A 67,598-nucleotide genomic window follows, 5' to 3' on the forward strand; every position below is an offset into this window, starting at 1 on the left:
TTTCCGGTGTTGCCCCAGGTCCCAGCCTTCCCATCTCTACCGTGACGTCGTCTGTTAGGGCTCCTTCTAACTTCTCCTCACCTCAGGGCTGTTGCAAGATCCCAGGGGAGGCCCTCGGTGAGAGAGAACTCTGGGAAATGCAAACATGACCATCGGGGGACTGGCCGGGCTGGGGACACAAAGGGCCGGCCGTGGCTCACACCCCGGAGACAAAACACACCCATGTGATTCACGCCAACAGTGGTCCCCCTTTCTGTTTACTTGACTGAGGAGCTCGGAAGGCAGGGAGGTGTGGGACCTTCAGACAGGACTTCCTGATGGGGTAACACAACAGTAACGGCTAATGTTTGATGAGTATTTACTGTGTGCTGAGCACACGCGGGATCTCATTTGAGCCTTTCAAAAAACTCCTGAGGTAGGGACTCAGATGTACCTGTTCTGTAGATAACAAAACTAGAGCCCAGAGCAGGGGAAGTGACTTGATCAAGGTCACTCGTGCCTTCAAAAATATTCATGGATGTCAGGGCGCCTGGGTGGCTCAGTCAGTTAAGAATCTGCTTTCGGGGGACGCCTGGGTGGCTCAGTGGGTTAAGCCGCTGCCTTCGGCTCAGGTCATGATCTCAGTGTCCTGGGATCGAGCCCCGCATCGGGCTTTCTGCTCAGCGGGGAGCCTGCTTCCCCTTCTCTCTCTGCCTAACTCTCTGCCTACTTGTGATCTCTCTCTGTCAAATAAACAAATAAAATCTTTAAAAAAAAAAAAAAAAGAATCTGCTTTCGGCTCAAATCATGGTCTTGGGCTCCTGGGACGGAGCCCCGCATCAGGCTCCCTGCTCAGGGGGGAGTCTGCTTCTCTCTCTCCCTCCCCTCCTTCCTGCTCTCTCAAATAAATAAATAAAATATTTAAACAACATGTATTCATAGATGGGGAGTTACCGTTTCATGGGGACAGAGCTTCAGTTTGGGAGGATGAAAAAGTTCTGCCTAAAGATGGTGGTGATGGTTGCCAACACAATGTGAGTAAAAATGGTTATAATGGTCAATTTTATGTTACATATATTTAATGACGATAAAAAAAATTAGTCGAAAAAGCTGTTCTTGATCCCCATTATGTTCTAGGCACTGTGCTGGAGCCCAGGGACAGCAGTGAATAAAGCAATTATCTCTGCCTTCATGGAGCTGACATTCTAGAACCTTCCGTGGCTGGAAGAATGGACAGAAAGCAGTGTGCCCTATCTGCTCTGTGCCATGTGATGGCCACCAGCCCCTGAGGAACTGGCTTTAATTTTATTTCATTTAAATTAATTTAAATTTAAATAGGCACCTGTGGCTGGTACAGGATTTAACCCCGCAGTTCTAGAAGGTAGGTCACATGATGGGGGGCGGGGAGGCCAACCTAGCTGCCTTATTCAAGCTTCCAGCGCTGGAATTCCAGCGGTGTGGGCCTCCTGTGTCAGATTGGCCGGGGAAGCTCGCTACAAATTTGATCCTCAGGCTCCACATCAAACCCATCCAATCGGAAGCTCAGCGGACGGGACCCAGGAGTCTGCATTTTTTTTTTTAAAGATTTTATTTATTTATTTGACAGAGAGAGAGAGATCACAAATAGGCAGAGAGGCAGGCAGAGAGAGAGGGGAAAGCAGGCTCCCCGCTGAGCAGAGTACCCAAGGCGGGGCTAGATCTCAGGACCCTGAGATCATGACCTGAGCCTAAGGCAGAGGCTTAACCCACTGAGCCACCCAGGCGCCCCAGGAGTCTGTATTTTTGTCAGAGTCCAGACAATTCCAAGACACAGTAGTTCCAGTTTGAGAACCACCGCCCTTCTTTTTTTTTTTTTTTTTAAGATTTTATTTATTTATTTGTCAGAGAGAGCAAGAGAGAGAGCACACAAGCGGGCAGAGGCAGAGAGAGAAGCAGGTTGCCCGCCAAGCAAGGAACCCCATGTGGGACTCGATCCCAGGAGCCTGGGATCATGACCCAAGCAGAAGGCAGTTGCTTAGCCAGCGGAGCCACCCAGGTGTCCCCCACCGCCCTTCTTGTTCAAGACTCCCCACCGCGGCGAGTTTGACTTAGGTCTGACCTGTGCTGGGCCTCCCGGGCAGGGACCAGGCCTGATGAGGGGGTGTGCCCAGCTCAGGGCTTCCCCAGCCCAGCTCACCCAGCGGGAAGATAACTAGTCCTGGCTACCAGCTCAGCTTCCCTCCCATTATTCCCCCCCCCCCCGAAGAAAAGACGGGGTCTTTCTACACTGCGAGCAGAGAGGCTGGGGCGGGCTCCTGGGCTCCTTGTCTCGTGTCCCACTGTCAGTCAGCTCACGGCTCTGGCCCTAGCTGGGGGGCAGCAGGAAAAAGAGCCATGGCCTGGCACCCCACCCTGCAGACCAGCCTAGCCCAGCAAGGGGAGGAAGGAAGCCATGGCAAGCCAGGCCAGAGACCAGCGGGGACAGAGGTGGGGGTGACGCAGGCCTCAGGAATTTGAAAACAAACATTTAGCCAACGAAGGAAGAGGCTTCTGTGGGTTGGGGAGCCAGGGCGGGCCCAGTTCCCTCCTCCCCAGAGCAAAGGGGTGAGTCCCAGTCCGGCTGACAGTGGCAGATGGCTGAAACCAGTGCCTGGAGGGTTTCCACTCCAGGGGGAAGGGAAGGCCTTTGTGGGGGTGGGGGGTGATGTAGGGACCCGGTGGGCTCTGCCCAGACACTGGAGCATCATGGCTGGAGTGAGGAGAGGAGGCAGCAGAGAGCAGGGAGCACCGGCAACACTCAGGAGGAGGCTTGGTAGCAACATTTTGTCCACTAAGCATTTATTGAGTGCCCACAGCATACCAAGAATTCAGAGACAAAGGCACAGCCGGGCTAGGGAAAGAGCCAGATACAAGGGAGGATAATTCTGACAGAAGGGGCGCCTGCGTGGCCCAGTCATTGAGTCTCTGACTTTGGCTCAGGTCGTGATCCCAGGGGCTCCCTGCTCAGAGGGAAGCCTGCCTCTCCCTCTCCCACTCCCCCTGCTTCTGTTCCCTCTCTCACTGTCTCTCTCTCTCTCTGTCGAATAAATAAAAATCTTTTTTAAAAAATAATAATACCGACAGAAGACCAGAGCTTGTGAGCCCTTGGCAGAGGAAGTCAGAGAAGGCTTCCTGGAAGAGGTAGCACCTACGCTGAACCCTGAAGGACAAATTCTGCCAGGGCAGAATAGAATCTCAGTAATCTCACCCCAACCTGTCCTGGGGCCAGCATTCAGTGAGTGGACGAGTGAGCAAGGGCCCAGCAGACACGTGGAAGGAAAGGAAGGAATGAGCGTTGTGAAGTCGGACGTCTCAGGGTCCAGACGGCAAAATCGATCTTCCCACTCCTCAGCCAGTAACTCTCTTCATGGCCCTGGGGCTCTGCTCCCACTTAAACCCGGAGACTCCAGCCAGCCTGCATGGGTTCAAGCCCCAACTCAGTCACTTACCAGCTGTGTGACTTTGGGCACATTACTTAACTTCTCTGTGCCTGGGGATCCGTTCTCCATAAAATGGCAGTAACAACACGAGCGCATGGCCTTCTGTGAAGACCGCGTGCGTTCGGACGAGTAAAGTGCTTCGAACAAGGTTGGGCGTGAAGCGAGAGCTGCGTCAGTGTTTGCTGATACACCGTGGACACCGGCTTACTCATTCACTAAATTCACTCACTCACTCATTCTCGGATGCAGTCCCCTCTTCGAGCCACCACTCCCTCTCACACTCTTCCCCCTGCCAGTCCTTCGCTGAGCCCTCCCCAGCCCAGGTCCTCTCCTGCCCGCCTTCCCATCCCACTGCGCTGGTCCTGGGTGCTGCCCGCCACCCTGCTAATTACTGGAACCCTTGCATGAATTCCCCTCAAACTCAAAACAAACCAGAAGAAGCTGTCTGCCGCGGGGGGTTACCACCAGAACCAGGGTACGGTATGGGCACGAAGCCTCTGGCATGGGCTTCTTGGGCCGGGGGCCCTCTCCAGCACCTGCCCCAGGGATAGCCGGATTCTTCCAAATCCCAGCCTTGCCCAGCCTGGGGGCCCCTGGCACGGCCCACTCCGCACCCACATCTCAGGCCCCGTGAATGCCAGGAGCCCCGGACCCAGTCCTCAAGCCAGCTCTGCCAGAGCCGGGAGCCCAGAGCTGGGCTGAGGGGAGAGCTCTGCAGCCAGAACCCATCTCGCACGGGAACAATGAGCTGTGTGCCAAGCGCGATGACGGCATGCTGATTAATGTTAGGTGGGCACGCAGAAGATGCCACAGCTTCCTCTTTCCCCATGGGCACCGGAAGAACAGGTCACGCTGGGGAAGAGGAGCCTGGACAGAGCATTTCCAGATCACCTCCAGCATTCCGGCTACCCCGCTCGCCACTTTCTATATTTTGATGGCACGGTGTAGTGGGCGTGAGCTTTGGCAGGCGTCCTTGAGGGAAGTGAGGCTCAGAGAGGGAAGGGGACTTGCCCAAGGCCACCCAGCCCAAAACTCGGGTCCTGGAAATCAAACCTCTACCAAGACCAGGGCTCCTGGCCTTGATGAAGCCTGAGGTGTGGGTGGGGTTAGTGCCCCCACTGGCCCCAGGGATGAGCAAGGTTGGCATCTGTGGGGCTGGGGAGGGGCTGGGGCCAGGCATGAGATGCTGTTTGGGCCAGAGGGCGGGGTGGGAGAGAAGGGGAGTGAGAGGGGCAGGGCCGGGTGCCCAGCAGGAACAACAGTACGGGGCGGGTAACGGGAGCCTGGCCAGGTCTGGGCTCTCGGGCAGGCCCTCCTGGGCCCTGGAAGCAGCAGGCTCAGCCTGTGGAGCTGCCAGGCCGATACCAGCCTCGATCAGCCAACTCAGCGATTGTATCGGCCTTTTCCTGGAAGACTGCAGACGCGGTGGGGGAGTCCTGAAGGGAGGCACCTGTTTGGGAAAAGGGGGTGTGGCCACCCTGTCCGGCACTGCCGCTGCACCACCGGCCAGCCCTTGTGATTTGCCTCTTGGCGCTCTGGCCAGCCTCCCCCTGCGTGCCGGGACCCCCTGCGAGCCACAGGATCCAGCCATCAGAGCAGGCTGTGGGGGCTGCATCCAGGGTGCCACCCGGGCCTCATGTGACCTGTGCTGCCGGCCACTACCTCAGCCAAGCCGTACAGCCGCCTGGGGCCCGGTCCACACCCGCCTTCTATGGCGCCTTGTTTTGCCCCACCTTGGAAGGAGCAGACACAGATGGGTGTCAAGGCAGGACTGAAGTGACACCATTTGGTATCTTCCTTCTTTAGAGAATGTCAGTGCCACTCTGCCATGGGTCACAGGTTTAGGGACACCAAAGGCCTCCTTGGGATGAGGTCTGAGGCATCCCACTGCCTAGCTGGGCAGAAGACTTCACGTGGAATCCAGAAGAAGGACTGGGTCAGAAGCACCCCCCGCTTTCGGGGGGGGGGCACCAAGCCCAGCAGGGCCAGTCACACACTTGTCACGCCTCATAGGGGATAACAGGATCAGAGGCTGTAGCAATCTGTATCGTCCCCACCCCCAAGCAGGGCGTGAGCAAACAGAGGGAGGGCAGAGGCACCAGGAGGGGAGGGCAGAGGGGCTGAAGCCTGGTCGGGAAGCAGAGTGAGCCTGTGGGCATCTCAGTATCATCTCTGCCCCGACAGCCAGCCTCCCAGAGATGCCGTGAGGACTGTGCCTGGCGGACAGGCATGGGCTTCGGGAGCTGGGAGTGGCTGCAGAGCTGGGAGGGAGCGGGTTTTGTTTTTTTGTGTTATGTTTTCTTTTTTTCCTTAAGATTTTATTCATTTGACAGAGAGAGAGAGCACACATAGGCGAGCTGCAGGCTGGGTGAGAAGTAGCAGGCTCCCCACTAAGCACAGATCCCGATGTGGGGCTCGATCCCAGAATCATGACCTGATCTGAAGGCAGAGACACCTAACCGACTGAGCCACCCCGGAGCACCAGGAGGTGGTTGTTGCAGCAAATGTCTTCACGGAGGAGGCTCTGGGTCAGGTGGGCTTGGGTTCAAAGAAGCTCTGCCTCTTATTTGCTGTGTGACCTCAGGCAAATCACATCCCCTCTCTGAGCCCTGGTTTCCTCCTTTGTAAAATGTGGATGCTACAAACAGAACCTGCTCAGAGGGTTGCGACGATGGTTAAAGGAAGTGATCAATGCTGACCAAGTGGCAGGCAAACAACATTCAGTACCCGGTGGTGGTGATTTTTATTGTCCTTGTCCATCGTGTAGTCAAGAACTTGGCATAAAGCCTGGGAAGTCACAGGCCCGAGAGGGTGGTCTTCAGAGCCTCTGGGGATTAGCATCTTTCAGTCTTAGGAATCTTCCCTTGCCCTTCACCTCAAGGGGAGTCTGGCAGTCTCAAAGGGAAGGGGCTCTGGACTCCCAGGACACATGCCCACACATGTATTCAAGACACCTTCTGCCGCCCTGAGTGCCCGGTGGGTGCTGGGATCCCTGAAGTGCTCAGAGAGCATTGACTGTCGGTGGGAGCAAGGAGCTGGCCACACTCCCAATGATGCTGATGCTGGGGAGGAGGAGCTGCGAGGAAAGGAGAGGGCTCCTCACTCCACCCTGGAGTCAGCCTGGAGGCTTCCTGGAGGAGGGGGCCACGATCAGCCACCATCTTGCTTGTCAGAACCCTTCCTCTCAGAGTTGAGAACAGGACTGGGCAGGAGTGAGCTCCTGTTTTCTGGAGGCTGTGCCCTTCCTTGCCCCCTGCCCGGCCCACTGCCCCGTACCCCTACCCACCCGCACTGCCAAGGTTTGAGAGGGCTCATCCCCGGGGGCCGAAAAGAGTAAGGGGGGGCCGCCACCCCCACCCCCCCACGTTGTCCCAGTCCCGGGACTCTGCTGCCCCCTAGTGGCCGGACTGAGGAGGACGCCGCGCCCACCAGGGAAAACCAGTTCAAGGACAGCAGTTATCATAAATAATAAAATGACGACGATGATGATGACATTCGTCACTTTACAGTTTGCAAAATGCCTCAGCAGTCAATCACGGGCTGCACGGAGTAGGATGAAGGATACGGGCCTGAAATCAGAAACTGAGTCAGGTTCCAACTGGCTATGTGACCTTGGACAAGTGTCATCTCTGAGCCCCAGAGTCCTCCTGTGTAGAACAGGGGAGGTAAGGATTTGGTGACCTAACTCCAGGTGCACAGGTTGCCCGGGGAACAATACCACCATCACTATCGTAACACTTGCCCAGTTGGCCGTGTGCCACCTCCCTATGGATAATGCTTTTTGCGAACACTTTTTTCAAGGTGTCCCCCTCTTTAATCTGCACTACTTTTTAAAAAGATTTTATTTATTTATTTGACAGAGATCACAAGTAGGCACAGAGGCAGGCAGAGAGAGAGGAAGGCAGAGAGAGAGGAGGAAGCAGGCTCCCAGAGGAGCGGAGAGCCTGATGCTGGACTCGATTCCAGGACTCTGGGATCATGACCTGAGCCAAAGGCAGAGGCTTTAACCCACTGAGCCACCCAGGCGCCCTATGCACCTTTTTTTTTTTTTTTAAGTTCTTTATTTAAGTACTCTTACACCCCATGTGGGACTTGAACTCACCACCCTGAGATCAAGAGACGTGCACTCTTCCCACGTGCCAGCCCAGTGCCCCAATCTACACTATTAATCCCATTTAACAGATGAGGGGATTAAGGCTCAGAAAGGGGAAGTCACTTGCCTAGAGCGGCCTGGCTTGTAAGTGGTAAAGCAGGACTCAGAGCCAGGTTGGTGTGACTCCAACCGCAGTGCTCACTCCCCACACCCTTCCCTGGAAACCCCCATGTCCTTCTGGCCTCATCTGAATAAGCAGGCAAGGCCTCTGCCTCCTTCAGCCTTTTCCTCCACCTTCTCCCACAACGCCAGGCCCCGCAGCTGCCCCCTTCCTGCCCTCCTGATCAGGACCCCAGCCCTCAGGACAGCTCAGGAGCGGAGAGCTTGAGAGTGGCTTCCAAAGGTCATCCCGTCCATCCCCCCGCACCCCGCCCAGGCAGATGACTGTTAGTCCTGTTCTTCACGCTGCTCAGGGGAGGAGAGTCCATAAACCCACTTCCTCTACCCGCCCAGCTGCGGCAGTTCCCACAGTCGGGAAGTTCTACCATCGGTCTCCCCAGAGTCCCTGCTGCTGCCGTCAGTCCATTTCCCTTTGTTCTTTCGCCCAGGAGTGTCAGAAACACAATCTGGGGAGGATCCTGGAGGCCTTGAGAGAGGAACTCTGGAATGCGGAAGGGTCATTCAGGGACAGGAAGTGAGAGCTGAGCCCAGGTTCAAAGCCAGGTCAGGGCAGCAAGAGTGGCTGAGCTGGTCTCCTGGCGCCCAGGGCAGCCTCAGCCCAGGTGGGGCAGCCTCACCCACGGACCGAGGGCCCCGAGGCCCACCCCCTGCCCCGCAACGCCATGTGGCTCACGCACGTGGCGGACCAGAGCAGGCTGGGGGCACGTGAAGAGCTCGGCTCGGGGGTCACCTGGAACTGGGTGCAAATCCCCTCAAACCCCTCAAGAAGCATTTGCTGAGCTTCTCCCCCGTGCCAAGCACTGCAATCAGCGCTGAGGCCAAAGCCAAGGTCCCCTGCCCCATGGCGCTCACAGCCCAATGTGGAGGTGACAGTAAGCGAGTCAATAAATGACAAACAAGAAATCCCAGTGTGGCAGGAGGAGAGGTAGGGTGGCCACACATTTGAGAGTGACCAGGGAAGGTCTCCAGAGGAGGTGGCATTTACGTGGGTAAGGCCTGAAGAACAAGAAGGAGTCAGACCTGAAAATCTGACAGGAGAACACCCCAGGAAGAGTGAACAGTCTGGGCACACATCCTGAGGTTAGAATGAGCTTGGCATTGAAAGACCCACTGGGGAGATGGCCGGGGCAGCGAGCCTGCATGGGCTCTAGTGAAAGGACTCACACACCGCCTTTCTCTCTGAATGTCTGTTTTCTTACCTGTGAAATGGGTTCAACGACACCTGTTTAAAATGGAGATAGTCACACAGTCTCTATATCTGGGCCTGTGTGCTCATTAAATACTTGATATTCTTTTTTTTTTTTTCCTTTTTCTTTCCCTTTCTTAAATTTTTATTGATTTGACAGAGAGAAAGAGAGCATAAGCAGGGGGAGCGGCAGAGGGAGAGAGAGAAGCAGGCTGAGGAAGGAGCCCGACGATGCAGGGCTTGATCCCAGGACCCTGGGATCATGACCTGAGCCGAAGGCAGATGCTTAATTGACTGAGCCACTCGGGTGCCCCATCTTTTTTTCCTTAGAGAGCGTGCGCATGCAAGAGCAGGTGGAGGGGCAGAAGGAAGACAAGAATCCCAGGCAGGCTCCACACTCAGCGTGGAGCCCGATGTGGGGCTCCATCCCCCGGCCCCAAGATCATGGCCTGAGCTGAAATCAAGAGTCAGACACTTGGTTGACTGAGCCCCTGAGGCGCCTCTCAATACTTCATCACTGCTCTATCAACAGGTGCATCCGTGGTACATTTCAGGTTGCAATTTCAACACCATCCCCCAGGCCCCGAACTACCCCCACCACACACACAGGACTGCTTCAACTAGGCAGTCGGTTATGGAATGGCTTCAGCCCTGGTCCAAGTGCACCGCACTTTACAGTTTATAAAGCACCCCCTTCCACTGCCCTGAAGAGCGGACTGCTGGGGAACTCCTTGGAGGCATCCATGGCAAAGGGTCCAGCAGCCCTTTGGCCCACAGCAGGTGTAGGTCCTGCTCCTGCCACACCCACCCCCATGAAACTTTCAAATTCCAAAGGCCTTTGTTACCAAGTGTCCCTCATCTGAAAAAAGGGTTTGGTTTCCAGCCACGCCAACTCCTTAAGCCTGGATGGTTCCTACTTACAGCTAAACTGCTGAAATCAGAAGGCAATTCTGAACCGAAACCCAGAAAAAAAATATTGGATCAAGGGTCCTTGGGTCCCCCAAAAAATACTGGATCAAGGGTCCACATGGAAGTGGAGCGGAGTAGGCCAAGGTCAAAGTCAGTCCAAGGACTCAAGCGACTGGACTCCTCTCTTCATGACTGGAAAGAGCTCCTTGTTCCCAGAGAGAGGCAAATCCCGGGTCTCTGCTCTGCTGTATCCTTGTCCTACTACCTCCACGTTAGCCCTCAAGAAGCAGCTTGCGTGGCGCTGCCTCCAGGAAGCCTGCCTGATTTTCTTTTCTTTTCTTTTTTTTTTTATTAAAGATTTTATTTATTCATTTTGACAGATAGAAATCACAAGCAGGCAGAGAGAGAAGAAGGGAAGCAGGCTCTCCGCTGAGCAGAGAGCCCGACTCAGGGCTTGACCCTGGGATCATGACCTGGGCCGAAGGCAGAGGCTTTAACCCACTGAGACACCCTGATTTTCTACAAGAGCTGGCTGCTGCCTTAGTTGCCCATCCACAGCCCCCAGGCTTTCTCCTACTGGGGCCAAGCTTCCGTTGAAGTTTAACTCACCTCAAGGACACAGATTTTATGTGTACCCCTCCATGAACTGTCTCCAAGACAGCAGCCTGTGCAAAGGGCATCCTCCGACTCCTCCCCGCCAGTTACGACACCCTGACCTCTACCCCATCCGAGAATTCCGCCCGCTTTCGTACTTTATGTGAATACAATCATCTGAGAAGCCTTTGTCTGGCTTCTCGCACAGTGTGTCTAGATTGTGTCCTTCAACATACTTGCTGGTGGTTTACTCTCCTTACTGTATAGTGTTCCCTGTGGGAACAGACCACACTTTGTCCATTTTGCCACTGATGACATCGCATTTGGGTTGTTTTTTAGCATTTTGGTCATTAAGGAATAGGACTGCTGTGGACATCCCAGCTCGTGTCTTTCAGGGCACGCACGTACACACTGTGTTTACCCTGTGGGTGTTTACCCCAGGGAAGAAGTGGATTCGCTGGGTCACTGGGTAGGCACGTACTCAGCCTTAGCAGATGCAGCCACACTGTGTTTCCAAAGTCATTGTGCTGGTGTGAACCCTGCCAACCGTACAGGAGAGGTCCTGCTGCCCCCACCCTCACTGACACTTGAGTCTGTCTGGGGGCTTTGCATCCAGGCCCTTGTTGGTCTCACCTGTTGCCGAGAGTGGATGCTTCTGTGCCACCCACCAAAAGAGACACAGGATGAAGGGGATCAGAATGAAGGACAGAGACAAAGAGGCAGAGAGAGAGAAGACGGGAGGGAAGAAGGGAAGAGAGAAGGAATCGGGGAGGAAGAAAGGAGGGAGGAAGAGAATCAACAGAGAAACATTAGGCTGACTCCTTGCCATGGGGCCCCACATCCGCTGCCCACCACAGCCACCCCACAGGTTAGTGCCTGCTGCTGGGACTGAAGCTTCGACTCCTGGTTCGCCCAGAAACCTCAGTGTGTCCTATACATGAACAACTGAATAAAATTCTTTCTCAACAGTTTCCTTTCAGGATAAAAATCTTTTGAAACACATGTAAAATCAGGGGACGCCTGGGTGGCTCAGTGGGTTAAGTGTCTGCCTTCCTCTCAGGGTCCTGGGATTGAGTCCTGCATCGGGCTCCCTGCTCAGCGGGGCATCTGCTTCTCCCTCTCCCGCTCCCCCTACTTGTGATCTCTCTTTCTCTCTCTCTCTCAAATAAACAAAATCTTTAAAAAAGTAAAATCTTTGAAAATAGCCTGGGGTTCACTGAGCGGACAGACGGATCCACTTGGTCCCTGTAGAGGAGTGAGCCCTGGGCGGGGAGGGGCTTCCAGAGATAGGGGCTTGGAGACCTGCTGAGCAGACAGCCTCAGGGGCCAAAACCCCTGCCCCAGACAGGCCCGCCCTCATCTCCTGTCCTGCCAGTCCCACCCCTACCTTCTGCCTTCTCCCACGGCAAGCAGGGGCAGGATCCTAGGTCCACGGCCAAGGCCAGACACCCAGGCCAGGCCTACCAGGCAGAGGCAGGTACCCCTGAGAGAAAGGCCCCCTGGAGATGCTTTGCCTGGATAACCTCACAGGGAGCTGGCAGAGGAGGGGGGCTGGCCTGGTGGGGCCTGGCGCAGTCCCTGCCTCCCTGCCTGGCAGCACGGCCCCAAAGCCAGCCGCCGAGCAGCCCCCAGCCCAGCCCCCCGCAGCCTCGTGCAGACGCAGGTGTCGGCCCAAGTCCAGATCCGCCGGGGGGCGGGCTGAATGGGAGCTTGTTTCCTCTGCTTGGCCAGCCTGATGCCAGCTTGGCTCTCCCCATGCAGATTCAGCACTGAAAGAAGCAGAGAGGCCCGCCCGTCTTCACTCAGCGCAGGAATCCCGATGCTGGACTTTCTGAGTTCCTTAAATCTTCAAGGGACAAAGGCTTTGCCACCTCCCAGGGGCCCCCACACTCTGGCTATGCAGCTCCGACACAATAAAAGCCGCCATTTTTGGCAACTTCGGATGGGCCAGGCACTGTGTTGACCTTGTATTTCCTTCCTTCCTTCCGTCTGTCCTTCCTTCCCCTTTTATTTATTTATCTGAGAGGGAGAGAGCACAAGCGGAGGAAGCAGCAGAGGGACAAGCAGACTCCCTGCTGAGCAAAGAGCCTGACGCAGGGCTCTATCCCAGGACCCCAGGATCATGACCTGAGTCGAAGGCAGACGCTTAACTAGCTGAGCCACCCAGGTGCCCATTTTTTTTTTAAGACTTTATTTATTTATTTCTGAGAGAGAGAGAGCAGCAGGAGGAGCCGAGCGAGAGGGACAAGCAGACATGGGGCTACATCTCATGATCCTGAGATCATGACCTGAGCTAAGACCAAGAGCCGGACGCTCAACCTGCTGAGCCCCCCGGGGGGCCCCAATCTGGCCTACTTCCTCTCACAGCAGCTCCGTGAATTAGGCACGATGGTCACCATCAGTGTTTGCTGCTGTGGCAACAGAGGCTTAGAGCCATTCAGCATCTTGCCTAAAAGCATGCAACATAGATGGGGCAATAGATTCCCCACCTCCGTCCAGGGGGAAGGCCTAGAAGCAGTGACACGTCAATACCCATGAGCACCCCCCGGTGCCCAGATCTTGGTTTCTGAACACCATCTCCAATGAAAGCAACTACGCGCCTTAGAGAAATGACGGATTCTAGCCCTCAGGCTGGGTGAGCACAAGACGAGCCTGGAGCATCTCCCAGCACCAGAAAGCGGGGACATGCTCAAAAGACAGAAATAAAAGGGGAGGGGCACCTGGGTGGCTCAGTGGGTTAAAGCCTCTGCATTTCACTCAGGTCATGATCTCAGGGTCCTGGGATCGAGCCCTGCGTCGGGCTCTCTGCTCAGCAGGGAGCCTACTTCCCTTCCTCTCTCTCTGCCTGCCTCTCTGCCTGCTTGTGATCTCTGCCTGTCAAATAAATAAATAAAATCTAAAAAATAAACCAAAAACCAAAATCAGTAAGCTGTTGCTACAGAAATGGTTAAAATCAATCCTACTCAGATCTGGTTAAGAAATAATCACAGGGGCGCCTGGGTGGCTCAGTGGGTTAAAGCCTCTGCCTTCGGCTCAGGTCGTGATCCCAGGTTTCTGGGATCGAGCCCCGCATTGGGCTCTCTGCTCAGCAGGGAGCCTGCTTCCCCTCCTTTCTCTCTCTCTGCCTGCCTCTCTGCCTACTTGTGATCTCTGTCAAATAAATATATAAAATCTTTAAAAAAAAAAAAAAGAAGAAAGAAAGAATCACAGTGAGGGGCATCTGGGTGGCTCAGTGGGTTAAAGCCTCTGCCTTCGGCTTGGGTCATGATTCCAGGGTCCTGGGATCAAGCCCTGCGTCCAGCTCTCTGTTCAGCAGGGAGCCTGCTTCCCCCACTCTCTCTCTGCCTGCCTCTCTGCCTACTTGTGATCACTGTCTGTCAAATAAATAAATAAAATCTTTAAAAAAAAAAACTAAACTAAACTAAAACAGACACCGGAGTGAGTTGGAAAGAGCTCCCAATGGCCAAAGCTGGAATAATTTAAACAACAAAATACATAACTTAGTATTGAATTATAACCCAAAGGAAAGATCCATAAAGGCACAGGTCCTTTATAATAACTGATTACATAAGTAGAGAAAAGGAACAGATCTTCCTCGCAGAAGAATCTTAAATAATGGGATCCAGGTAGACGTACCCACCAGTTAGTGGGTGCGTGCCTTGAGAGTGGGTTGCACTTGCTTCCCAAGAAGACAGTATGGGAAGGGGAAGGTAGTAAACATCACAGCGGAGGAAGCAGACTCCAGTTTACTGATGTCAGCAAGGTTAACGTCACCAATAAGTCATGTGGACACCGCGCGGGCATCACATGCCTCCTGCGATCATGTGACAAGAAGGGCCCTTGGCCTCTGAGGTATTCGTCCCCCAAACCCAGAACTTCTGTCCAGTCATCAGAAAAACATCAGAGAAACCCAAATGGAGGGCCAGTCTAACAAAATTCTGACCAGAACTTCCTAAAATTGTCAGGGTCATGGAAACCGAGGGCGGACAGAGGAAACCGGTGCTGACCAGAGGACACCAGGGAGACATGACAACCAGACACAGTGTGGGATCCTGGATCCGATTCCTGGACCATAAAAAGGACATTAGTGGGAAAACCGGTGAAATCCGAATAAAAGCTGGAGTTCAGTTAATAGTCATGTACCCGCGTTGGTTTCTTAGTTTTGACAATGGTACCATGGTAATGGAAGATCTTAACAGCAGGGGAACAGACATGTGGAACTCTCTGGGCCACCTCTGAAGTGTTTCTGTAAATCTATAATCATTCCAAAGTAAAAACTTTATTTTAAAAAGTCACATGGTGGGGGGGACACCTGGGTGGCTCAGTGGGTTAAGCCTCTGCCTTCGGCTCAGGTCATGATCTCAGGGTCCTGGGATCAAGCCCCGCATCTGACTCTCTGCTCAGCAGGGAGCAGAGAGTCCCTGCTCCCTCCTCCTCTCTGCCTGCCTCTCTGCCTACTTGTGATCTCTCTCTCTGTCAAACAAATAAATAAAACCTTTAAAAAAAGTCACATGGGTATCAGGGTCTGAACCAGGATTCAAATTCAAATGTGTCTGTCCCCTTCGCCCATACACTGCACCCTCCCTGCACCATCTCAGGCTAGAAAGCCACTCCCAAAAGCTCCTTCATGGGTCTGAGTGGCTCCCCATCTGCCTGTTTGCCTTCTAGGACCAACCTGGCTCGGCTCACGTTTTCTTTGCCCCATGACCTCCTTTTGAGAGGTGAAGGATGCTCTGGTCCGCGCAGGTGTGTTTGCATCTCAAGCTCATTCCCTGGTGTTTCTCCTCTCCTGGGTAATTTGGGTTTCAATGTTCATTGGCCTCCCCAGAAGCCACCTCTCCTGTGCAGCAGCCATCAGACTCCACGTGGGAACCAAGGGGGTTCCAAGAAGGGTAGGTCCCCAACCTGACTCCAGGGCTAAAGCACATGACCTAGGATAGGTCTCTCAGCACACACCACCCCCTGGCCACCGTGATCAGCCCAGAGGTAGCCCCATGACCTAAGCTGGTCTAGTCAGGAAGCATCCCCAGACTTGGACAGGGAATGCTGGGACAAAGAAAATTCTCTCCTTCCAGGGGCACCTGGGTGGCTCAGTCATTGAGCTTCTGCCTTCAGCTCAGGTCATGACCCGGGGTCCTGAGATCAAGCCCCATATCGGACTCCCTGCTCAGCAAGCCTGCTTCTCCCTCTCCCTCTGCCTGTTTCTCCCCCAGCTGTGCTCTCTCTGTCTGTCAAATAAATAAATAAAATCTTTTAAAAACAAAATACCCTCCTTTCATGTTGGATGTGAATGAAGAAGCCCCTGGAGGCCTTAGGATGAAGACAATACCAAGGACAACCAAGTGGAAGAATGGAAAGAGCAGAGTCCTCAGTGATGTCACAGGAGCTGCTGGATCAAGCCTTGCTTGAAGCCCACCTTGCCCATATATTTCTTAGTTTTGAGAACTGTGGAAGGCTGAGACATGGTCCTCTAAAAGATATCTGCCTCCTAGTCCCAGAATTGGTAATTATTATCTTCTATGATAAACAAGGGAGGGGGGACAGATTTTTCAGGAGGGATTTAAGGTAAGGACTCTGAGATGGAGAGATTATCTGGGTGGACCTGAAATAAAATCCATGTATTCTTATCCTTGGGAGGCAGAAGTAGCTCTGACACAGACACACAGAGAAGAAGGCAGTGTGACTCCAGAGACAGAGTCTGAGTGGTGTGGCCACAAGCCGAGGAGAGCTGGCAGCCACCAGAGCTGTGAGAGGCAAAGACCCATTCTCCCCTGGCAGACATCCCCACTACAGGACAGAGTCCTGCCCTGCTGACACCTGGATTTTGGCCCAGCGATACTTATTTTAGATTTCTGGCCTCGGAGCAGTCAGAGAATACAGTCCTACTGGTTTCAGTCACCCGGTGTGCGATCATTTGTTACAGCAGCTATAAGAAACAGACACAAGAGCCAATAAAGTGTCTTCAATCTCTATGCCTGGTTGAATCCGGTTTCTTGTCAGTTGCCACACAAAGGAGTCTAATTCACACCCAGCCCTGTTGTCCCCTCCTCCGGATAGGGGGTGAGCTCTCCCCACTGGGAGGCAGCTAGAGAGCCTCCTGACCTTTAGCTGGAGGAAGCGGGGTTGGAGGGGGCAGCATCAGACAGCTTGCAGACTCCAAGCCAAGGCATCATGGGAGTTTATTTACAGATAAGTCACAGCCGCCAGGGCCCATGCAGGCTCTGGCCAGAAGACCCCAGATATATATACATCTCTCTATATATACGTCCCAGCACCCGTCAGCACCAGAGCTGTCCCCAGCCGGGTCCCTGCCAGAGGGACCAAGAGTCAGGCAGCATGAAGGGAGTGAGCCCCAGTCCTTGCCAGATATCACAGGTCACCTGTGCAGTCCCTATGCCAGAGGAAGAAACTGGCGTCGGCCCTGAAGTGGACTGGGAGGAGCATGAGGACGGGCTGCACTCCGGACGCCAGGCCATGGAACACCAGCAGCGGCCTGGGGCATGCGACACCAGAGGTCCCTGCAGACCTGTCCAGGAGCTGGGCACGGAGCTGGCGTCCCACCCATCAGGCAGGGGGCTCCCCCAGTTTGCTGGGCGCACTTGTGATCCGCTTATTCTCTCGGAGGTTTCGAAGGCGGGCACTGAGGCTGCTGATCTCCTCCACATAGGCCTGGGGCACCCACCCCTTCTCACCATCTGCCAGGCGGACCCCCTCCAGCCAGCCTAGAGCCACACGGGCCAGGAGCAGCATTAGTGGCATCAAAGGGACACCAGGGCCGGGTCTGCCAGGGAAAGCCTAGGCCCTGATGCAAGCTTTGTCTGCACCCCGGGGGCAGAGGTGACCTCATCCCAGCGTCCCAGTTCCAGGAAGGACCCTGCCTCTAGCAGTCTCATAGATGAACTTCTGACCTGTTTTTCCTGACATCCTCTAAAAAGGGTATTTCCCATTCTTCCCCACCCGTCGCTCTGAATCCTCCAGCTTTGTAAGAGGGAAGTTCCTCCTCTTGTCTAACTTGATTCCTACATGCTGTGGTTGATCAACACTTGCACAACCTTTTCCTGTGATATCTTAGCCATCTAGCTACCTCCTGCCCACCTGGGTCCCATCAGGGAGGCCTTCCCAGGAGGCCCCTCTCACCGTCACTGGTTTGGGTCCTCACGGCCAGGATGTCCGTCTTCTCCAGAGTCAGCTCGTCTGGCTGCAAAGCCTTGTACGTCCTGACGCACTGAACCTGGGGGCGGTCTGACAGCCCAAGGGAGAGTCAGGGAGTCCCCAGGTAGAAGGAGGAAGGTGAGGGGTCAGAGGGTGGCTGCTGCTGCTTCATTTTCTCTGCACCTCCCTCTGCTCACCCTGGCCACCCTCCTCTCTTACCCTAAATACAAGCCCTTGGTGAATCCAGTCCCTGCCAGCTTGGGTTATTGCCCAGGGCTCTCACCTCCCCAGCTCAGTCTAACACCTTGACGCTGACCTCCAGGTCAAGGTCCACCTGCCTCCAGACACTCCCCACAAAACACTAATGGTCCCTTCATCTGCCCCTCCAGGGCTCCCTCTAATCCGTCCTTCTCAACTGGGAGTCAAGTTACATCACCTCCCCGCCAATTATAACCCTCTGGGGCTTCCTACTCCTCTGAGTAAAATCCAAAGCCCTCCCCACAGCCTACAAAGTCCTACATGGCCTGGCATTGTGCCTTCACAAGCCCCTCTTCCTCACTTCTTCCCCTTCACCGGACCCTTGCTCACGGAGCTCAGCAACACTAGCTGCCCTGCTGTTCCCAAACATTCTGAGCTCCCTCCTGCCTCAGGGCCTTTGCACTGCCTATCCTCCTCCCAGGAGAACTCCCCCCCAAATCTTTTCATGGTTGCCCCTCTTCCTCCTTCAGGGGCCTTCTCTGACCACCTCTCAGGAATGCGAGGCTCACCCCACAGCTCAAACAGGACTCTTAGCCCAAGCCAGAGAATCTGCTTCAATCTAGGCCCACGGCTCTTTCTACCACAGGAGACAGGCTGGCAGTATTGAGAAAACCACAGGCTTTGGGGCCAGACCTGGCTTGAATCCCAGCTCTGCTCTCCACTGGCCTGTCTGACCTTGGGCAAATTACTTAGCATTTCTGAGCCTGTTTTCTCAGATATGAGAAAATTAGTCTACCCAACGGGGTTATCAGGAGGATTAAGTAAACTAAATGCGTATAAAGGCGGCCAACACCAGGCCTGATGAGGAACAAGTATGGGTAGAAACAAGCTCCCTTCCTTTTCCCTTCGTTAGCTGAGCCCTAACTCCCCGGCTCGGCAACCTCAGCCACAGCCTGGTGTCCACTGGATCAGGGGTCCCTCTCGGACTGGGCAACACTCTGGCTTACCGGCCTCACTCACACCCCAGAGAGAAGCCTCTAGATCAACAGAGCTGATCCCCCATCCCGCCCCACACCATCCTGTGGCCACTTTGGTTCCTGCTCCTTTGCAACAGAGGCAGAGGCAAAAGTGGAGACAGATCAGGGCGTCCGTCTCAGCTCTGCGGCTTACCAGTTCGGTGAACTTGGGTAAGTCACTTTAACCTCTCTGAACCTCTGTTTTCTAGCGGGTAAGATGGGCTTGTGCGGGGATGAAACGGGAGGACACAAAAGGCTTTGCCATCAGGCGCCGCCTGAGCACTGGAAAGACGGTGGCAGGGAGGTCCGGCCTGGCTTAGGCAAATGTTGCTGCTCTTCCAAGGGTCTGCACGGCAGCCCCCAATGGCCCCAGGCCGGCTGGTCTCTTTCCCCGCCAGCAACAAGGCACCAGGATGGGAGAAAGGGGGAGAGCAGTGAGGGACCCAACCCCGGGGGGATGTGGGCCCGGAAGCAGACTGCTACCTTGGCCCTCGCTGAAGAACTCTTTATCCTCCTGGGAGCTGGAGGGACACAGGGCTGAGATCCATCGCTGCTTCTCACTTCTAGGGAGGGGGAGGCTGAGTTGCCACAACGTGCAAAGTACAGTCTCCCAGGGCCAGGGTGGTGAGACAGGGCTGGGAGGATTGGGCATGGTGTCTGGACTCGGGGCATGCCCGCCCCACAGCCCTGTCTGTCCCCAAGCCCGCGCCCCACCCAGCTCTGAGCCCAACAGAGCAGGCCCGGGAGCCCCTGGACGCCAGCTCCACCCGTGGCCTGCCTCAAGCCCCGTCCTACAACCCGCCCAGGGGTCCTCTCCCCGCACGCCCAAGCCCACTCACTCCGTCCGGGCCCTCAGCAGGAACTGGTGCTTCGCGTGGGGCCCATGGAGGAGCTGGAGGAGGAACACGTGGCCGGGGACGCCTTGCAGCTTCCGGCTCAAGTCCTTCACCTGGAGCTCGGCCATCCTGGCGTGGACGAACACGGCGAACTTCCCTAGCCTGCGGGACCGGGGCAGGTGAGGTCAGCCCGCTCATCCTCGGGCTCCCTCCCCGGGGAAACTCTCGGAAGGCAGTCACCTCCCTAAAAGCCCGCAGGCCCCCACAAGGAATGGGGAGCGCAGACTCCCTGGCAGACGAAAAAGGTGACAAAACTAGTCCCTGCCCCTCAGGGCACACTTTCAGGTTCTCTGAGTCCCTGTTCTAAAGAGCCAACAGGATGAGACCCCCGTGCTGCTTAGGGTCTGACTCTCGGACCACGAAGAAGCTGAACTATGTCTCTCCTTTGCTATTCTATCCTAGTGCTCCACACTGCCAGGCCCATCATTCGGGTTCAATAAACACTTGTGGGAAGGATGGGGAGGGGAGTGGGTGAAGGATGTCCCACAGGTCCTTTCTTCTCAACCTGTCTGAACAGCAGTCAGTATCTCCCAGTCCAAACCAGACCCCTTCACTGTTCCCCAGTCCAGGGAAAGACTCCATCAAGTAGCCCAGGAGGAAACTCAGCCATCATTCCAGCCTCTTCCCTCCCTCTCCCCACACACCCCGCCAGCAGCTCCACCCTACCCAACTCCTGACTGTCCCTGGAATCTGCTTCCCACAGGCCCCCTACCATTTGGGGGTGGATCTACTCTCATTGGGGCAATTGTAATAGCTTCTGGTCTCGCCCCTTCCAGTCCATCCTCCAAACTGGCCAGGAGTGAAATGTCACTCGTCTACGTAACTCTCCATGCTCCCCATGGCCCTCAGAAAGCACAGTCTCTGTCCTATGGCTTTCAACAAGCCCACCTCCTTCTTCTGGCCTTCCCCTCTACGAATCTAGCCATATTTAGGCTTCATCCTCCCCCAAACACACTCTGCTATTATACCCTACTGTGACTTTGCTATATCCTCCCAAACTCCTTCTCCACCTGGAAAACTCCTATGTATCCTTCAAAACCCAGCTCAAATGTCCCTTCCTCTTTGAAGTTTTATAGATTCTCACCCCATACCAGGGGATGCTTCAGTAGGAGTGCACCTTTCCCCTAAAAACCCTGACCAGGTGGTTATAAGGATATAGCTTAATTGTCCTGAGAGCTCCTATACGCGGAAATGACCCTAGCACCCTTCAGGGCCCAGAAGAGAACAGGGATTCGGTGACACTTTCGTGAATGAATGAATAAACCAGGAATAAACCTTTCCCATAGCCTAAGAAGTCCTTTCTTCATCACATCCAGCCTGAAGGTTTACCTCACTCAGAAAGACTTCTCCCTCATCCTAAACTGTTAACAATCATAGCTAACACTGCGTGCCTAGGTACCCCCTAGGTACTGCTGCCACGTCAGGTGTTCACTGCGTGCCAGGTACTATGCTAAGCTCTTTCCCCGTCTTATTATCACAGAGTCTCCCTACATATAGTCTCTATGTTACAGATGGAAGACAAGATAATACAATGGTTAAGAGCCTAGGATGGGACATCAGACAGACCTGGCCTCCCCTGGAGCCCTCTTGGCTTCTGCACTTACTAGATCCATGCTGTTGAGAATAACAAGGGAGCCTACTTTCCAGGCAGATGCTTAGAGAACTAGGGATAATAGTGCAAACAGTGGGGGTACCTGGGTGGCTCAGTGGGTTAAGCCTCTGCCTTTGGCTCAGGTCATGGTCCTGGGATCGAGCCCCACATCGGGCTCTCTGCTCAGCAGGGAGCCTCATTCCCCCTCCCCATCTGCCTGCCTCTCTGCTTACTTGTGACCTCTCTCTCTCTCTCTGTTAAATCAATAAATAAAATCATTTTTAAAAATTATGCACACAGCATGCCTGGCACAGGACAGGCACTCAGTAAATGCTGGCCATTATCTGGATGAGTTGGGTCAGAGCTGAGACTCCAGAATTATGCTCTTAATCTCTGCTCTACTCATCTTAAGCTCAGAGCACCATTGAGTCCTCTGCACACAGCCTAGCCCTTGGTTCTCAGGTCTGGAAAATGGACTGGCCTCACATCGCTGCCTTTTCTGGGGGAGCCTCCAAGGCTCAGGGTGCCCCAGCAGCACAGACAGGGGCTTCCAGGCCCAGTGATGCCTGACGGCAGGGAGAAGGGACCTGGCTCCGGTCTACCTCCCGCACCCTGCCTAGACTCACTCCTTCCGCCGGGAGAGCAGCAAGCAGTCATTGAAAAGGTGCAGGTAGACTGCCTTGCTGGACAGCTTCAGCTTGGCGGGTGGCGCTGCGGGCAGTGGTGCCAGCTCCACTAGCTCCCCATGCCGAACCAGCCAGCGGGCTTGCGAGATCAGTGGGAAGATCTGGAAGTATGCGGGAGGCAAGGGGGAGAAAAGGTCAGGCCCCGGACAGCAGGGCAGACAGCACAGAAGAGGGGAGGGGAGGGGAGGGGGGGTGAAAAAGTGGCCTGCTGTGCCTGGGGAAGGACAGAACGAGAGTGGCCCCTTGGCGGACCCCACCCCGCCAGCGGCAGGTGTGCACCTTGCCCTCAAAGTGGATCTTCTTGCTCAGATGGATGAGCTCCTCTGTCCTCTTCATGGACTGCACGCTGGCATTGCACTCTTGCACCAGCTGGGGAGGCCGTGTGTGAGTCATCTGTGGTCCCCCAACCCCGGCTCCCAGAGCCCAGCCTCAGGCTCCCACCTGGGAACCAGAGGCTCTGCTGGCTGGGGCTCATTTGGAGATATGCCGGGGATCTGGGGGGCGGGGTCCTGGAGAGCCGAGCTCACCTCCTTGAGTGCATTGAAGGCTCTGGTGGCCATGTCTTCATCTTCCGAGCCCTGTGCTGTCCGTTTCAGGATGTTCTAGAGGGTGAGGTTGGTGTGGTGAGACAGACCGGGACCTCTACCCATAGCCCTGCCCGCCAGTGGTTACCCAGGAGGGGCTGTGGGAGGCATAGCACCATTCCCCCCACAGCTCTCACTGTAGCCCGGTGCCCTCCACGTACCTCGACCAGCATCTTGAGGCGGGTGATCCTCTGAAATGGCAAGATAAGGAAGGAGGTGAGGGGCAGACGTTGGCATACGGGAGACTCCTCCAGGCGAGCCAGGATGCCAGGGAACTTGGGGTTCTCCAGGCTGGAAGATGGGGAGGGACCTGAGGTCACAGAGGGGCTCATAGATCCTATGAACCCCCAGGATCCATGACCCCAGCCACCCTCTTGGTTTTTCAGGTGTCTTCCTGTCACATCCTTCCTGCCCTTTGGGGTGGGGTCTAAGCTGACCCCGGTCAGAGAGCCCTATTCAGGAACCATTCCCGCCTAAGACTCCCTTTATCTCCAACCCCCACCACCCCACGCCCGCCTTTCAGAGCCTCCAGCCCTACAGCAAGCGCTGGTAGGTGCGCTCCTGGTAGGCCTGGTTGGTGACATAGGGCAGGTACACTCGGCGGAAGGCTGGACAGTGGTGCAGCACAATGTCACACACACTGAAACGCAGGACATCTGCCTCCAGCCGCTGCTCCAGGTCCTGCAGAAACCTGAGGGATCCGGTGAGAGGTCAAGGTCAGGGTCAAGGCGAGAACCCAGACCTGGGAGCCCGGCCAGTCACAACAGGCTCTGCCCCGCCCCCACCACACCTTACCGTACCACTCCCTCACCTCTCGCTTGTGCTCTTGACTTCGGGTAGTTTGGAGAACAGCCATTGCTTGTCCTGCACCCCCAGACATTCGCTCAGTTCAGCAGATCCTAAGAAGTGGCCCACGGCCACCGACAAGCTGTGGATGTAGGACGCCTCGGACGTGATCAGCTCAAATTTGGCCTGAGTGAGGGGGAGACGGGATCGAAAGGGCTGGACCGGCCCGCCTCAGACACTGTGAACTCACCACCCACCCTTCCGACGCCGCCTTTCCCTCCCTGTCCCCCTGCTGTTCCAGCCCCACTTCCGATGACCTAGTACCTGCCGGGTGAAGGGGACCACCTCTGGCCACGCGCTTTTGTTCAAACTCCACGGAAGACCTCGATTGAGGGGTGGAACCCCTAGCTCCACCCATCGGGCCTGCACCCCCCAGCCGGGCCCTCTCAGTCCTTCGCCCACTAGGCGTTTCCTCTCCAGAGGGCTCCGCCTCTCCAGAGGGCTCCGCCCCTCCTGGTCCCCGCTTTCGCGGTCCCACCTCGGCAGGCCCAGCCTGACTCCGCCCCTCGGCCGGCCCTGTTGGCTCCGCCCCGGACCCCACCCCTGACTCCACCCCTCCTTCCCGCCGCGGCTCAGTCCCCGCTAGCCGCCACAGCCCCAGTTCCTCGCACCCACCTTTCGCATAGACGGTCCCGCCGGCCCCGCCCTCTCGTGGCCCCGCTTTCCCCGCTGGGTCCCACGCCCACCTCCAACAGCGTGCAGTCCCGCTGGCCCGGTAACCCTGGGCCCCGGGACCCGCTAAGTCGGGGGACCCGTCCCCCGTCCCCCTGGCCCCGCCCCCTCTGTGGCCCCGCCCCCTGCGGGCCCCAGGGCCACCTCCCGGCCGGCAGCCCCGCCGGCCCCGCCCCGCCGGCTCCCGGCGCCCACCTCCTGCAGTTTGCAGTCGCGCAGGCTCAGCGTGGCCAGGACGCCGCTGCCGCGCACGTCGGGGATGTCCTGCCACAGCGAGAAGGTGGAGCCTCGCGCCGAGCGCTGCGCCCGGAAGGAGCTGCTCGGGGAGAGGTTGGCGCGCGGCGGCCCGGGCCCCTCCTCCGCGCCCTCCGCCTCGTCCCCCGGGCCCTCCTCCTCGCGCTGCTGCCGCCGCAGTTCGCGGGCGCTGGCCACGTCGCTGTATTCCTGGTAGAGGACCGCTGGGCGGGGAGAGGGGCGGGGGAGGGCCGTGGGGCGCCCGCCTGCCCGGTCCGGCTCCTGCCCGGCTCCCCGAGAGCCTGCCTCAATAAACGAGCCTTTCGGACGGTTCGGGTAGCGGGACACCGTGAACTCGTTCACTCACGCACTCACTCCTTCCACCCACTGCGTGCTGGGCACTGTGCTCGCTCCTGAGATTCGGCTCTCCCTCCCTCTCGCCAAGATCCCAACCTCTCAACTCTCCAAAACCCCCCCCCCCGCCCCCAGCCCCTTCGTCCCACGTACTGTTAAGGAGAAACCGTGACTGGCGCCGCTCGCTGGAGCTCCTGGACCCCAGAGCCAGCTCTTCCGGCGTGTCCAGCCTAGGAAACGGACAGGGTCAGGGCCCTACTTCGCCTGCACCCCTGCACCCCTCCTCGGACCGAGCGCACAGTGGGAGATAGTACCTGGGCTCGGGCCAGCCGCTATGGCACCCGCTCGGGTCAATAGGGGCTGGCATCACCAAACCGTCCACCCTCATCTCTACACTGCGCGACTCCCTTCCAGATGATCTTCCTAGAGAGGGCGAGAGCTGAGGGTGGGTGGCTCCAAGAATGGCGCTGGGCGCTGGGGTGCCACGCTGCAGCTGACCAGCACCCAGTCTCAAGTGTGGGCCTTGCCCCATGCTGCATCTGGTTCATGGCCTGCTCTTAGGGCCCAGGGGAGAAGCTGGTACCTTCCCGAGCTGCGCCAGTGCCTGACCCTGGGGTCAGCACCCTGGCTGCTGAATTCCGCCCCAGACGCAGGGAAGAGTGCAGGCGGGTCATCAACTCGGAGGCTGAGAAGCGCCTGCGCTCAGGCCCCTCCAGGCCCACCCTGGAGGGTAGGGACAGCTCCGGTGGCCTAGGCTCCTCTGTGCTCAGGGTCTGCTCTGCTGCCTGGCCAGGCTCGAGGAAGACAGCATGGGCTCCGGGGCTGCCAGGGAGCTCTTCACGCTGATAGACCCGCATCTTGCGCCCTGTGGGGAAGTGGGGTGAGCACACTGGCTGGCATCCACTAGGTGCTCTCTCCACTCCTCCCTGTTGCTACCCTGTGGCCCGGAGCATCTGAGGGAAAAGGTCAGTATTTTGGCCAGGATCTGGTCCCCATCCCCAAATGGGATCAACAAGAGGGCTAGTAGAGAGAACAGAGCGCCTGACTGCAGTGGGCAAAGGGCCAAGAGCTCAGGACAGCCCCTCCTCTGCTGTGCAGCCTCTGAGAAGTCACCTGTCCTCCCTGATTTCCAGTTCTCTTGTCACTAGAATCTACCACTTGTCCTGCCTGTTTGGGGGAACTGTGGGGCTTATGAGTCTTAAAAGTGCCACCCAACTTCTCCCCTGTCTGTCCCACTAGGCCACCACCCCCTCACCCAGAGTGACTTACATGCAGATTTCTTCTCCGAACCGTGACTGGCCCGGCGCTGTGGCTGTGGGTGCTGGGGACTCCAGGGTCCCTCCAGAGCTTGGGGCTGGGCACTAGGACAGTGTGGCCAGCTGCCAGCTCTGCTGGGCCGCAGCCCCCCACTGGTGGAGATCTCGGTGTCTGGGACTTCCGGGGATGGTGGCCATGGCAGCCCTTGGAGAGGAGCAGGGGTCCCCAGGGACCAGCGGCTGCCGGGAGCCCGAAGCTCCTCTGGGGCAACAGGGAAGAGATCCAGACACACAGGGCTCGGGGGCCGCAGGGTGGGCAGCTCTGCGAAGGACAGACTCTCCTGCTGGCACACAGCTACTGGGCGGCGGTCAGTGCCACGTGGCCCAGCCAGGTGGGACGGGAGGGTGGCAGGTGGCCCACAGTCCATTCCTCCTTTGCTCTGCCACCCACCTGGGCCTGCAGGGGAAAAGGTATGAGAGGCAGACACAGAACAGGAGGGCTGGCCAGCAAGCCACCTTTGTCTTGGACGCCTGGACAAACCCTTGTGTACACACATGCGCACACATCTGTTCGAGCACACTCACACACCTAATCGCATAGTAACAGCTAATACTTACTGGGCACTTACCAAATGGCAGGCCAAGTGCTTTTTATATGTCATTTCATCTAATCCTCACCACCCTGAGGTGACGCTAGTTTTTTTTTTTTAGGTGAGGTAGGGGAGGCACAGAGGTTATTTGGCATAGGGGAGAGCCAAGATTCAAACCCAGGCAGTCTTGCTTCTGAGTCTGTGCTTTGAACCAGCTCGTGCATTTTCAACTCTCACTGACCTATGATCAGACACACATACATATGTTGTCACACAATCTGTGTATGTTCCATGCACATGCACACATGCTTCCTTCCAAGGAGACACATGGACATACACACTTTCATGGGTACACTCAGACACTTCATAATCACAGGCTTACACATTCACACTTTTCACACAACTACATATATTCACAGACTCTCTCTCTCTCTCTCTCTCTCACACACACACACACACACACACACACGCTGACCCATTAGATATTTATGTATCTGCTCAAGCTTTCTCACACTCCTGTTCTATTCACACTCACACACCGAGATATCAACGCACACACACAGGCCCAGAAGTCCTTGCTTTGGTGTTACCCAACCTCCCCTCCCATGCCCAGAGTTGCAGCCTTCAGCTCTGAGTAGTGCCCACACCCTGCCAGGCTGGCTGGGAGGGTCACAGACTGGCAGGCGGGCCACCACGGAGATCAGGCTAGGCCCTCCCGGGAGAAGGGCAGGGAGATGTCCCAGCTCCCCAGTTTGGGGCGAGAGAGGGGTTCTTCCCTACCCGGGCTCTCAGCCCCAGATCGAGCCAGGCTGACTGGGTCCTCTCTGGGCAGGAAGTCATCCCCAAGGAGTCTGCCAGAGCCTCGGGACAGGCCTGATGACAGAGGGATCTGAGCCCTCACAGCCCTTCCCCCAGCCCTCCACCGGTGGTCCTCCCGCAGCCCCTCACCTCTCCAGCCGAGGGCCGCTGCTGATCTTGTTCTGCTCCTGCTCCCCGCGGCTGGGGAAGCCCTCTCTCTGCCCAGCTGGCTGGGGGAGATCCCACCCAGACAAAGAGTTTGATTCATCAAACCCTGTGGTGAGGCAAGCGGGAGGGAGGGAGGGAACAGGCAGCGGGCTGGGCGGGGGCCTACCCTTGCCTGGCCTCACTGTGGGCAGGCGGGGCAGCAAGGACCCCCCCCCCCCAGAGGCCCCCTCTGGCCAGAGGAGCAATGCCCAGCCTGGCAGGGCAAGGAGACCCAGGAGACAGAGATAGAGACCCAGAGATACGGAGAGACTTTAGGCAGCATCTCAGCACGGGAGACCCCAAAACACTCCAACCCAGAAAACCACAGATGCCGAGACATTCAGGGACCCAGGGATGGAGACAGAGAGACAGAGATACCGAAAATGTCACAGACCAGATACTCAGAGACAGATGCAAAGCCCAGAAAAAAAACAGGGAGACAGATGGACAAACGTTTTGTGGCCCACTGCGTTGCCAGTCTAGTGAGGGAGCTAAAAATGAGGACAGTTTCAACTCAGGGTTGGCAGGAGCCAAGCCAGAGGAACCATCAGCGCTGGGTTCGACTTGACCTGAGCATTCCAGGAAGGCTTTCTGGAGGAAGTAAGGGCTAACTGTTTCAGCTGAAATAGCCAGGGGCCCAGTAAACATGGATAAGGAGAAAATCTTGACTTGAGAGAAACAGTGACAGTGTCAGTGACCGAGGGATGAGGGAGGGATGGAGGAGAGTACCCGGGGGGAGGGGCACCACTCTATCTGCACAGCTTCTCCCCTGCTCTCTTCAGTGCCTGCCTAGGGTGGGGCTGCTCCCAAGAGACAGTTACTCTGCCAGGCCCTCTCCACAGGGACAACTTTAGCATGTACCTTAAACCTCTGTCCATCTGAGCACATCTCTGTTTCCTCATCTGATAAATAGGCCACTCATACCAGCTTTAAAACACTAAAGTGTGAGGGGCACCTGGGTGGCTCAGTGGGTTAAGCCTCTGCCTTTGGCTCAGGTCATGATCCCAGCGTCCTGGGATCGAGCCCTGCATCGGGCTCTCTGCTTGGCAGGGAGCCTGCTTCCTCCTCTCTCTCTCTCTGTTTGCCTCTCTGCCTACTTGTGATCTCCATCTGATAAATAAATAAATAAAATATTAAAAAAAAAAAACAACACTAATGTGTGAATCAATGACAGCGCGTGTAAAGCCCCTTGCATGTGGTAGGAGCTTCGTAGTTGATAGTCATTCTCCTGAGTATTATAATTAGTCTTTCTCTAGTCGGGCAGGTGGCCTGGGTCATCCCACGGATGGGGAAACTGAGTCAGTGAGGATGAGACCCACCGTTCTTTGTAGGAGCCTGAGGAAGGAGACTCGGGACCACTGCCTGCCAGAGAAGTCTCTTTCTCTCCAGGACTCTGAAGTTCTTGACATAGAAGTCCCACTTGCTTCCGTGAGGACCCGTGTGCAAGAATACACACGTGCTTCTGCTCCCTGATATCCTGGGAGATCCTCTCCACTTGGATCTGGGAAGCCCCTGGAAGGCAGGGAGCACACCACCCCACACCTTCCTGAGTTACAGGGATAAATGAGCAAAAACATGGAAGCCTTGGGGCAGGAGCACCCCCTATTAAGAGCTTAGAGGAGAAGCCTGGGTGAATGCCAGGGGAAGGTGGTAGGTTTTCTGTAGAGAGGAGGCTGGAGGCAGGTCCCTAGGGGAAAAGTCAGGGATGAGTCAACCTCCACCTCTTTCAGACCAAAAGGCAATGACCCATCTAGCTGGGATACCAGCCCTATGGCCTTCCAAAGATGTGGCCCACTCAACCTCGGTGCTCGGGACCAAGGAGGCGTTGAGCTGTGTTCATACTGTGTGCAGCTCATCTCTGCTAGTAAAAAATAAATAAATAAATAAAGGAAAAAGCGTCAGGAAGAGAACTGGCCCCAAGTAGCATGTTCATTCCCGGCCCCAGAAATGATCACTGAATATTCTAGTGCCGAGGGTCATTCTGGAACCTATAGGGGAAAACCCCTAAGGTTCAAGCCCAGTGTTGACACTACCAGCTGTGTGGCCCTAGGCGAGTCATAGCCTATTCCTGGGCCTCAGTGTCCCCATCTGTAAAGTAACATGGGAAGTCCCTCTTGGCTGCCCCCTCTAGGAAGCTCATGTCATCGTGAGTGTCTCCATGGCCAGAGAAGGACAGTAGGGACCAAGGAGGGCTCCATCCAGTGGACGCTGCTAATCACACAGACAAGGAACCCACTTGGCAAGGCTGGCAGGGAGGGTCTCTGGATACTACTGTGGTTCAGGGAGAGCACCTCTGGCTTCCTACGCCCAGATTTCCCTGCCCCCTCCCTGGTCCCCCTTGCCCCAGTGCCCAGAGGAGTAGGGCCCTGCCATGGCCCCTGTGCCCCTTCAGGGACAAAGCCGAGTGGAAGGTCATGGCCGGAAGGGGGATCCAAGCCAAACAGGCTGTGGAGCCTCAGGAGGCCATAAGTGGGTGGGAGCCTGGGTCAGAGGCCAGGCGGGCAGCACAAAGGACGCACTCTGGGAACACTGGCGGGAGGAGGATAGGACTGCTGGCAGCAGGGTGGGGCCCTACCTCAGCCAGGGAGCTCCGTCCAGCCTCCGACACGGTCCAGGGCTCCAGATCACCTGGGGGCTCTGGGGTTGCAGCTGGGTCCTCAGGGGGCGATGTCAGCATGGCCCCTGAGCCGGGCAGTACACGATCCTGGGTATTGTGTGGGGCGGGGAGGGGGGGAGGCGAAGGCGGAGGGAACCTCGCAGGCAGGCGGGCGGCTGTCTCAACGTGCCTGCTCCCCGCCCCCCTTCCCCAGAACCGGTTTGGCCAGTCTGGGGTACCAGAGGGGGGCTGGAACAATGGGAGTCCTATGCCTAGGAGAGGTTCTGAAGGACCCCAGACCGATGTCCTAAAGATGGAGGAAGCACTGCTTTTCTGTCCAAGAAACAGTTCACCCCTCTTCTGAAGCTAACTCCCACGTAAGACATGCTGGGGGAGGAGTGGCTTCACAGAGAAACTTCCAAGCCTTGGACTCCTCAGGGACCCTGAGAACTCTGTAGTTTGCTGACCCTCTCTGAGCTGGCTACAGCACCCATAAAATAGGAACACTTGTTTCCATGGTGGAGAGATGGAAATCACGAAAGTTGGTGATGTGAGGCATCGAGGACCAGCCCGACCAACCCTTTCAGCATCACTGCTGTCATGAATGACCCATCCTCCCCTGCTGCCTGGAATGACCCACCTTGCCATTTCCAATGGCCTCCTCCTCCAGGAAGCCTTCCAGGTCTGTAGTCCACACTGAATGAGCCCTCAATAAACCAACAGCCCAAGCAGAACCAGCCTCCAGTAAGGAGACTACAGCAACCATGCAATCATCCCAAGCCCATGAAAGGGAAAGCTGTTCTTTTCCTAATACTACCTGCCACTTATTTAAGCGCTCCATAATGGCCAGACACTCAGTGTTAATTCCAATATGTACACAAATACCAATACTCATGTTGTGAATAAATTATTGTACACTATGTGCCAGGCACTATTCTGAGCACTTCACATCTGTTTACAGGTTTCCCCCACTACCCCAAAGTAGAGCCTTCCTACAAAAGCTTTCCTAAGCCAAAAATGGCACAAAATGAAGAAGCAGTTACCATTAATGTATATGGAAAAATGTTTTTTTAGCATTTCCATACCCCCAAAATAACCTCTCTTAGACTTTTCTGATACTTGAGGACACATCTTCCTAACAGATGGCAAAATTAATCGAGATAAAGGACAGATGCTCCCGGACACAGTTCAAAGTTCCGGTAGTTTGATACTGAGTTGCCGAGTGTGGGGCAGGGAAGAGCTTGGTGGGGCAGGCTCTCCGCTCAGGGTGTTTGCTGCCTCTATAACGGATCTTTGCAAAACAAATGTTGAATGCTATTTCCTCCCTTTTTCACCATTTTCCGCAATAGCAAACATTTTCTCTGTATTTCCTCTGGTTGGTAAAAACAGGTACTAATAGAGGTCTTTGAGGGAAGCCAAGTGGTTGTAACACAAACTTTTGAAAAGCAGGGTATACTGTATTCATTTACTCTTGGCCACGACCCTGTTATTGCTCCCACAAGTACATGTTAAATCAAGGGGGATTATCCCATTCAATCTCTCATCAGCTCTATGAAGTCTCTATTTTATAGATATGAAACTAAGGCCCAAAGGATTAAATCACTTGCTCAAGTTCATACAGCCAATAGGTGTCAGAACTCATACTCAAGCCCAGGTCTTTGACTCAGCCACCAACCTCTGTCCTTAGCCACAGCTCAGGACCACGTGACCAGGCTTTTGGGAAGATCTGGTGAAGTGTATAAACGTCCATTGGGAGGTGTTTCAGCTCCCCTAACTTAAACCCTCTTACTATTACTCATACACTGCAGGCCTTCTTGAGCATATGGGGCAGGTGTCCAGGGCCCAGATCCCAAGGTACTCTCCCCTACCAACTGGTGACCATTCAGTACTGAATGATTAGCGTCCCTCCACTCCCTCGGTCTCTAGAGCATGCAGACATGATGAAGAGACACTGCACAGCATGTGTGTGTAAACCAAGTGTCCGTGGAGAGGCGGCACCCTGGGGGGCAGAGAGGTTTGTTGCCAGCACTGCAGGTGGAAAAGGAGACTGCGACAGGGAGAGGGAGGCAATGCGAGACTAGCGGTCTTCAGAGAGCTTTAATCCTCACAGTCCAGTTCAGAGGCCGACGTTGGGGCCGCTGGCCAAGGTACTGCCCAGACCCCCTGCCAGAAGCAGAAGACCCCCCCCCCCACAAGGGGAAGGAAGCATCAGGAGAGCCCAGGATTCTTGAAAGACCGTTCCGCCTCACTCGCCCCGGGTCCCGGGCTCTTGGGACAGTGCCCCTGCTGCAAAGGACAGAAAGCATGGCTTGGTCAGGCTAAGTAAATTGGCCCTGGAGAGCAGAGGGGACTCCAGTGGGGACACTGTCATAGAAGGGGCGGGAAGTGGGCGGAGTTTGGAGAAGGGCGGGACCACGCAGGAAGGAGAAGGAAACCGGCCAATTCTCCCTATGGGAGAGGCCAAACCAGAGGGCGTGGCAAGAGAGGGCTGAGCTAAGGCCTGGAGGCGGGCTGAGGGGCGTGGTCAGGGAGGGGCCAGGGTCTTTTAGCCGCGCTGACTGAAGGCAGCACCTCCCGGTTGTCCGCAGGCTCCTGCACGACCAGACAGCGCTCGCGCTTTATTTTGGTCACCAGGGCGGCTGGAACGTCGGGCACGAGCCAGACGAGGAGGCGCACGAAGAACACCACGTGCTGGGGGCATGGGGGAGCCAAAGAGACAGTGAATCCCTTAGTTATCTTCATTTATCGACGCTTGCTGAATGCTAGGCTCTGTTCTGAGGTTTCCCGGGTATTAATTCACTTAATTCTCACAACACTAGGAGGTGAGGACAGTTACTACTCCTGTTTTACAGATGAAGAGACTGAAGCATAAAGCGGTTGTCATTTGCCCAAAGACACAGGCATAATTCGAAACCTGTAACACTAGGGACCCTGGTAGAGGCCGAGCTGGAGAAAGGATCCTAAGCAAAGCTGGAGGGAGCATGCCTCCTCTCCTTCCTCCAGGTCGTTGCCTAAAGAGAACAGTGGTAGTGGTAGTGTTGTTTATTGAGCACGTACACAGTGCTGGACACTGTGTAAGGGCTTGGCACCGAATCTTCATAACGACCCTATGAAGTAGATACTACCCTATAGCATACCCCCGTTTACATCTGGGCCGCGGCAGCGCTTAAACTTGAACTTGAACCCCAGTGTGTCCCACACACAAATAGCTGAGCCTACCTCGAAGGCGACGATGAAGCCCAGACGCAGGGCCAGTAGTTTCCAGTAGAAGAGGGTGAGGTTGCCCTGTGGGTCGCAAAAGGCCGCTTACCTGAGCTGAGGAGGGCACGGGGTCCGGCGAGTCTCTCCCGCCCCTCCGGGCCCTAGAGCCTGGCCCCGCCCCCTCAGAATACCCTCCCCCCTACCTCGCCCCCAGCTCTGCCCAGCAGTCCGCTGCGCAGACTCAGCTTTCTGTCCTCCCTGTCAGGCCCCGCCCCATCCCTCCCACCCACGGACTCACCGCTCTGCCTCCAGATTCAGCGCCCCGGCCCCCCAGCCAGGCCGGGTGCTTCCCAGACTCAGCGCTCCACCCCTCCCAGACAGGCCCAGAGGCCCTCCTTGACGCTCTCATTTGGAGGGCGTGAGGTCCTCCTGGGCAAGGTAGACTGGAGGTGCGGGCGCAGTTGTGCAGTTGACGAAGCTGCACAGAAGGCTGTGGTGTTCCTACTGGCGCAGGAGATGCATTAGGTCCGCGGTGGAGGCGAGGAGGAAAGCTTGCAGGGCCAGAGGGACTCCAAGGCCCAATTCCCCAGCTACCCTGGGTCCAAACCCATTCCCGTGGGCAGGATGAGCCCGCGTCCAGAATCCTGGAACTCTACCTCTTACCTCCCTATCTCTGACCCTGGAATTCAGCCCCCATTTTCCCATTCCTAAGTCACCTTTCCCGGACTCTGATCTCTATTTCCCCCTCTGACCCTGTATGCCCCTCCTTTGCCCCATGCTCACATTCACAATGAAGGTGAGCCATGGCCTTAAGCAGAGGCAGCCAGATTCCAGTGCCCTGTACCTGCTCAGCCTCTGGCCTCCAAGACTCGCAGGGGAACCTGTGATAAATAAAAAATAAACGGCTCTCCAACTGGTTGTTGTTGAGCAAAGCAAGCAGGGGTGCCGGCGCAAGGGCCCAAAGCCCCCTCACCATGACAAGGATGGCTGCAGAGCTGGTGAGTTGGTGAGGAAGGCAGGAGCAATGTGGGAGGGAAGTGCGACTCCTTCAAAACCCTGTCACTGGGATCTGGGCCATCTGTGGGCCCAGAGTGGCCAACTCTGGACATGCACACTCGTGTTCAGAGAGGCAACAGGTGTGCCTCCTGGGGCCCAAGAGGCTGGGTGTTACAACCCTGGGGTGGGGGGAGCCCCCATCTTTTTCTGCCTGTGTAGGGAGTTCTGGAAATACAGGAATGAGGTCCAAGTCATTTTTGTCTCTGCAGGGCCTTTCCCCTCAAGGTTCTGGCTACACACCTGTGGATGGATGCACGCATAGATGGAAGGTACGTGTGATGGACAGGAGAGGAACAATGGGTGGGTAAACCGGATAGGGAAAATTGGCAAATCTCCATGAGTGGGTGCACAAGTGAGTGAGCAGAAGGGCAGATCGGTGGACAGACAGGTGGATGACTGTGGATGAGCAGAGGGATGGCTGACCGGCATGAGGACGGACGGACAGATAATGGATAATGCACTAGTTCATTCAATAACTGTGAACTGGGGCGCCTGGGTGGCTCAGTGGGTTAAAACCTCTGCCTTCGGCTCAGGTCATGATCCCAGGGTCCAGGGATCGAGCCCGCATCGGGCTCTCTGCTCTGCAGGGAGCCTGTTTCCTCCTCTCTCTCTGCCTGCCTCTTTGCCTACTTGTGACCTCTGTCTGTCAAATAAATAAATAAAATGTTTAAAAAACAACAACAACAAAAAACTGTGCACTGACTGCGGCACCTGGCTGGCTCAGATGACTGAGCATCCAACTCTTGGTTTTGGCTCAGGTCCTGATCTCGGGGCCATGAGATCGAGCCCCGTATCAGGCTCCAGACTCAGTGCAGAATCTGTGTGAGATTCTCTCTCTCTCTGCCTTCCCCCCAAAATAAATGATCTTTAAAAGAGTAATCTTTTAAAGATTATTTTTAATAATCTTAGTTTAATAACTATTAACTGACCACATTTGGTTCTGCAGTAGATACTAGATATGCTGTGATGAACAACCTGGGCACGGCCCAGGCCCTGATGGAACCACAGTCTAGTTGGGGAGACAGACCTCAAATGAACAAGCACAAATATGTAATTGTGAACAAGTCCGATGAAGGACTGATCTAAGTAAGGAGTTGTGGGGGGGGCAGCATCCCACAGTGGTGGTGGTAATGGCAGGGAAGATCAGTCTGTGCAAAGGCAGGGCCATTCTTTAGGGTGCATGAGCTGTATACCACCATATTCTAGAGGGCACCATTCACATTGATTTTGCTACCTCTGTGGTCCCTGACTGCTTTCTCGGTCCTCCCACATCTGTTTAACCTCATGCAGCCCATAGGGCACAATACAACCCCCTAGAAGGCATTGAATGAGGGCAATGCATGATGTGATTTGTGTTTTCAAAAGGTCACCCTGACCCTGAAAATGAATTAAGTAGGGCAAACATGGAAGCAGGGAGATCTTGGGAAAGCTACCACAGTGGTCCAGGTGAAGCAGTGTGGCTGGGACAGGGGGTGGGGATGGGGGAGGGAGCGGCGGTGGAGATGGGGACAAGCAAAGAGATTCAGGATCAGTGATGGGGTGTTTGGTGGGAAGCTGGCTGGATGGGTGAATGAAATGCTTCTCCTCTTCCTCCCTGTTCCAGAGTTTCTCTTTGAGACCCTAAATATGCCCAGTGTTTAATCTCACCAAACCTGGTTTCATCCTGATCTCAGGGGAGGGTGGTAAGTAACCCAGGAGGTGTGGGAAGGAGCCAGATTTGGAACCTGGAATGATGGACTCCGGTCTGGGCTCTTCCCAGTATGCCTTGTGGTCTCTGAGAATTCTGGGAAGTGGAGTTCTGGACCTGGCAGGCTGCGCTGGGCATCACTTCCTCTTCCTGGAAGCCACTGAGGTCCTAGTGGTGGGCCAAGGGGATGCTCTTGCCCTTCCAGTGCTGCAGGAAGGCTGTGGCTCAGAAGGGCTCAGAAGGACATGAAGATGCTGAAGAACACAGTTGCCAGATAGAGAAGCAGCCCAGCTGTAAGGGAGGGAGAGAAGACACACTGCAGGACCAGAACTACCTTCCCTGCAGCCAGGCCCAGGTGTTCCAAGCCCTGTCCATTCCCTTGTCCCTGTCTCACCTGGCCATGGGGCAGATCTTGGAAATATTCCACGTGGCACAGGTGTTGCAGAGTGGGCACATAAGGAAGGCACCCTCATGGCCCAGATCTCTTCCCTGTGAGCTAAAGCTGCCCATCCTGGGAAGGGCTGTTCTCAACCAGCCAGCTGATCTGGCCCACCCAGCCCATCCTCCTGCCCCCGGCTCCAGCCACTCATGGTGTGTTGGTACCCATGGTAATAAGGCCAGAGATAAAGACCAAGGTGCCCCTAAGGGCAGCAGACAGGCTGTGCAAAAGCCAGAAGAGGTGACAAAGTCCGTGAGCCATCATCACTGTACTTGACCTCAGCTCCCAGCCCCCACCCCCCATTGCCCGACTCACCTAGCCAAAGTAGATGGCCACCGTCTCCCCAAAGTATTCTCATACGAGGTGCAAGGGTTGGTGCCTGTGCCAGCATCGCCAGGAGGCCCAGGATGAGTGCAGCAATCGGTGAGGGTTGGGGTGTGCCTCAGGCACCTGATACCCGGGCAGTGCAAAGGGGTCCTAGGCAGATGAACAGAGGGAGGGCTGCAGGGCCGTCCCAGAATTCCCTCCTGATGCCCCAGCAGCAGAAGAGGGCTGAGCTCTGTCTTCTCTCCTTCACGCAGTGGGAAGCCTGTTGCGCAGACTGCGGCCAGCAGACAGGCTATGGCTTTCTGCTCCCCATGGACTGCCACCTGCCTGAGAGGATCCTGACATCAGCTTCCTCCCCTTAAGGTCCCAGGTCCACCCTCCCCAGGCAGCTGTCTTGCCATTCATGTCTCTGTGTGTTGGAGAAGTACGAGTCGTAGGACGCACTGCCTAGGAATCGGTGAGCAGAGCAGGGGTCAGACCTAACACAATGGGATTGCAGGGTCTAATTTCTAGGCTGGGGCAGAGGGTGGAGACGTACCAGTTGCTAAAGCCAGAGAGCCCATCTACCCACGAAGCTCAGCCTGGGCTGGTGTGTTCCAGCCAGATGGACAGCTGAGGGGGTACTGAAGAGGTGGGAATCAGGTATCAGGAGCCGCTAGAACACCGAATGGCTGAAGACGTAGCGTGAGGGAGGTGGGAGTTGCTTTTCTGAAGAACTTGGGAGCCAAGCGCCCCGCCCCTCCGCGGAAGGCCCCGCCCCCTCACGTAGCTTGCAGGGAGTTGCGGGCTGGGAGCGCCGGATAAGTCCCCCGGCTTGGCCACGTGTAGCTGCAGAGAGTTGTATAGGCAGGCGCAGGCGTCGCAGCGGTTCTTCCGAGCCGTCCGAGGCCAGGTTGGATCGGGCCTGGGGGACAAGAGCAGAGGCACCCGCGCCTGGCGACACTCCACACCCAGGCCGACTCCTCCCCGGCCCACTACTCAGTCTCAGTTTCTCTGCGTAGAACCAGAGCAGCACCCGGGCTGCGCTCAGCTTGGCGAAGTGCACGGCCTGGGCGCGGGACCGTGCGCCTGGGGGCCAGGGTTCCCGGTGGGCCAGAGCCCCGAGCCCCTTACCTTGAGACCCCGGCTGGGGCTGACAGATCCCGTTGTGCGCGAGGGTCCTTTCCGCCTTCAAAAGCATTTTGACGCGCCTTTTCTCGTTTGAAATTCAAACGAGGAGGGAACTAGCGCCCCCGTTTTATAAACGTGGATACACGCTGAGCGGGCCGGCGTCCTCGAGCAGTGGCTGCTGTTTCCCAAATATTGGGCATCTCCAGTGTGTCAGGCTGAGCGCTGTGCACACTTCGCCCACTAAAGCATCAGCCCCTCTCAGGGGCTGACACGACAGTAAAGTCCATTTTACAGATGAGGTGGTGCAGTCGCTTGCGCAGGTCCCAGAGCTTGTTAGGGGAGCCCGCGCTCAGCTTCGGGTACCCAGCCGGCTCAGCCCGTCTCCACTGGTTCCACTGGAGCGCACACTGCGAGCGCCGCCGCGCGGGGGGAGAGGGCACAGCTGCCCATCCCTTAAGAGCACGAAGACTACGCCATGGCAGGGAGGACAGTTAGGAAGGGTCCACCTATTTCTCTCCCGGGCGGGATGCAGGGGACTGGGTTTATCAGTCCCACTGAAGCCAGAATTAAAGGAAGTAGTTTGCGCTGCAGCAAGAGGGATTGGGTTTGTTTCCAAGGGGGAACTACCCACTGCCCGTTGCAAGCAACGGACCAGAAATGCCACAGGATTGCTCACAGAGGGAGAGGGGACTTAAGAGAGGGCCGTCCGTTGGCTACTCTGGGCTCGGGTGATGTGGGGCAAGAGTCTTGTTTGGCCCAAGTCTCACCGAGTTTGGTTTTCCCGTCTAGGAAAAGGTTGCCCTGGATTCTGAGGCACAAATGCTGACGCAGGACGGGCAGAGACGGGCGTGGTCCGGGTCCTTGTCCTCAGTGCCATTGCCATCCTGGGCGCAACAGGACGGAAGTGCGGGGGAGAGGAGTCCCCTGCAACCTGCAGTTGCAGGTGCCAGGAGTGTCTCCCTTCTGGGTCGGCCCAGCTGGGCTGCCCCTCCCTCTGCCCACCAGCCGCCCATCCCTGGGTGAGTATGCAGTGTGGCAGCCCCTCTGCTGCTCTCAGCCCAGGAACAGCCACCACTACCAAAAGAACAACGTGGACGATCATAGCCAGCCTCTATGGTGCCCCTCAGGTGGTGCCTGGTGCAGCGCTGAACATTTACATACCATTTACTTACAACTCCCAGAAGCGGGTGTTGTTATCTTCATTTTACAGAGGAACACGCAGGAATTGAAGTGAATGGTTCAAGGTCCTAGTTCTCCTTCGCCTTCCTTCTGGAGCCCCTCCCCACCCTCAGCTCTCTGGATCCACCCCTACATTCAGACTGGAGTAGAACCCCAGCTTCTCCATCCCCACTGCCCCAGCCTTTGAGTCTGAGGTCCAAGGGAGGGGAGAACCTCCACCCTCTCACCCTTCACTCCCCACCCCCAGTTGGGCCCCCTCCGGTCCATGCAGCTCCAACTTGTCCAGGCCCCTGAGCCTCCTACCTCCATCTGGGCACTTCCCTCCCCTCCCCCAAGCCCGTGCCTGGCACATGGAGATCACAGCTGGCACCAGGCTGCCCAGGGAGTAAGATCCACCGCAAGACAGGAAACCCCCACCCCCACCCTGGACTCAGCCAGGGTCCTGCATCCCCTTCCTTATGCTGGGGCCAGGTTCCTTGCCAGGGGGTCCTCCCACTTGCCCAGTTGCCCAGGAGGCCAGCCAGATTTGGGTGGCAGAGGGAAGAACTTTTCAGTGACCAGCTGGGCATGGCCTGGGAAGGGAGGCAAGGGGGGGGGGCGGAGAAAAAGGGAAGGAAGTGAGGAAGGAGGTGACAGCACTGTATCTCTCCTCCTCCGGGCAGCCCCAGGCTTCACAGCTGGCAAAGCTGGGAGGACCAGGAGTGGGCCAGTGAGGGGCTGGACCAGGAAGACAGCATTAGGAGATTGGAGGGGGGGATGGCTCAAGGGAGGGGCGTGCCTAGGGCTGAGAGCATCAGAGATGCTTCGTGGCTCTGCAACCCTGGGCAAATGCCTGTCCCTCTCTGGACATCAGCTTCCCTAAGTCTATTCGGGCTATTATAATAAAATACCATAGACTGGGTGGCTCATGAACAACAGAAATTCACTTCTCACAGCTCTGAAGGTAGGAAGTTCAAGATCAAGGCACCAGCAGGGGCCTTGAGGACCATCTTCCTGGTTTATAGCCTGTACTTTCTGCGTCTTCTTCGCGTTGAAGGGGCTACAGAGCTCTGCATGAGGCTCTGCCCTCAAGAGATGATCACCTCCCAAAGGCCCCTAATACCTTTGCTTTGGAGATTCGGATTTCAAACTATAAATCTGGGAAGATTGGCAGCGGGGCTGGGCCACAGCACAGCCCACCTGCACCCTCACCTCAGGAGATGGTCCCTCCTCCTCCAGGCTTCCCTCCAGAGCCCCAAAGTTCAGTGGCTCCAGGGCCCTGGGCAGCAAGCATGGCTACTCTTTTCCCAAAGGTCTCTCTAAGTCAGGGCCCACCCCTGAACTGTTGTGGGGCACAGTCACTACCCCTTCCTCCCAGGGACCCTCAGGGCCCATGGAGGGGGTGGGGTGAGTGGAGAGGTATTCGTCTTTGAGCTGTTGTGATTTTTTTTTTTTAAGATTTTATTTATTTATTTGACCGGGAGAGCTCAAGTAGGCAGAGCGTCAGGCAGAGAGAGAGGGAGAAGCAGGCTCCCCCCTGAGCAGAGAGTCCGATTCGGGGCTCGATCCCAGGACCCTGAGACCATGACCTGAGCTGAAGGCAGAGGCTTAACTCACTGAGCCACCCAGGCGCCCCTGAGCTGTTGTGATCTAATGGTGGAATTTTTGGCACCAAAGCGGGAAGAAGGCAACTTCTTGGTGGCCCTGCGACACTTCACTGAAGTGGTCTCTCTCTCCAAGCCCTTAGAGGGGGGCTTCATCAGGACCCCAGACCCTCTCCCTGGACAACACACATAGGACCTGCCACATAATCTGTGGTGTGCAGAGTTTCAGGATGGCAACAGCAGAGCATTAAACCAGGTGGGAAGACCCCTCTGAGTGTGGGACCCACGTGGCAGGCCCATGAAGCTGGCCTGAACCCACACAGTGTGTCTACACACGCTTCTCGTTCTCCCTGTAACCTGCCCAGAGGACACACTGCAGGCACAGCCACCGGCTCTTACAACGGTTGCTCGCGGTTCCTTCCTCCCTCAGGCTCCCAGGTCTGCACTACCGTGGAGCAGCAGGCTCATGTGGCACAAGGGCTGGGCTTCCGGGGGCTGGGAAAGTGGGGCTGGGACAGCAGGCGCTGGGCTGCCAGTCCACCGCCCTCCCCACCTTGTCCTTACGCAGCAAAACAGCAAAAGGGAATTGTTCACCTCTTGGTCTGGGGTGAAGGAGCGTGACAGGTGATTCTCTGACTGGAGCAGGGCTAACCGGGAGAAAACTGTCCTGCTGATGCAGAGCCGGTACCCTAGAAGGAGGCAGAGGCTTCCTTTTTGGGGGAGATTCAAGCTCAGAGGTAAGTGCTGGACGTGGGGCAGCTGGTGCTCACAACACAGGTACCAGTGCCTGGGAGGCAGGGTGTCACATTCAGGCCCAGAGGCCACCTTCTCTGGGTCCCACTCCCAAGCTTTTCTGTTGCCTGCTGGGGTAAGGTCTACTGGAGCTAAGAACAGAGAATGGGCTGAACTCACTGCCCAGAAGCAGAGCTGAAGCCTACCATGGGAGGGTCTATGGCACCTGCTGGGCGCCACTGTGAGGCATGGGCTCCTGCCCAGGGAATATTCCTACTCTGGGGTATGGGGTAAGCTTGGGTCTCAGCTCTGATCCAGAGTTGGGGGTAAGAAGGCACTAAAATCAGCCCTTTAGGTCCTGGAAGGGGTGACGAACCTATGGGTAGTGCCCAGGGTGGCAGACATGGTAGACACCAGGCAGGCAATCAGGGTGTCCAGGAGTGTGAGCCAGAGTGCAGAGGTACAAACCTCCTGTGCATGTCAGCAGGGGGTGTGTAAATGTGTGGACAGCAGCATTTTAGAAGGAGTGTTAGGATGGGGTCTTGCATGTTGATCCCATGTTGCATGTTGTACAGAGCTGCTGATGCTGCCTTTTCAAGAGGGGGTTCCAAGGGTCAGCTGGCTTTTGGGGTCACATATCTGGGCCCTCAGTCCCTTCCAGCTGGCTCAGACTCAGACCAGGCCTCAGCCCACCATCAGGGGGTGTCAGAACACATAAGGGCCCTCTTCATAGCACCCACCCCCACACTTCAGCCTGCATTCACCGGTGTCTGGTAGACGGGGCAAATGTGAGACACAAGAATGGGCAAGTTCACTAGTTTTCCTTCACCTGCCCTTGCTGGCTTTCCATAGGGCAGAGCTGCCTAACAGGGCAACTCACTCCCTGACCCCACCTGGTCCAGTCCCTGGCCCTGTATAGTGAGTTTTCTGATTCTCCAGGTTGGTGGGGCCCCTGTTCTAAGCCTAGCTTGACACCTTCCTGATGGAGAAAGGTGCTACAGAGAGAGAGGGCTCACCTCCTGAACACGTTGGTGGACTACATTTCCCAGCATGCCCTGCCCCATGTAACCATGTGACTCTGTGTTAGCCAATGGATGGTGGGCAGAGGCCAGGTCCTTGGAGACCTTCTAGATAATCTTCCATTTGTGCTCATTCCCAGTGGGCTGAATGGGGGGTTGAAGTCCCAGGCCAAAACAGGAAGCCACATGTTAAAGACCTCAGAGTCAGGGTCTCTACATGAGTTCAATGAGCAGACAGAGCAAGAAAAAAACTTCTATAGAGTTAAACCACCAAGATTTCAGGATTTATCTGCTACAGCAGACGGCTGTAATGTAGGCTCTTGATTGAAGTCACTTGAGGTCCAGACCCAGCGGGGACACCCCCTCTTCCCAGTCACCCTCTCTGGGTGCTGCAGAAAGGGGGAGGACGGCAGGCAGCTGGGGGAACAGCTTGAGCCCTGGGGCCCTGCCCCTACAGTTCCTCAGCTTCCAGGGCCTAGACCCTCAGGTCAGAAGGAGAAGACCAGGGACACCCAGATGCCCTCAGACCACTGGCCCACTGAGCCTTGTGCCCCCATCTCACTGTCAGGAATTCTGCATGGAAGGTGCTGCTGGGGCAGGAGGCTTCTTCTCAGGGCACCATCCTCCCAACAGGGCCCTCTGGCCAGTCCTCGGGATGAGATCAGACATTCCTGCCTCAGCCCTAGGACCTGGCTGCTGCCCTCTGCCTTGGGTCACGTGAGGGTTGGGAGTAGGGATCAGCTTGGGGTGTTCTCAGAGGTGTTGGGAAGCACGCCAGCTGCCACCTGGTCCTGGTGCCACAGCTGTTCAGCCAAGCCATTGAGCACATGGGCAATGTCGGCTAGCCCGGCCCGCCCATCCAGAGTGCGCCCATCTGCCAGCCGCCGCCCTGGCACACTCTTCACCCGCAGGAGTGGCAGTCCCCAAGCCTGCCGGAAGGCTGTGAGGTCCCGCTCAGGCACATCTGTGTGCATGTACTGGTCAAATCTGCAGGAGGGTCAAGGAGCCTGGCCGGGTACCTCTGTGTGCCACCTCATCACACCCAGCCTTAGCCCTCCTCCCTGGGATGGTGGCAGGGGGGAGCACGCCTGCTGCCTTTAAGATAAAGTCCATGGGACTAGACCCCACAGCTGGGCAGAGGCAGGGTTCCTGATCCCCTTGCTCCATGCCTTGCCAAGTGTGGCCTCTGACCGTCCTAGGGGCCACCCGAAGGATACTTGGAGCCGATGACCATCCTGACAACACCAGGGGCCTCGCCTGCTACTCGGGCCACCTGTCCAGGGAGGTCTTCAAAGGACGCACGGTCGGTGAAGGAGAAGAGGAAGAGGAAAGCATCTGTTTTCTCCTTGCAGGCCTGGGTATGGAGAGGCTGATGAGAGGCTTATAAGCACAGGCCCTGAGAAGTCTCAGCTCACTTCCTCCCTCCGCAGGACCAGTCCCCACTGCCAGCTCAGAGCTCTCCCACCTGGGGCAGCACCCTCAGCCTGTGCCCAGATCTGGCTCCTGCAGATCAAGCAGGCTGGGCTCAGACACTCAGATTCCGAAGCCCATCTCAGATAACCAGCTCCTCCCAAACCCTCCCAGGCCCGCCTGTCTGCTCACCGGCAGCATGTGATCGAACTTTTTGAGTGCAGACTCCCCACAGTCCCAGAACTCAAAGCGGAACATGACAACACGGTCGCTGGCCTGCAGCTTGGCTGGCCAAAATACCACAGTGGTCTGGATGCCTGGGGAGGGTCAGCCATTCAGCATGGGGAAGGCAGAGTGGAGAGGGTTAAGGGGACCAGGAAGGAATAGAAAGAAGACATGTCCCTGGTGGGTCACCAGCCTGAGAGGGAAGGCATAGTCACTGACCTGGGAGAATTCTCAGTCTGATGGGAGAAAACACCTGCCTAGATAAGCCTCCAGCTTGCTGGAGAGATGCAGCTTAGCCCTAGACGAAGCAGTTTCACTTGTATGTACAGGGGACCCAAAGGTACAGGATACTGGATAATGTTGCATCCTGCTGGCCAGTCAGCGTCCAGTGGGAGGACACACGAAGGGAGGGGTCATGCTCCCTGAGCACCTCTCTTGAGCCAGCTCAGTACTATCTCTAGTACTTTGGGGTTGGTACTATTACCTCTGCTGAACAGAGGAGCCAGAGGTAGGCTCAGAGAAGTGAAGTGACTTTCCAAGGTTGCAGAGTAAATGGTGGGACAAGGGCCAGACTCTCCGCCATCCCAGGCAAGGCCTCCCTGGCTGGACTCACCAGTGGTCTCGTGGTGTATGACGGGTACCTCTAGGCCAGCCAGCTTGGCCACCAGCGCTGTCTTGCCCACGCCACTCTTCCCAGACACGAAGATCTTGTAGCTGGCTGTGTCAATGGCCACGGGTGGGGGCAGCACTGGTCGCTCCAGCAGCCCTGGAACAAGAAGGGAGCCAGAGGGGGTCAAGAGGTCCGCCCCACCAAACCCAGCAACTCTAAGAGCTTTTCAGTGCCTGCAGCCATGGTTTTCTATGCTCATTACAGAGGCCTGGGACACAAGGGGGGTCCCTGGATGAGCCCTGCTAAGAAGCTCACAGCTCACCTGTGCTCTATGAGCGGCACAAAGACCTACTCCAAATAATACCAAGTTACTTGTATCTGAAGTTGGATGCATGAGATTGTTTTTATTGATACTATTATACCATGTTCTAGATTTCCCACACGTAAAGGCAAGGTTTTTCATAGTTTTTCCTCAATGGAGAAATATTAGCAAAAATATTCTCAATTACTACAAATAAACTCAGTACAATCAATAAATCAAGATCTTTATGAATCCTTTTAATTTAAAAAAAAAAAGAATTATGATACATCCATAGGCTTGGGATCTGAAAGTCCTAAGTTGTGGGCTGCCCTCTCATTTTCTGGCCAGAGCTGAGCCCCCACAGCGGATGCCAGGCCCCTCTGCTGATGTCAGCCCAACCCTGGGTGAGTTGGCTCATCCTGGAAACATGAATGTCTTGTCTTAGAGATAGCAGGTTGTAGAAGAGGCATGCCTCTGATTACTAGGCTGGATCTTGGAGAAGTCTGTAAGGTGTACTGCTGAGGGTAATTGGGAGTCTGTTGTATAACGTGCCCAGCAGAAGGCCTGGCACAGGGTGAGAACTCAATCAACAGCCTCTCTGGTGACAATGGTTCTTGGCAGCGTTTCGGCTGTTTCCATGTCCCTGGCTCTGATGATGGAATTAGCTCTAAGGTGATTCGGGGGTGGGAGCCCCAGAGATAGGGCTTCCAGGGGTCTCCAAGGTTGAAGAGTGCAGCAAAGCAGGCCCTCGCTGCCCTACTTCTTCACTCTCCCCAGGGAACAACAGGTGACACTTCTCACCAGGGAGTGACAGGCGACAAGCCTGGGGGTCAGGCACTTACCAAACACCCGTCTGCGGTTCTTGCGTAAGATGCAAGCCAGGTACTCCTTGCCCTCAGCACTCTCGTGCCAGTCTGGAACAATCACCGAGCCCGGGGCAGGTGGTCTGGCCATGGCTGGGCGACCCGAGGGGTAGGGAGATGGCAGAATGCTGAGTAGGGGATGGGAGACGGTAACCGTCCTGAGCTGGACCTGTGATCCCGCTCAACCTGCTCTCTGACTCTCCTCCTTGGGGTGGGGGATCAGTCACGGCACCCCACCCTTATCCCCATTAACGCTATTGGAACCCGGGCTTCCTTTCACGGTCCTGGGGAGTTACGCAATCCCCGTCTCCCTCTTATTACCCAGAAGGTGCAATCCCATAGTTACTTCCCCACATTGCTCCCTGGGGGATACTCATCCCATTCATTGCCGGGGGTGGGGGTGGGGCATTTGCACAGCCCTCCCCTCCCTTGTCATCTCCGGGCGGGCGGGGTTGTTACGTGGCCCTGCTTCTCCTCTGCCTCGATCCCGACTACCTGGGCCACCCAGCCCTCACCATCAGCGGGTCCCGTCGGCGAACGGGCCGGTGAAGAGCTGGTCCCTTTAAAAACCCAGTCCGCGCCCCCACCGCTTAGCCCGCTGGGGTACCTTCCGCCCGGCTCGCATCCGGCCTCGGAGCCCGCCGCCCGCCCAGGCGCGGGTGTTTGAGGCGCATGTGCGGACGCTGTTGTCAGGGAGACGCCGGGGGCGGGGCTGGCCCCACTTGAAAGTCCGCGGCTACCTCCCGGCGGCGACACCCAGGGCAGAGCCTTCCACCCTCCGCCGTGGTTCTTCTTCATTGTTCAGTCCGATCCCCCAGGCATTCCTCCAAAAATCTGATCAACTCCCGCGTCTCCAGGAGCCTTCCCTGCCTCTCAGTGCCTCAATCTCCCTTCAGTAAAGTGGAGGCAAAATACTATTGCCTCCTAAGGTGTTTTGTTTTGTTGACAACAGCGCTCGGCCCATAGCAGTGCTCAGTAAGCTACTATTCTTGCTGTTACTATCGCTCTGTTAATTCTGCTCGCAGGACCTAAATGATGAGTTAGACACCTGTGGCTTCACCAGTGGGGAACCAGAAGCTCAGAGCGTGACGGACTTGCTCAAGGTCTTAAAAATGAGTCAGAGGCCCACAGGATTATGCTGGCCGGTCATTCATTTATTGATTGGTTCATCCCATTCATTCAGCAAATACTTACTGAGCACCTACTATGTGTCCGTGCACCCCGCCCCCTGGCCCTGGCAATACAGAGACTACCAAGACCTGCTCCCCTCCCGGAGCTGATATTTCAGCACTGACGCCTACAGCCCCTCTCCACTGTTCCAGCAACAGGCACCGGCCTGTTTCCAGAAGGTGGGCGCTCAGGAAATGCCCGCTAGTGGGACTGGGTGTGTGTGGGTCCTTCCTGATAGATTGTCTATTATGCTTGATTTTCACCAGTATCTTCTTGCAGGGCCTTCACATTGGGCAAATAAATCCCTGTTTTGTAAGGAATAATCTATAAGTTAACTTTTATTGAAGGCTAACTAGGTGCCAGACGGTGGGCGCTTTATAGCGGTGACCACATTTAATTTCATCAACAAGCCTGTGGAGGAAATATTATCCTTATCTTTTACAGATGAGGAAGCTCTCAGAGACAACGTGGTTATCTGAGGTCACATCATAGAGATGGTCAGTGGGATAACTAGACTTGGAGCCCAAGTAAGCCTTCTAAGTCTAGAAAACTAGACTCTGTCCTGCCAGACTGGGTCTCGCGTTTTTTACCCTCTGCCCCCAGCCACTAGGAGGGCTCTTCTTGGTAATGCTGAAAGCGTTTGAGGGCCATGAACCCGCAAATGACTGTGGCTCCTTATGTCCAAGAGAGTAGAGGGGATGTGGCCGTGTGAGACAGGGCGCTCGCTTTCAGCTTGCTTCCACAACAGCCAGGCAGAAACACAACAACTGAACACCAGTTCTTACGGGATCCTGCAGCTCGAAACTCTCGCCCACATTCCCAGGTTGCTCCCTTTCCTGCAGGTCTGACCGCATCTGCCCAGAGTCAGGACTGGTCACAGTGTGTGAAGCGTTCTCCCTCCGTGGCAGGGCTCAGATCTCACTTATCTGAGTTTCCAGACTTCCTATTTAGCCCTGCTCTGTCTTGGCTCTTGGAGGGCTCAGAGACAGTGTAAGGAAACGAAGCAACTTGGCAGAATGAGCTTGCCGGTTCACCTGGAGGCCGAAGGTGAAGTCCTCTTGGACAGAGAGGGAGGCTGGTGATCAGAGGAGCTATTGGCCAAAGGTTCCTAGGGGAATGAGCCTTCACTGCCCTCAGGAGCCCCAGAAAGGACACCAGTGAGCAACAGGAGCCTGTTCCAAACATGGATTCTTGGGGCCCATCCTCCAGAGATTCTGCTTTGGGGACCGGATGGGTCTGTGAGCTTGCACACTTAACAAGAGCCCTGGGCAGTTCACAAGGTGGGTTCTGAAGCAGTCTGCGGGGGCTGCCCTAACAGAACACCACAGACTGGGGGGCTTCAACAACAGAAACCTATTTTCTCACAGTCCTGGCAGCTGGAAGTCCAAACCCAAGGTGCCAGCAGGGTTGGTCTCTGATGAGGCCTTTCTTCCTGGCTTGCAGACAGCAGACGCCTTCTCTGTGCACACTTGTTCTTGGTGTGTCTTCGTCTTCTAAAGACACCAGTACTCCCGGGTCAGGGCCTTCCTTGCCTGATTACCTCTTTAACCTTGATTACCTCCTTTAAGGCCTATCTCCCAGGAAGTCACATTGGGGGTTAGGGCTTTACCATATGGATTTGGGTGGCGGGTGAGGGGGGGGGCACACAGTTCAGTCCGCAGCAGGGCCACAGATCTCACGTAAACACTGCTGCTGGCAGCAGGAAGCCAGTCGAGGGTTAGAGCTGGGAGTGAGGTGGTTCAGAATTTCATTTCAAGAGGATGCCTGTGGACTGTTCTGGTCTGGTGAGTTCCACTTTCCTGTGCCCACTCTGACCACTAAGTTGAGGGTCCTCCAAGCAAGATGCTTTTCCTTTTAAGGCCTAAGGTGAAGCAGGTTGGCCATTTATCTAAAGGCCCTTCTGATGTAAAACTTCCCAATTAATCCACTCATTTCTCATGGTTTGGTCTCTCTCCATCCCCCAAGTTGATCGAGCACCTTCTGGACAAGGCCCCATAAGGCCTGGAGAGGACTTATCAAAGCAGGGAGAGACAGTCACCTGCCTGAAATAGATGGCCCAGGGGGGCAAACACACAGGACTTCAGGGGCGGGGGGCGGGGGGGTGATGGGACGCCCAGGGAAGGTAAGTGGTGAAGGGACAGTGGATCATGTTTCTCTCTCTTCTCTGCCTGGACACTGCAGCGGTGTCCTGCAGGGCTTCCCAGCTTGCCTTCTGGAATACCACAGAGGCACGAGAGTAGTCTTTAAGCAGTGTAAATCCAGCAATGCCACACCCATGCTTCCAGTTTTCCAGTAGTTTTCACTGCACTCAGAATAAATCCAAACCTCGTGCCTTCAAGGCCTTCTGTAACTGGCTCCTCGCGCTTTCAAAGGGTCACCCTCTTCCCCTTGCCTACTGCACTCCAGCGCGCCCGGCCTTCTGTTCCCACACAGTGCCCAGCGCGGGGCTCTCTCCATCTCCCCCCTAACCTCCTGTGCGTGGGCTGCCCCACCTGCCCGGAGCCCTGCCCCCTCCCGCACTCACGGACACGCCCTTCCTCCCTCCGCTGACTCCTTCACATCATCCTGTTCATGATTCTGAACTTTTACTTTTTTTGTTTTTTTAAAGATTTTTTTAAGTAATCTCTCCACCCAACATGGGGTTCGACCTCACGAACCTCAGAGTAAGAATTGCATGACCTACCAGCCGAGCCAGCCAGGCGCCCTTTGGTTCTGGAATTTTAAAATTTATTGTCGGCCTCTCTCACCAGAACATAAGCTCCATGAGCATAAGGGCCTTTTTGTTCTGTTCTATCCCCGTATCCCCTCCACCTGCAGTCACGAAGGACCACAGACTGCGGCTTACGCAGCACAAACGTGTCTTCTCACTTCTGGAGGTCGGCAGTGAGAGACAAGGAGTCGGTAGGGGCGGGAGGGAGGATCTCCTCCAGGCCTCTCTCTCCGGCTTGTGGGTGACCAGGCTCTCCGCAGGTCCTCGCACTGCCTTCCCTCCGTGGAAGTCTGACTCCAAATTCGCTCTCCTTAAAAGAACACGAACCATACTGGATCAGAGCCCACCCTGATGGCCTGGTTTTAACTTAATCACCTCAGTAAAGACCCTATCTCCAAATATGATTACAATCCGAGGTATTAGGGGTTAGCACTTCAGCATAAGAATTTGGCGGGGCGGGGAGGGGCAGAAGGACACAATTTGGCCCATAATAATCTCTACCAGCTGGAGTATGTCTGACCCAGTAAAAGCTCAATAGAAATGTGTTGGCTGACTGGCTGTGGCTGCAGCTTGGGAAATGGCCTGAAGAGGGCGCACCGGGAAGCTGGGCGAACATCCCAGGCCCGAGGGGATGCAGACAAAGGGTACTTGCCAAGTGTGGACAAACACACCTTGTGGCAGGCCAGACGCTGGGAAGGCCACTGGGAAGTAGATACGGACCCTGCCCTTGTGGATCCCACACTCTGGTGGGGACTGCGATTAAATAACCAGGCAACTGCACTTAGAAACAGGACAGCAGGGTAGAGAGAAAGGGCACACTGGAAATGTCTAGATCCTGTTTAAATATAAAATTTGGGGCTGAGCTGCCAAATTATCCCTAGAGAGTTCTTCTGAGCCTGGAATGTGCGAGGCCTGCTTGGCAGCAAGGCTGGTGTCCTTGACCTGGACAGCCTCATGTATCACTTCCCTGCTTACAGCCCTCTAATGGCCACCCACTGCACCTAGAGTCATGGCCACCCCAACCCCTCCCTCCCCATGGCCTAAAGGGCCACCTGCAACCTCTGCCTTCACTCACATACTCCAGACATGCTGGCCTTTCCTCTGCTCCTTGAACTTGTCAGTTTCATGCCTGCCTCAGGGCCTTTGCTGCTGCTGTTCTCTCTGCCCCGCTGCTCTTACATTAGGGTCTCAGCTAAAATGTCACCTCCTTGGAAAGGCCTTCTCTGGTGAGCCTAAGCCCATCACATTTTGTCACATCCCAACTTTATAATCCTCACGGTCCTCATCTGGAATGGTCCTGCTCAGCTCTTTACCCATTTGTTCCTTCTCCCTCACCCCCCACTGAAATGTCAGCTCCACAGGAAGGGTCTGGCACACAGCATTTACATGCTTGCTTAAAGCAGGAGTGGGTGCCGGCCTCCTGTTCTCTTGATGTAGTCAGCCGCCAGGGGCTGAGTTTTCTCCCTATACATTTAACATCCTCTTGTGGTCGCCCCCACCTGGGTCCAGACCCCACGCCTGCCTGCCTCTCATCCCCCTCTCCAGTTCTGCCCTGTGTACTCAGGTCACACTGACCTTCCTCAAGGTCCCGGAAGGGTGGGTCACACTCAGATTTCTGTGCCTCCGCAAAGGCAATTCTCTCTACTGGAACACCCTTCTCCTTTCTCCCTCTGGCACTGGCCACAGCGCCTCTCACCCTCCGTTCTTGGGATTCCCTAGCCCTTCATCTGATTTCTTTCCTTCTAACGGGAGCAAGTACAAGCTCTTACCTTCACTGAAAAAGAGCTTTGTTTCCTGACTTGATTTAATCTGTCTGCAGCCATTTTAATCCAATAGTTTCCCGGTGAACTTAAATTCAGTTGACTTCTCATTCTCTACAGTTTTATCTCAATCTCCTCAAGGTTGTTTCTTTTTGTCTCCCCCTCCCCTGGCCCTGGGGCTCATTTTCCGTGTGTAGGACGGGTTACCCAAATGCCAGGGAAGCACGTGTGGGGAGGGGAGCACCCTCTCCTTGGACATCCTCTGTTCTGGACCCTGTGGGTCTCCTGCTCCAGGGAGAACTCTCTTTCAGAATTCCGCCATGGCCCCATCTCTGCTGGCCTCTCCTCCCACTGTGGCTGGTCATACGCTTCTTTCCCTGCTACATCTGAGGCAATAACGCCCCTGGTCATCAGATCCATATGGCTCACTCTGCATGGCCCTCAGCGCTTCTGATATGCCAGATCTCCCACAGCTCCTCTGCACTTGACCTGGCCCACAGTGAATGGGTCTTCCCCAGTGTGAGGCCTGGAGGACGGCCAACATCCTGCATTACGGACTGCCCCAGGCCAGGCCTGGGGTCCCCCAGACAGACTTTATTCTCATCTGCTCGCTGCCTCAGTTTAGTGGGGTGAGGCTGGGGTATGGAGAAACCCATCTCTTAGCTCTCTCTGGCTTCCGAACAGCTCTCCTGCCCGCCTGGCTGTTGCTTCCAGACAGTTCTTTACCTTCTTTGTGTCTTTTTAGTCTGTTACCTAGGACTGTCTTCGGCTTCTGAAGCTCAGTGAAACACCTCCCTGGTTGGTCAGGAGGCTGTGGGCAGCTCCAGGCGCAGGCCTCTTTTTAGCCATCTGTGTCCCTGCGCCTCGAGGGCCAGTCCACGCTCAGGCGAAGGTGTGCGGGAATGACTGATCCCCAGGGCAGTGCTGGGCTCTCGTACCCTTGCTGATGGGTGGGCAGGAGCTTCCTTCTTCCTTCCAGGTTTCTGCCTGGTAAGGCCTGGCCCCCAGGCCTCTTTCTCTTTCCTACAGTGGGTGGGCAGACAGGTGCCCCGGTGGGGAAATGGCACACTCTGCCAGCCCGCTTAGGCATTTTCTTCTAACATCAGCTCAGCTTTGTGCGTGCTGACAGGGCCTGGGCCCAGAGCCCAGCCTGGTGGGGAAAACACTGGTTTTCCCACAGCTGGGGGCTGGGGCAGAGAGGGCAGGGAGCCAGCTTCGGGGTGGTGCTCAGAAATGTGGTAGAGTCCAGGGATGGGGTCCTACCCAGGCTTTACCAACAGAGAGAAGGGAGAATGGGCATTTTTCTCCTCCAGCCCATTCAGTTTCCCTCCAAAGTCGGCCTCTGATAGAATGCCTAGGATGCAAAGCCTTTCACAGGGTGCCCCCAAGTGGTCTTCTGGGGAAGCACACCCACTCCACAGATGAACAATTACTGCTGAATTGCTAACCTGTGAGGCTAGCCTCGACCCAGGTTAGTGATAAAACTGAGGCTCAGATGGGATCAAGAGACTCCTATGTAACCTTTAGTTGTGGGATGACTTGTCTCAGCCCAAAGTGACAGTACCAGCTTTTGAACCAAGGTGTTTTCTGGTTGAAAGTCAGCCCACGTCCCTGTCCTGCAGCCTCTCTAGGCTGAAAGGGCATGGAGGGGTCTCTTGTCCCATTTTTGATCTGACGCACACATCAGCTCTGTCATTGCCTCCCATGCAAGTTCCCAATCTCTGAGCACTTCCGTAACAGTGGAAGCATGACCTCTCAGAGCATCTACAAGAGCTCTGGACTACTGCTGGCTGTGGTCAATCAGAGTGGGGAGGGGACAGTTATGGCCACTGAGGGCAGAAGGCGGACCCGGGATAGGTATGCTCCCCCATCTCTGGGGAGGTGGTAAGGCACAAAGAAGCAAGGGTGGACACCGGTCCCCTGTGGTAGCACGACAAGCAGACCAGCTTGCAAGATTTGGAGGTGATGCTTCCTGTCCTGCTGGATATGAGGGTGCTCAAAGGTTGGTCTTTCAGGGTTCCCCAGATGAGGGTGATAGGATAAGCGATAGGCTGCAGGACTCGCTGAGGGTAGGGACATGGGCAAGGCCTCGGTCTCCTCGTCTGAGTCAGTGATTCCCACACCGCTTACTCACAGAGCCAGTTAGAAAAGTAAACCCAAGTCCTGGGAAGGAGAAAGGGCAGTGTCGAGCGGCCCTTTCCCTGTAGGTGCTGTCATTTAGACCTAAACGTGCACAGGCCTCTGGCCCATCAATTCCGAGGGGAGTGGCCCGGGAGTCTCGTGCTAGAACTGCATGGGAAGGCAGTGGCCGCCGCCTCCTGCCAGGCCTTGGGGGAATCATGGACCTTCTCTGAGCTGTGCTCTCCCTGACACTGGCATATCCTCTCTTCTCTGTTCCCACGCACCCTCTGACCTGGGGCCGATCACACTGCTGTCCTCACGTTCAGGTCATCATCTCTGGAGCAGGAGCATGGCCCGTGGTGGGACAGACTACATTAGGATGCTGTCTGGGGGGCTTACAGGCCAACCTATCCTGAAAGCTGAGTATGTGGGGTCCTCCCCAGGCACCGATGTTTGCCTCCTTCCACAGGACCACAATCGCCCCGGCACCCTACGCACTAAACGCCGCCTCCTCTACAACATTCCAGACTGCCCAGGCAATGCCTGAATTCCCCCAGCAGTGCCAAACTGGTTCTGATACATACAGCTCTGACCATAACGGAGTTCTTCCCAACGATGAGGAAATCTCTTCTCTACAGCTTCTACCCACTGGACCTTGTTCTGCCCAACAGACCTACAATGAGCCCAGCCCTTCCACAAGGGTGACTGAGAAAGAATACGAACAGTCGTTCTGCCTCTTGCCAGTTTAGCAGCGGCCAGCACATGGCGCTGGACCCTTCGGACCCAGGACCCTCCTGCGGCCATGCTTTAGTTTACTGGGTCTCAAAGTGCAGTGGGATAGACAGCATGCTGTTAGAAAGGGAAGTTTCATGCCACATCTTGGGAGGCACAAATGTGCAGCTAGCATGAGAGCTGCAGGCGTGCGGCACCTGAGTCTGGGACAGGGTCAGTACACGGTACTCACCCAACGAAAAGAACATAATGGTGCTCGGCACAAAGACCCATGGGTATAAGAAACTGGCATGTGGTCAGCAAGTGGTTTCAGCCCCCTACCCTCATGGTGCCTGTCTCCTCCCAGGCCCCCACGCAGCTGGGCAGACTCCTGTCATCAGTCCCCAACTGACACTTCCAGAATGGGAGCCAACTGAGTGTGCCCTTGAATCCAGGCAGAAGGATACCTTAAGTGCCAGAGGCAGAGTTCAACTAGCAAACCAAGGAATTCAAGTCCAAAAGGGAGATTAAACAATGAGACAATTCTGACCTGATTTATGGCAGCAGCTGCTGCTTACTGCTCTGGAGAGGCAAAAGCCTCAGAGGTTCTCACGCTGACATCTAAAAGATAACCCAGACAACCAGAGACACGCATAATCCTCAGCAGGGACATGCTTGTAGCAATTTACACAGCGAACCTAGCCCTTTCCTTCCCCGAGCCTCTATTTTCTTCCAAGGTTCATTATAAATAGTAGCCACCATCTACTGAGCACTCACCATGCGCCAGACACTGTGCCTAGTGCTTTCATACACAACCTCAGCTAATCCTCATGATCCTTTAAGACAGAAACAACTGTATTTACAGATGAGGAAACTCACGTCCAAGGTTAAGCAGAAAGAAGGGGAAGGCAGGATTAGAACACAAGCCTCTGGGGCTTCAGGCTTGTGTTTCTAACCATTTGCCGTGCTGTTTCAAGATCCAGGGGCCCTGTGTCCTCCTTTTTGCTTAAGAGGCCAGCGATGATGTGGTTGTTGCTGTCCTGGTCCCTGGGGCCCTCCTCCAAGCTCAGGCCCTCTCTTGAGTCTCCACCACAGGGCGGTGCCTGAGACTCTGAAATGCCAAGTCCTTCGAGCATGACTAAGAGTTGCCTCTTATTCAATGGGAGCTGTCCCCAGGGAAGGGCAGCTCCCCACCTCTACGCCCAAACACAACCTTCCTAGAGTGGTTAAGGGCAGGTTTTCCAACTACCTTGCTTCCAATTTCCATCTCCAATCTCAACAGCTTCCATGACAGTTCCGTTTCTTTCTTCTTTTCTACTAATAAAACAGTTAAGACAATTCTGTCCATTTTGTTTTATTTGTTAAATCGCTAAAAAGTCATCAGGGAAAACCTTAACAAAAAAATGAAATTGACAGATTTAAATACCAATGAAGTCCACTTTTCATTCCTACACTGTTATGTGCCTAAAATGACCATCTCAGGGTAAGCCATCTGGGACCCCTGAGTTGTATGGGAAACATCACTCACAGCACCAGCTTCGCCAGGGCACGACCGGGGTGCGCTGACATGAACCCTGGTTGGTGGGAAGGGAGCAGAGCGAGGACAGAGAGCAAGGGTGGAGCCAAGGCCAAAGGGCTGCTCTCATAGGACAATGAACACAGTGAGAGGGAGCCACTTACTGGTGACCATGCAGAACATGCCTTCTGCAGTTCGTGGGGAGGCTGCACAGGACGCAGGCCTCAAAGTTCGGCTTCCTTGCCCCTGGGTGTGTTCAGATCCTCCCCACTGACTTGTGCGCTGGTAAGAGAGCAGAGACAACGCAAAGCAGAGCACATCACCATGCCAGGATCACCACAACGACAAGGACAGACAGGACAAACCCACAGGAACATCACTTTTAAGGGGAAGCAAAGAAGCAAAGCAGAGGGAAACCCAGAGAGAGAAAGTTAGAGGAAAGGAAGTATCCCTCTGTTCTCCATCAGCTGGTGGCTTTCTGTTCTCCAACGTCAAGACTTCTCAAGTTGGTTTTCTTTTGTTGTCCTCTTCTTTTCTTTATTTTAGAGAGTTCCAACACAGTTCCTGGGATAGTTCGTGGTTTTAGCTCTTGATATAAAACTCGAAGATTAAAATTAGATCAATCTGCAGAGGGTTGGGAGGAGAGGAAGGCCAGTATTACCTTACAACTAAATGTAAGCTTGTTTCGACACCTAGTTTGTGCTCCTAAAATACAGAAGTGTGTGCGGGGGGTGTGTGTAAAGGGGTGGTTGCGCAGCCCACCACCCATGAAATGTGAACGGAAATACAGAAGCCTCTCTACTGCCCGGCCTGCAAGGTGAGAAAACAGAAGCCCTGTCCAAGAGGCAAGGAAGACACCGAGACTCTCACAGGAGGTCCACGAGGGGGCCAGGGAAGTCCATGTGACATGGGGCTCTCAAAGGCACACTTGCAGGAGTGGAAGGGGTTAAAGCTTCAAGTAAGAAACACCATGTATTTTAAATACTTCAACACTGACAAATATTTGCTAATTTAGGTGCTCGTGAAGGCCAAGGAAACTGTCTCATTTTTCTCAGTGAATCGTTAAGACAAAATTGGCATCCTGTCCAAACCAGAGTCGTGGTTAAATGTGCCCTCATGGAAGCAGCCAGGGTGTTGGGGAATGCTCTCCACGGGGGGGACACCTGAAGTTCCCCTGCACACGCGGCTTCACGGGGCCCTGAGGACACAACCACCCTGTGTGGAGATGCTCTCCTAAGCTATCTGGCCACAGTGCCCAAGAGCCACCAAGGCCACCACCACCAGGTGCAGATGAAGGAGATGTTCCTAAGGAGCTGTCAAAATACAGCGCGCTTCTGAGCAGTCTGGGTGCCACGGAGCTCCAAGGAGCCAGCGACCTTCCAAGAGAGTCATCACCTCCGCTGCCTGCATGTTTGGGGAAGACAGAGGGAACCCACGAGCCAACAGCTGGCTGAGGAAGGCCACAGGACTAAGGGAATGGTCACAAAGCTGAGATTCCGAACTCTCAGGCTTCCAAATACTTTATATTTAAACAGGAACTGAGTTTGGGGACGCTGTCCATGCACAGATGCAATGTCATAAACACGGTTCGGTAATAGCAATAAAGTAATACCTAATCTTACAGGCTAGGCTTTCTCTTGCGAATAAGGACCCCACATGATCTAACAGTCTTTGCTGAAGAAGAACCGGCAATAGCCCAGGAGCAAGGTGTCCAGCAGGCAAAGTGCTGAGCTAGGAGTAGGTGGATACTACAGTAAATAGGCACATGGCAGTTCGTCATCTAAGGGAACAGTCTCTGGAACACAGACCTCTCCCTGTGAGCTGGCCTTTTCCTGGGCTTGGCACCAGGGGGGCTTTCCCACCAAGACCACATTGTAAAAGCTAATGGCTACGGGAAAGAATTCAACATGATGTCATAGGAGAAAACACACTTATCAGACAGATTGCTAAGGGCTGGCCTAAAGCCAGGACCCAGGGCCAGCTGTAGCAGGCTTGTGCTTGGGAAATGCTAACAGGAAAAAAGGGGAGTGTGAAAGATGGGAAATGCAGTGTTCTGAAATTCAAATCCTAAAGGCAAAGTAAAAATCTTTCCACTGATGAGAAATCACCAAAAATTAAAGTGGGGCCATCTGACTTACTCTAACATCTCCTAGGTCCAGGCCATGGTTTATAGACTGGTAATTTGTAACTTCCTGTATCAACCAAAGGAATGCTCTAGTTGGTTGCACATTATCTCAGGAACCGTATGACATAAAAACCCAACTCTTATTTGGGTCACATGTGAAGGAGACAGTCACAAAGGAGGGGCTGTTCCCAAGGTGTGCCCTGCCTCAGAGAGGCTAAGCACCTGACACTCAACCCAACCACTAGTCAACAGCCACGCAGAAAAATGCATGTCACACCAAGAGGCGAAATTATTTCTAGAAGGAACTACTACTGGGATTCTCTTCCAGGATCAATTTCCACATTGTATAAATAATAATGGGTGTGCCTAACGCGCTTTGGAAGTAAAAAGAAGCCCAAAGGGAAATAACAGTATTCTTGACACTTCAAGGATTTCTCATGCTATTGGCATCTTGGAATTCCCTACCAGGTCCCTCCGTGATACCAGAGAACAGGATCCAGAAATATCTCTAAGAGATTTCCCTGGGCACCTTAGCTCTGTAAAAGAAACAGAAAGTGGGAACACTTTCAGGGCTTGCTTTTTAAAAAAAAAAAAAAAAAAAAAAAAAAAAAAATCCACATATGCCAAAAAAAAAAAAAAAAAGGGAAAGGCAGCTTCTGAGGATCAAGTCTTAAGGGAACAAATGTGGTTTTTGGCAGCTTGCAATCAAATACGATTGTCAGAAAGTTCCGAAAGCAGACACCAATATGTTTTCTGAGACAGAGAGGGAGTGTGCTCCAGACCAGTGGACACTAGGCGACAGGCGTCTCTGCCTTAACACTGCCCCATGGTGATCCTGGGACACACACGTGCAACGGAATTCCTGGCTGGGTAACTTTCCTCGGTCACAAGGACAGAACAGGGCCAGGCAGAGGGCATGACCGCAAAGAGACATTTGCACAGGTTCTGTGTGGTTTTAAAAGGAAGGGAGGAAGAGTGCTCTACAGGCTCCTTTCACCCTGCCAGCTCCGGGAGCTCGTGGATCGGGAGGCTCCACATGTGCACCTTACACACGCTCTTTCTTTCTCTAACTCCAAGAAGGCCACATAAAAATTTACGGGGGCTCTTCAGTTGTTCTAGTTAAGTTCTGACATTAGTCTGTTCCCTAAATTCTTGGTCTAGTTACCAGCAAAGTAGAAAAAGGCAGCACAGCCTCTGCTAAAACACAGCAACAAATTTATCTGAACCAGGACGGAGATCTCTCCCTCTTTGTAAACAGAGTTGGCTATATAATATATATTTATATATTTATATATAATTCTTTTCTTAATGGAGTTTTGATCCCAGCCTGGAGTGAGTGAGGTTGGGAATTGGGGTTTTGGTTTATGGGAGTAATTCTGTCCTTTGTTTTCCCAATTCGCAGTCCAAATGCTTGCACGCTGGAAAATTAAAAGCCACAGAAAGGGGAGGGGGTTTAGAACACATTATCTCTTTGCTCGCACAAAGTACAAGGCGTTTGTTTTTGGATAGTACTTCACATTCTGTTTCTTGTCCATGAGTCCTCCAAATATGATGAGTTCACCCCTGCCTTGGACCACTGTATGGAGGCTGGTTTCAGGAGGTCCGACCACAGAACTGCTATTAAATACTTTCCATTTGACCCGCCCCTTCTCCTTGGTGTCTTTAATGTCTAGTACGTACATCTGCATGGGCTTGCAGTTCATACTCTGGTACAAAGGTTTGCCAACATTTAGGGATTGTGGAGGGTGGTGGCCCAGACGGCGGGCAATGGGAGGTAAGGAATGTCCGTCTCCTTGGGCAGGCCCTGGGCGGGGAATGGGAACTGTTTCTCCACTGCTCAGGTTCTGGTTCCCAGGAGAGCCTGGAGAAGACCCCAGAGGAGGACTTAGCACTGCGGAGGCTGAGGGGCCTTTGGATGACATTGCTTTGATGGCTTCTAGGCTCCGACGCAGGGCACCTGGGGAGACAGCTCCTGCAAGGGCACTGGCCACGTGTGGAGGGGTGTGCACACCATTCGTCTGCTCAGGAGGGTGTCTCATGCTTCCCCCAACTGTCCTGTTGTCCACACCATCCATATGATTGCTACTCGAAGCAGGTTTTAGATCCCAATTCAGATCTATTGATCCTAACCTCAGATCTTTCTGATCTGGTAGCGACCCTCGTCGGGGAGCCAAAGAAAGTCCCATTTTGAGGTCACACCCTTCAGTGGTAGACGGAGTGCCAGGAGATAGGGCCTGCACAGGGCTGTCCAAGGAAGAGCCACCTAGAGCTGCTGTCCCTGGAGACAAACTCCCGCCGTTGAGGATGGGAGAGCCATCCCCTCTGGCTGGGGAAAGGCTCCCTTCCCGGGAACTTGAGGGGGTCTGCCTTTGAGCTCTGGGCCTCAGTGTTCCCCAGCGGCCGTTAACACAAGGGGCTTCATCCATACTCCTTACTGGAGACTGTGAGCGGTACTCTCGGGTTTCAGGAACCAGGGCTGGAGGAGTGGCACTGATCGGCGATGGGCGGGAGTTCAAACTGGGGCTCAGTGGGGCTCTCCCACTAGGAGCCTGGCTGAAGACCACCACACACTGCCCCACCTGGAAGACAAAAGACCTATGTTCAGTTCTGATCATTCATTTAAGCCTCAAACATTTTATTATGAGCACCTGGGCAGGCCAGGCATTATACAGGTACCAGAGATACAGAGATGAAAATAATGCAGCCTGCCTTTCAGGCCAGAAGGGGAGACAGACATGGGAACAACCCATGGCTGAAGCATGACAAGTGCCATCATGAGAGGTGTGTGTGCAGGACAGGGATAGGGTGAAGGAGGAATCAATTTTTGTTTGGGGACCCTGAGGAAAGGTTCACAGACAGAGAGATACTTAAAGCTGGCACTTAAAGGATCAGTGGGGGGGGGGCACCTTGCTGACTCGATCAGTGGAGTGTTCAACTCTTGATCTTGGTGTCAGGAGTTCGAGTCCCACATTCAGCGTAGAGTACATAAATAAATAAATAAACTTGGGGCACCCAGGTGGCTAAGTCAGTTAAGCGTCTGCCTTCGGCTCAGGTCATGATCCCACGGTCCTGGAATTGAGCCCTGAAGCAGGCTCTCTACTCAGTGGGAAGCCTGCTTCTCCCTCTCCCTCTGCCCTCCCTACCCTGACCGCCAATACCCAGCTCATGCTCATGCATGTTCTCTCAAATAAATATACTTAGAAAAAGGAAAAAAAGGATCAGTGGGGCCCACACAGGTTTCCCATCTAGAAGTTCACATATGAGCAATGCCCAAAGAACAATGGTTAATGTCCACTTCTTTTGTGACATCAAAGTGTTTTTTATTTCCACACAAATCTGCTTAGAAATCTGACAAGCCAATTAGGCTTTACAATTAGGGCCCTTCTCTCACTGGCCTATCAGTGCCCTGCTTACCCGACAAGCTGGGTGGCACCACAGTTCTGGGGCCCCATGGTCTTCATTTTCTACCTTGAGTGGCTGCCAGGCCCAGGGGCCCGAGTGCATGTGCAATAACCAAGCATCCTTGAAGAGCTAGAAGAGAAGGACCAACAAGAGGACTCAGGTGAGGTACGCTACACAACACATACACATCACAGGAATCCCAAAGCTGTGCCGTCTGGTCTAGAGGGTGTGTGGGCTCTTCAGAAGAAGAGCAACATTTGTGGGGCACTTGGGTGGCTCAGTGGTTAAGCATCTGCCTTCGGCTCAGGTCATGATCCTGGGTTCCTGGGACTGAGCTCCATATGGGGCTCCTGCTCAGCGGGAAGCCTGCTTCTCCCTCTCCCACTCCCCCTGCTTGTGTTCTTTCTCTCACTATGCCTCTGTCAAATAAATAAATACAATCTTTTAAAAACAAACAAGTAATTAAAAAAAAAAAAAAGAATACAGCCACATTTGTGGCCGCTCTTTCACTCGTGCCCTCATCATGCTCTCCTTTATTCACAAACTACGGCTGGACCGGAACATGGAATTGTGCTGTAACCCATGAATCAATTTTAAGTGGTTCTCAATTTTGCCTGTGTGTGTGTTGGTGGGGAGAGGTAGATAATACATATTCACAACTTTCTCAATCTGCATTCTTCAATAAACTCCATGTAAATTTTGGCAGTTATCAGACTGTTGTTCTTCCCCACCCCTCCTTGAAAAAATGGTAGCAGCAAACCATACAGCCTAAAGAGGAAGCACGAGTAGGAAGAATATAGATAGAGGTATGAATATTTAAGAGACGAATGTCTTTGATTTAAAGCACCTCTCACCCCACCAAAGAAAGAAAGAGGAAAGGAAGAAGAGAGAAGAGAAGAGAAGAGAAGAGAAGAGAAGAGAAGAGAAGAGAAGAGAAGAGAAGAGAAGAGAAGGGAAGGGAAGGGAAGGGAGGGGAAGGGAAGGGAAGGGAAGGGAAGGGAAGGGAAGGGAAGGAAAGGAAGGGAAAGGAAAAAGAAAGCAGAGTTCGGCCAGAAAATACCATGGTTATATACCCAAAGTGAAAAAGGTATTCCTTCAATAAAAAGGACACCATGCTCACAAGGTGAGACAGGGAAGCAAGTTCTGAGCCCTTAGCAGCATGTGCTTTGGAAAGCCACACCAGCAATACTCACAGCATTGGGACCGCCACACCCTCCAAGGATTAAGATAGTTGCATCATCTATGACAATCTGGGGAGAGGAAGACATTTAAAATAAACCAACAAAGACACAGGCACAGGTATCTGACCTCCTATGCGTCAGTGGAATATGAAAACAGCCTACCCAGAACCCGAATCAGAGTATTCTAGTCACTATAAGTTCTCCACTCTCCCCAGACCATGTCAATTCCGATCCTTGTGAACAAATTACTGATGATTAGCCTGAATGGATATAATTTTTGTTGATCAAACATTAATGTGAGTGTACATAAAATGCAGGGTTCTCTTGAGAAATGAAACAGCAAAGTAAATGCTTTGGAGAGAGGATAATATAAAGCCACTAAAAATAAATACAACCCATTAGAAGTTGAAAAATAAATACCAGCAAAAAAAGAATGACAAAGTCTCTTTGGCTTATGCACGTGGGCAGCTTACCTGACTCCCTCCTCCCTCTCCCATCCCAACTGGAAGATGCTACAGTGTTTGCTGAATAGTTATTTTAATTCCTGAGCACCTGAGATTGGCCACCTCGAGGATGAGGACTGGGGCCGGAGATGTTCGGCTTCGACCACGCCCACTGCTCAAGGTCAAGGACCCAGACATCGTTGCTCCTATAAGATAAGGACATAAGGTTGAAAGAGTTGGGAGCTCCCAGGGACCACAGAGCTGATATAAATGAAGTTACATTTATATTTTATTTATTTTTTAAATTATTATTATTATTATTTTTTTTTTTTTAAAGATTTTATTTATTTATTTGACAGAGAGAGATCACCAGTAGACAGAGAGGCAGGCAGAGAGAGGAAGGGAAGCAAGCTCTCTGCTGAGCAGAGAGCCAGATGCGGGACTCGATCCCAGGACCCTGAGATCATGACCCCGGCCGAAGGCAGCGGCTTAACCCACTGAGCCACCGAGGCGCCCTAAATTATTATTTTTAAGTAAGCTCAATGCCGGACGTGGGGACTGAACTCATGACCCTGAGATCAAGAGTTGTATGCTCTACCAACTAAACCAGCCAGGTGTCCCTGGAAGTTACATTTATAAAGATGCCCAGCAAAGTGCCATGGCCATAGCATTTTAAACTATAGTTTTCTTCCCCTTCTTTCCCTGGAACCCATCTCAAGACCTTCAAACCTTTGCTCTTCCCATGGACCCATAAGGCCTCTTTAGAGTTATGTCTGCAGCCACATACTAGTACCTGCAGTAAGAGTGAACCAGCGACAGTAGGAAACAGCTACTGACCAGGAGATAGCCGTTCAAAAGCAAAACCACAAGAAAGAGAGAAAACTGATGCAAATGGTAACTCTACCATTGTCCAGGAGATAAAGATTTATTGATTCTGGCTACAAAAGTAATTTCACCATGGCTCATGAGATCTGCAGTTTTATCAAGGACAAACTGGCATCTCCAACCCCCAAGGGGCCGGTATGGCCAGGAGAGACTACTGGAAGGCAATCTCTATTTTACCGTCACATCACTAAGGTCATTGACTCATAAAGAGGAAAACAGGAATAAGAACTCTAAGCCCTAAACTTTCTCATCTGGGGGGCAGCTCACAGTCTCTCCATAAATGTTTTGAAACAGGAAGATGGGGAATACCTTGTCTAACAGAGAATAGAATTGGATCTTGAATGTTTTCACTTCTGACAGCTAATCGACTTCCCTCTCCTGACCATTAACGCAGCTACCACCAACTCAGATAAAGAGTGATTCAGACAGAATGCTCTGGTTCTTGACTCTGGCCTGAGCTGGCCAGCTGTGGCCAGAGGTGGTAAGGACAGAAGGCAGGGAGCACAGCCTCACAGAAGTGCACTGGACCTGAGAGTTTTCTTGCTCCTACCCACTCTATCAACCATCTCAAATGAACCATTTCAACTTGTCCTGTCAATCTACCTGTCTTCTCTAAAGCCCAAAAGGGCACAAGCTGGGTAATAAAGGAGAGAAAGTAAAAGGACTTTTTGCTTCTTAGATGGTAGCCTTCTGTAGGCACAGGGAGAAACAGACAAGGTGGAGGCTACATCAGAATTTGATCCCACTCAATGAACCACATACCAAATAAAAAGATTCTACATGGCTCTAATTTTATGGAGAAGTTTTTCATCCTACTGCTCTGTGATTCAGGGATCAAAAATGAGAATGCTAGGAAGCAACAACTGGTTGGATCAAAATCCTGCTGAGAATACTGACCTGACTAGTTCACTCTTCTGACCTGTTATTCCCAGGAGTATTTACCTTCAGGCTGACAGGCAGCAAGCCAAATATACTTACATTTGCCGGGATCCTAAGGAGCCACCAAAGACAATCATTTTATCATCTATCACACAGGAGGAATGGCCAGCCATGGGAGGTGGCCCATGGGTTGTCACAATGCAGTTCCACCTAATATAAAAAGAGAGGAGAAGCCAAGAAGTAAGCACCACCTGTATTGAGTCTTAAGTATTTAAGGTGGAAACAGTAAGTGGGTATCCACTTAAATGACAATCCTATCACCTTCAGTAGAGATACTGTTAGCATAGTAAGTGGAAGATGGCAGAAGGTATGAGGACTTTCCCACAAACGTGCTAAAGCTATGCTCACTTTTAAGTTCTCAGTGTGTAAGGCTTAGAGGTGGAGTGGACAGATGACCAGAGACGCCATCATGGCTCCCTGGCTGTTTCAGCCTAATGTGCTGGGCACCACCTTCCACTTCTTTCTATAGTCCTGATCAGCTGCAGCTGCCAAGAGCCCCGTACTAAGTAGACCATTACAAGGAAAAAGGAAAAAAAGTCAGGAATCAGTTGGAGACACAGCAGGGAACAAAGGATCATCTGGATCCACAGCACACCTGAGAAATGAGCCGCCAAAACTGAAGACATCCCCCGACCCCCGCCATTCTCCAAATGGCACATTTATTTTTCTAGGAAGAGGAATAAACCTCTTCTACTTTTTCTCTTTGGAAGAGAGGATCTTAGCTTTAGTTTAGTTTTTTTAATTCTTTTTTTTCTTCTTTTTCACCTTTTTAAAAAAAACGTTTTTAATGTAAGCAATACACTCAACATACGACTTGAACTCACAACCTGATCAGGAGTCGCATGCCCCACTGACTGGACCAGCCAGGCATCCCTAGCTTTAGGTTTTAGGGGGCCCTGTAAACTCTCCATAACTGTCAGCACATCTGTGCATATGTGAATTTACTTCCTGGAACAGAGTCCAGAGCTTTTACCAAATTCTCAAAAGAGATTCCTGGACACAAAAAATGGAAGCTGTCCATTCATTTGAAATCTTTTATTCCAGACTGAAAGGATCTTATCTTTATGGCTTACCAGTTTTTAGAGGGTGAGTAAGTGTGTATTTCATCAAAGAATCTCTCTGGTTGGTGTAGGGGATATGGGCTCGGCCGCGTCCAGCCACCAAATAGTACCAGCAGGTCCTTGTACACAACCAGAGTTGCTCCAGCTTTAGGGGAAGGATAGGATCCTAGGAAAGGTAAATAACATGGTGGTTAGGATTCAGGGTCTCACAAGTCATAGGTAGGTTGTCTGTAGGTCACCTTTACCTGAAAGAATCACAAAAGTGGAACGAATAACTATAAAACATAAGGGAAGGGAGAGAACAAAACTGGTTTGCAGATCTGACAGAAAACCATCACCAATTTATACATCTTTTCTTTTCTTCTTCTTTTTTTTTAGTATAGTTGACACCCAATGTTATATTAGTTTCGGCTGTACAACATAGTGATTCCACAAGTTTATACATGATGCTAAATCCACCACAAGTGTGCCACCATCTGTTGCCATACATCGCTATTATAATACCACTGATTCCCAATTTATAAATTGTTTATAATTAAAACAGGGAAACCTGAGTTAGAGGAAAGTTACTTATTTTGCTTATCTGAAATTAGGGATGAAGAACACCTATCTCATAAAACTGTTTTGAGTATTAAACAATTCATCTGAGAGGCACCTGGGTGGCTCAGTCAGTTAAGCACCTGCCTTTGGCAGGGTCCTGGGTGTTGAGCCCCACCTGGGGCTCCCTACTCAGCAGGGAGCTTGCTTCACCCTCTTCCCTTCTGCATGTGTTTTCTTTCTCTCTCAAATAAATAAACAAATAATCGTTAAAAAAATAAAATAAAAAATAAATAATACACCCAAAACACATACACAGTGCTTGGCAGACAGCAGGTGCTCAATAAATGTTGATTCGCTCGCCCATCCTTTTAATCAGTTTAGTAGACCCTACACAGCAAACAATGTAAGGAAATCTAGGGAGTACTAGGGAGTACGCATACAGGCTAGTACCTGGATGCAACGTAGTAACAGCTGCTGTCTGAGAACCTGGGTAAAAGAGGAGGCACCCTGGAGTTCTCCTTTGTGCTGAGCCACATGTTAGCATGGAGACCTCTAGGCCTCTAGCTGTGGGCCTCCCCAACACAAATAGGGGCAGAATTTCATGCTCAGTATGAAGGCATTCCAGTGGAGCTGCAGGCCTGATACCAGCAGTGGCTACTAAGGCCCTCCAGGCTAGACTTCTGAGCTGTGTTGACCAAATCTTGAAACAAAAGAAATTTGGCTTATGCTAGAAAACCTGAGGGATAATAAATGTCACATAGAAGCAGGGTTTCTCAGAGCCTATTCTGTCTTTTAAATAACAGTTGCTATTTCTCCCAGCCTCTTACTCTATGTGCCGCCTTTAGTTTACTAAAGATCAAAGAAATTTGTCTCAATGTCCAGGTGTCAATTAATAAATACTGTAATATTTAAGAAAAAGAAATTGTTAACGCTGCAGGATTCATTTTAAAAAATCTTTTTTTTTTTAAAGATTTATTTGAGAGAGAGAGAGATTGAGAGAATGAGTGGGAGGAGGGGCAGAGGGAGAATCAGAGTTCCTGCACAGCAGGGAGCCCAAGGTAGGACTCCATCCCAGGGTCCTGGGATCATGACCTGAGCTGAAGCCAGATGCTTAGTTGAGTCACCCAGGCGCCCTAAAAAAAATCTTAAGCAGAAAGAATCCCGACACTATATTAAGCTAATAGCAGCTGAGGTGCTCCCATTCAGGCAGAGATCTG

General features: G+C 54.0%; 4 protein-coding genes across 22 annotated transcripts in view; all 4 read right to left on the reverse strand.

Moving 5' to 3' along the window:
- Positions 1 to 14,661: 14,661 nt before the first annotated feature.
- ARHGEF19 (Rho guanine nucleotide exchange factor 19) lies at positions 14,662 to 30,256 on the reverse strand. Of its 6 annotated transcripts, none has more exons than XM_082685515.1 (17): positions 30,055 to 30,256; positions 27,423 to 27,546; positions 25,898 to 26,341; positions 25,212 to 25,493; positions 24,943 to 25,051; positions 24,782 to 24,858; positions 24,236 to 24,498; positions 23,334 to 23,494; positions 23,061 to 23,213; positions 22,684 to 22,813; positions 22,466 to 22,540; positions 22,218 to 22,307; positions 21,879 to 22,039; positions 19,605 to 19,763; positions 19,249 to 19,328; positions 17,537 to 17,641; positions 14,662 to 16,325 (listed from the first exon to the last, which is right to left on the reverse strand). In XM_082685515.1, exons 1-17 carry the CDS (start codon positions 30,154 to 30,156, stop codon positions 16,291 to 16,293), a joined length of 2,550 nt encoding a protein of 849 aa, XP_082541641.1. In that variant the 5' UTR covers positions 30,157 to 30,256; the 3' UTR covers positions 14,662 to 16,290. The 6 variants fall into 6 exon arrangements, with proteins under 6 accessions (XP_082541641.1, XP_082541640.1, XP_082541645.1 ...); XM_082685514.1 differs by lacking the exon at positions 14,662 to 16,325 and adding an exon at positions 16,560 to 17,121 and having other exon boundaries at positions 30,055 to 30,252; XM_082685519.1 differs by lacking the exons at positions 14,662 to 16,325; positions 30,055 to 30,256 and adding exons at positions 16,560 to 17,121; positions 26,514 to 26,715 and having other exon boundaries at positions 27,423 to 27,487.
- Positions 30,257 to 32,153: 1,897 nt separating this feature from the next.
- Positions 32,154 to 39,940, reverse strand: LOC309841921 (anoctamin-7-like). 11 transcript variants are annotated; one of them, XM_082685547.1, is made up of 8 exons: positions 37,899 to 39,940; positions 36,774 to 37,689; positions 36,137 to 36,310; positions 34,121 to 34,157; positions 33,575 to 33,705; positions 33,295 to 33,360; positions 32,635 to 32,766; positions 32,154 to 32,361 (listed from the first exon to the last, which is right to left on the reverse strand). In XM_082685547.1, exons 5-8 carry the CDS (start codon positions 33,683 to 33,685, stop codon positions 32,284 to 32,286), a joined length of 387 nt encoding a protein of 128 aa, XP_082541673.1. In that variant the 5' UTR covers positions 33,686 to 33,705; positions 34,121 to 34,157; positions 36,137 to 36,310; positions 36,774 to 37,689; positions 37,899 to 39,940; the 3' UTR covers positions 32,154 to 32,283. The 11 variants fall into 11 exon arrangements, 9 of the variants coding, with proteins under 9 accessions (XP_082541673.1, XP_082541672.1, XP_082541671.1 ...); XM_082685546.1 differs by having other exon boundaries at positions 34,060 to 34,157; XM_082685545.1 differs by having other exon boundaries at positions 33,575 to 33,777; positions 34,060 to 34,157.
- Positions 39,941 to 42,665: 2,725 nt separating this feature from the next.
- CPLANE2 (ciliogenesis and planar polarity effector complex subunit 2) lies at positions 42,666 to 46,522 on the reverse strand. Of its 4 annotated transcripts, none has more exons than XM_082685529.1 (6): positions 46,425 to 46,522; positions 45,797 to 45,945; positions 44,657 to 44,809; positions 44,011 to 44,135; positions 43,626 to 43,762; positions 42,666 to 43,395 (listed from the first exon to the last, which is right to left on the reverse strand). In XM_082685529.1, the coding sequence occupies exons 2-6, from the start codon at positions 45,906 to 45,908 to the stop codon at positions 43,146 to 43,148; spliced, it is 777 nt and encodes a 258-aa protein (XP_082541655.1). In that variant the 5' UTR covers positions 45,909 to 45,945; positions 46,425 to 46,522; the 3' UTR covers positions 42,666 to 43,145. The 4 variants fall into 4 exon arrangements, with proteins under 4 accessions (XP_082541655.1, XP_082541656.1, XP_082541657.1 ...); XM_082685530.1 differs by having other exon boundaries at positions 45,797 to 45,910; positions 46,425 to 46,511; XM_082685531.1 differs by lacking the exon at positions 46,425 to 46,522 and adding an exon at positions 46,333 to 46,422.
- Positions 46,523 to 55,627: 9,105 nt separating this feature from the next.
- Positions 55,628 to 67,598, reverse strand: part of FBXO42 (F-box protein 42) — a 105,155-nt gene continuing 93,184 nt past the window's right edge. Inside the window, exons 5-10 of the mRNA XM_082685520.1 lie at positions 65,854 to 66,007; positions 64,820 to 64,930; positions 63,066 to 63,162; positions 62,526 to 62,582; positions 61,345 to 61,461; positions 55,628 to 60,509 (exon numbers count right to left, since the gene is read on the reverse strand). Coding sequence (XP_082541646.1) covers positions 59,394 to 60,509; positions 61,345 to 61,461; positions 62,526 to 62,582; positions 63,066 to 63,162; positions 64,820 to 64,930; positions 65,854 to 66,007 — 1,652 coding nt within the window. The 3' untranslated portion in view covers positions 55,628 to 59,393. The remainder of the gene's footprint in view (positions 60,510 to 61,344; positions 61,462 to 62,525; positions 62,583 to 63,065; positions 63,163 to 64,819; positions 64,931 to 65,853; positions 66,008 to 67,598) is intronic.

This window comes from Mustela nivalis (assembly GCF_964662115.1).
Source record: "Mustela nivalis genome assembly, chromosome: 10".
NCBI lineage: Eukaryota > Metazoa > Chordata > Mammalia > Carnivora > Mustelidae > Mustela > Mustela nivalis.

What these genes read in the sequence shown, in the direction of transcription:
- ARHGEF19 (XM_082685514.1), bottom strand. Translation starts at nt 30,156, where the DNA reads ATGCTGACATCGCCCCCTGAGGACCCAGCTGCAACCCCAGAGCCCCCA. An exon ending in AGCGGCCCTCGGCTGGAGAG is followed by an intron (nt 26,342 to 27,422) that starts GTGAGGGGCTGC and finishes TTTCCCCTGCAG; the next exon opens with GCCCAGGTGGGTGGCAGAGC. An exon ending in GTCAAGAGCACAAGCGAGAG is followed by an intron (nt 23,214 to 23,333) that starts GTGAGGGAGTGG and finishes CGGATCCCTCAG; the next exon opens with GTTTCTGCAGGACCTGGAGC.
- LOC309841921 (XM_082685547.1), bottom strand. Translation starts at nt 33,685, where the DNA reads ATGAGAGCGTCAAGGAGGGCCTCTGGGCCTGTCTGGGAGGGGTGGAGC. An exon ending in CTGAATCTGGAGGCAGAGCG is followed by an intron (nt 33,361 to 33,574) that starts GTGAGTCCGTGG and finishes TGCGACCCACAG; the next exon opens with GGCAACCTCACCCTCTTCTA. An exon ending in ACCGGGAGGTGCTGCCTTCA is followed by an intron (nt 32,362 to 32,634) that starts GTCAGCGCGGCT and finishes TGTCCTTTGCAG; the next exon opens with CAGGGGCACTGTCCCAAGAG.
- CPLANE2 (XM_082685530.1), bottom strand. Translation starts at nt 46,491, where the DNA reads ATGCGCCTCAAACACCCGCGCCTGGGCGGGCGGCGGGCTCCGAGGCCG. An exon ending in AGTTCGATCACATGCTGCCG is followed by an intron (nt 43,763 to 44,010) that starts GTGAGCAGACAG and finishes CTCCATACCCAG; the next exon opens with GCCTGCAAGGAGAAAACAGA. An exon ending in AGGATGGTCATCGGCTCCAA is followed by an intron (nt 43,396 to 43,625) that starts GTATCCTTCGGG and finishes ACCCTCCTGCAG; the next exon opens with ATTTGACCAGTACATGCACA.